The following is a 72,089-nucleotide window of genomic DNA, read 5'->3' as shown; positions in this document are numbered from 1 at the left end:
TGCATCCAGTCCGCTCTCACAGGGAGGGCCTCCTTAGGGTGCCGTCAGCCAACCAATGTCAGCTGGCGGCCCCCAGGGGAAGAGCGTTCTCTGTGGGGGCTCCAGCCTTGTGGAACGATCTGCCGTTGGGACTCCGTCTTCTCCCTGATCTTCGGACCTTTAAGCGCGAGCTCAAGACCTTCTTTTTTCACCAAGCGGGGCTGGCCTGATTGATTTTAATACTGTGGGTTTTTAGTGGGCTTTTAACTAGGGGTTTTATTCTATTTTTGTAATTTTCTTACTTAATATTTTTAACATACAGCGATTGAATTAGATTTTTAAACCGGATATTGTATTTTAAACTTTTTGGATTATTGTGTTTTATTTGCTGTACACCGCCCTGAGTCTTCGGAGAAGGCGGTATAAAAATTTGAAAAATAAATAAATAAATAAATAAAATCAGATTATAGCATAGCACAGTTGCCGCAACCAAAATACCGTATATACTCGAATATAAGCCGATCCGAGTATAAGCCGAGGTCCCCAATTTTACCCCAAAAACTGGGGTAAACTGGGGACTCGAGTATAAGCCGAGGGTGGGAAATGAGGCACCTACCGGTTGAAACCTCCTCCCTCAGCTGAGAAGGCTGGCGGCTCCTGCCCGCCCTCTCATTGCACCGGCAGGGCTTCAGTCCGGTAAAATGTGAAAAAGAAAAAAACTCGAGTATAAGCCGTATATACTCGAGTATAAGCCGAGGGGCTTAAAAAAAAAAAACTTGAGTATAAGCCGTATAGACCCGAGTATAAGCCGAGGGGACGTTTTTCAGCACAAAAAATGTGCTGAAAAACTCGGCTTATACTCGAGTATATACGGTACTGAATTAAATAATTGGATAAAAAATTAAGTGTTCCTCAGAAGATATTATTGAACTTACCAGATTTGGGATAAGTGATTAGAAATACATCATCATCTTGGATTTCAAAACTTTCTGCTGAATCGATATTTTCAGGTGTGGTCTGGTTTCGTACAAAATAAATTCCTTTGTATTTAAATATGAACTTATCTACTATCTCCATTATTAGATCTGTTAATAAAATAGTAGAGTAATTGACAATCATTTCTACACTTATGCTGCATATTATATTAATTCAGTTATTTAAAAACCATGCTTCCTGGAAACATAAATTAAAAGAAAATATATTACTAGATTAGTTTTCCTAATTAGTTAATTTATTCCAAGAACTCAGTTTACAGCCATGAAAATTCCCATTGCAAAGAGTAAATTTGTGGTTCTTCTTTGGCATCTAAGAGTTTTCTTTAGAAATTTTAATTGCAATGTTAAAAAACGTAATAGTTGCAATTCTCTTTTCTTTTTCTGTTACCTTATATAGTCTCTGATAGTATAGGTAGTCCTCAACATATGACTATAATTGAGCCCAAATTTTCTGTTGTTAAGTGAGACATTTGTTAAGTAAGTTTTAAGTGAATCTGGCTCCCCCATTGATTTCGCTTGTCAAAAGGTTGCAAAAGGTGATCACACGACCTTGGGGCACAGCAACGGTTGTAAGTATGAACCAATTACCAAGTATCTGAATTTTGATCACACAATCATAGAGATGGTAGAAAGGCTGTAAGTGTGAAAAATGGTCATAAGTCACTTCTTTCAGTGCAACTGTAACTTTAAATAGTCGCTAAATGAACTATAGTGCTTCCTCATTTTTTTTATTCCAATATAAGACTCCAATATTTAAGGAAGGCTGATCTTTAGTCAGTCATTGGCTAAAACTCCCAATATGTTATCAGAACTGATATGTTTTGATTTTTTAACATTTATTTTTGCTTTATAAATAATTATGGGTGTTGATAAAATAGAAACTAGTTATTTGCAAGAACTTTGAAATGAAGAATTGAAATTCTTATACTGTGCCTGAGACCATGGAGTAAATGGTAAAGGCTCAAGGCAGTGGTGGGATCCTCCCAGTTTAACAACCGGTTTGGTGATTGTGCACTTTGCATAAACTCCTGACATGCGTTGTGCATGCATGCGCAATTTAAAAAAAATCTTCACTTCCGCGTTTCTTTGGAGGAGAAACACATCTGAGGTGTGGCAACCTGCTCTGCATGAATCAGCTGAGAAGATAAAGGTAGGAAAATAACACAGGCAGGCGGGGGGACCATCTGATCATCGGGGTGAACCAATTCGCTCCCAGCTGGTCATCAGAGCTCCCGGTTCGCCTGAACTGGTCCAAACCAGTAGAATCCCACCCCTGACTCAAGGCTCCTCTCTCAAAGGCCTTCTGTGTCTTCTCACCCGACCTCACCTCTTGCTTTGAGAGAGTATCTTGGTGGCCTTCACCAAACCCTTCCATCTTCCAAAAGATGCCTTGCCTGACTCCCTTTCTTCCCTAACCCAGGGGTTGGCTGAGGAACTCTGGGAGATGAAGTCCACAAGTCTTAAAAGAGCCAAGTTTGCAGACCCCTGCCCTAACCCAATGTATTGAGAGAAGAGGCTCTTACACCCCTGCTGCTTTCCCGGATGTAAAGTCAGAAAGGAAAACATGGAACAATGTCTATAGCACCACTTTCAGATCGTATAACATTGAGGCATGTGACAGGAATAATCAACCTTTCATTTCTCCCACCCCATCTTGGGAGCACAAAGAGAAGTAAAATTTTATTTTAAAGAAAGAAAGAAAAAAGTTTTAAATATTAACATGCAAATCATTGTGTGGTGAAGAAAATAAATGTAGCCTGTTTTTTTTCCCAAAAAAGGATTTTCAGCCACTTGATTCATTAATAAGATTTATTCTTGCCTCAATACTTAAAAGACTCTTTGTTATTTTTCAGATGTTAATTCTAAAGAAATAATCAAATAAAATAAATAAATAGCTAAAATAAAAAAGATACTAAATAAAACGATACTAAGTAATAAAGTACCAGACCATCAAAGGTGATGATAGTATTGATGAAGCCACTCTATCTCTCTGAAAGAAACACTGAAAATGCCTGCCAGAGCCCAGTCTCTATGCAGGGGCTCAAACTGGTGGCCCATGGGCCAGATGCATCATGCTCAGGCAACGCCCACCCCAGTTCCACGAAGGGAAAAAACTTTGTGGTATCTCATGTGACGACAACTTGATGCCAGGAGTTTGACATCTGTGATATGCTGAACTTTCGTTGCAAACAGGGAAATTACATTCACAGCTCTGTTTCCAACCTTCAACATCTTTAAGGCATGTTGATGTAGGGGGGAATTCAGTTACCAGAAAGCCCCAGCCAGCATGGGCATTTTTCAGAAATTTAAAAGTTGAATTTCTAGAAGTTGAGAAATACCATTCACAGCAATTCTCTATATATTAATGAATTAATAGCTACAGGTTTTAAAGAATATTTGGAAAGCTTTTTGTACTTTGAAGATGATATTCAAAAGTAAGAAAAGTGTGTATTGTTATTATTATTGGAATATCAGAAAAAGGATTGGGAAATGTAAAATAGAAGAAGGGGCACTTTCTCATCTGATGTAGATTTATATCACTCTTGTTTCATTTTGGACTAGTACCAGTGATAAAATTCAGCCGGGTCTATCCGGATCACGTGATCCAGTAGCGCCACCGGCAGGAGGGTAGCTGTATTGTTGGTAGTGTTAAATAGTTTAACATCGTCAGCGAAGAGAACACAATTACTTATAATATGGTCACAGAGATCATTAGTGTATAAATGTATTTTTCAAAGTTTAACATAGGCTGATCATGTTACCTTTTTCTGATGACTTTTGCAAGTGTTTTTTTTTTTAATTTAGTTATTAGCCCATTCTTTTTTTCCGCTAGAAAGTGTTGGCCCAGTCCATCATTGGGTTCATTTTATCTGGTACAATTGGATGATAGTATCACACAGAGTTGTGGAAACTAGAATTTGATACTTTATTTTTGCACAGATGTAAAAATACACATTTGGGATCCAAGTCCAACTCAAGGTGTGCCTGCAGATATGCAACAAACTGTTTTTATACCAGAAAAGCACAAATATACCTCAGAAGAAGAAGAACCTCTGGGGATTTGTAAATAGGTTTTTTAAAAAAGGTCTTTTAAAGGGGGGGAGGGAAGAGACGGGTGGGGGGAAAAACCCATCGGGGAGGGAATGTCCAGTCCCGGGGTTTGTTCATGGCGTTTTTTCATCTGGTCCGAGGGCGGAGGGGAGGGGTGTGTTCCAGGTGTTGAGGGCCGTTCCATCTGTACGGTAAGTGGGAGGGGAAGATATGGCGGAAGCAAGGGGCCGTATCATTTTTTGGGAGCACGTGCTCGCTGTTTAAAAGCGATCATGTGCTCTGGCCCCTTAATCTTTACCCGTTCCCCGGAAGGTCAAGATCCTCAGAGCTTGGTCCTCCGGTTGATGTTGTGCAATGCCCGGTCCATGGTCAATAAGGCCCCCCAATTTGCGATCTTATTCAGGGGGAGTCCGCGGACTTTATGGGCATTATGGAGACCTGGTAGGGCACAGAAGGGGGTGTACCCCTGGTCGAACTGTGCCCTCCGGGATTCCGAGCATTCCATCAACCGAGGGCCCAGGGTAGTGGTGGAGGGGTGGCGGTTGTGATGAGGGAAGGTCTGGAGCCAAGAGAGTCCACTGTGCCTCAGATAATAATAATAATAATAATAATAATAATAATAATAATAATAATAATAATAATAATAATAATAATAATAATAATAATAATAATAATGATGTTTTAATTTGTATACCGCCCTTCTCCTGAAGGACTCAGGGTGGTGAACAGGCAAATAAAAATACAAACAGAAACATACACCATAATTAAAACAACCCTTAAAAAACTGATTCAAATTTGCCAGAAAATTTAAAATAACATTACACCCCATAAAATTACAGAAATTTAAAACCCATCAAAGTTCAATTAAAATTTAAATTTAGAATTTAAAATCAGGCCAGTCCAGCCTTATGAAATAAATAGGTTTTAAGTTCGCGGCGAAAGGTTTTAAGGGCTTTGGACTGTGTCGTGCCTTTGCGGCCTCTGACCCGGCGCAGATCTCAATTGGTTCCTTGGTTCTCTGAGGAGCTGAGAGAGGTGAAACGCTGGAGAAGACGCCTAGAGAGTACCTGGAGGTCCAGCCGTTCCGAGGCTGATCGGACACTAGTTAGGTCTTTGTCGAAGATCTACCTAGTGGCACTGAGGGAGGCGAAACATTCCTACGTTTCCACCCTCATTGCGTCGGCAGATAACCGCCCGGCCGCCCTGTTTCGGGTGACCCGCTCTCTCCTACATCAGGAGGGGCGGGATGACCCCTTGCAGGGACGTGCCGAGGAGTTTAATGGTTATCTATACGATAAAATCGCTCAGCTCCGGGATAGTTTGGACCAAAATTGCGATGATCCAGGTGAGATGACGGAAACACGTCTTGTCGATGTTGTTTGGGATGAGTTTGATTCTGTGGCTCTCGAGGACGTGGACAGGTTACTGGGGAGGTTACGTGCCACTACATGTTTACTGGACCCGTGTCCCTCCTGGCTGGTGCTGGCCACTCAGGAGGTGACACGAGGCTGGCTCCGGGGAATTATAAATGCTTCATTGTTGGAAGGGGTTTTCCCCGCCGCCTTGAAAGAGGTGGTGAGACCCCTCTTCAAGAAGCCTTCCCTGGACCCAGCTATTTTGGGAAATTATCATCCAGTCTCCAACCTTCGCTTTGTGGCGAAGGTTGTAGAGAGTGTGGTGGCATGGCAGCTTCCCCGGTACCTGGATGAAGCTGTCTATCTAGACCCGTTCCAGTCTGGCTTCCGGTCCGGATATAGTACGGAGACAGCTTTGGTCGCGTTGGTGGATGACCTCTGGAGGGCCAGGGATAGGGGTTGTTCCTCTGCCCTGGTCCTGTTAGATCTCTCAGCAGCTTTTGATACCATCGACCATGGTATCCTGCTGCTGTCAGGCCTGGAAACCATACTAGACTTTAGGGTTCCAGACGCTGCCACATTTTTCCCCTGAGGGGAAGAAGGGGGGTTGAGGGGTATGGTAACATTCTTCAAGTGGTCAAGGTCGGATGGTGTTCACTTCTGCAGGAAGAGTGGCGAGAAGATATTCGAATGAACTGGGAGAATGTGGGACCATGTGACCAGCAAAGGGGTCAGGGGGGTGGGACTCTTGGGGTTTGTATAACTGGGAAAAGAATCCGGAAGTTCAGTTTTGGAATTTCACTCATCGTGTGCCAGTTTCCTCATGCTAGTAAAGAACTCTGAAAGACAATGGCTTCTGAGGTTTTTTTATGCAGAAGAGGTTTTTCTGGAACCTTGACATTATTCCAAAACTCCTAACTTTCTTTTGCTTAATAGTACCCTCTCCTCCGCTCAGAGGGGGCCCGTTAGGGGGTGCTGGGCCCCAGCCTCCGCAACCCTCACAGCGGTGCAAAGACCCAGCGAAGATGGAAGGGCAGCAAGCTGAAAGCACAGAAGTTTGAATCTGAGGATTTAGTTGAAATCACCTACTTCCCATCGGAAGATATGACTCAAAAACCCGAAGTGGTAGAGCCTGCTTGTCAGCTTGGTGCACGGCCCAAAGACTCTGATTCATGGGTAAGCTGTCGTTTGGGAGAAAACATTTCCCTGGGGCGGAATGGAGAGCCCCCTCCCTCTTCTCAACCTCACTGGAGGACAGTAAACCCGGAGAATCGGGAGACTCACTGGATTGGGACTTGAGAAACCCCCTGAAATCCCAGTCCCTATTAGACCTCCCTGAAACTTTTGAGTGTTTGGAAGTGAGGCCTCGTATAAGCTCAGCTCACCCACCTTGAGAGCCTTTAGCTCAGCCTAAATTCACCTTCCCTCCCACCAGAGAGGGAGAAATTACTGAAGCTCAAAGCCATTCCGATGAACGCAGGAGGACCTCCCTTCCCTCCTTCAGATGGCAGGGAGTTCAGGCAGCACCAGGGACTTGGGGGGAATCGCAACTCCCCCCTCCAATTGACTTTTCCCGCCAACAGAGGCCTACGCTGCCTCCTGCTGCTTCTATTCCTCCTGGTTGGGCATTTTATCCTGGACTCCTACAACCCGTAGCCGAAACCACCAGATCCTGGGAAGAGATTGCCATGGATTTTATTGTTGAACTCCCACCTAGTGGGGGAAATACAGTGATATGGACCGTAGTGGACTTGTTCTCTAAACAGGCCCACTTCACTGCGTGCAGCGGTTTGCCATTGGTGAGAAAATTAGCAAAGCTCTTCATCAAACACATCTACAGACTGCATGGAGTACCTAAAAGGATAATATCCGACAGGGGTGTTCAATTCACAGCCAAGTTCTGGAGGGAGTTCCTACAGTCCATTGGGTCGTCTCAAGAACTTAGTTCTGGGTTCCATCCTGAGACCAATGGAGCGGCTGAAAAATTGAACTCGATGGTGCAACAATACATACGGTGTTATGTAAATTACCAACAAGAAAACTGGTCAGATTTGTTACCATTTGCAGAGGTTGCATATAATAATGCTGTATACAGCAGCATGGGGTTAACCCCTTTTCAAGTAACCACCAGCATGGACTTCGTTCCAATGCCTGAACTCCCCGTGCAACCCCCCACTTCCGTTTCCCTAACGGACTGAATGAATTCGTTGAAAAAAGGTTGGGAAAATACAAAAAAGGCCTTAGCTGTGACAGCTCGGAATTACAAAGCCCAAGCTGACAAACACCGTTCCCTTCAACCCCCTTTTCGCATTGGAGATAAAGTCTTTTTATCTACTAAGTATCTGAGGTTGAGAATACCCAGCAGAAAATTCGGTCCAAAATTTTTGGGTCCTTTCCCCATTGTAAAAATTATTAATCCTGTTACCGTCCAACTCAAGCTCCCTCGAATGTTGGGGAAAATACACCCGGTATTCCATACCAGCTTATTAAAACCTGCTAGACAGTCTGGTCTGAGACCTCAACCTGCCGCTCCCCCACCACCCTTGATAATCCAAGGTGAAACCCACTATGAAATCAAGAAAATCCTTGACTCTAGACTATACAGAGGTCAATTACAATATTTAGTCCACTGGAAGGGATATCCATTATCTGAATCTACTTGGGTCAAAAGTTGGAAAGTAAATGCGGACAATTTAATTAAACAATTTCATGACACTTTCCCTGACAAACCTAAAAAACCTCTTGGAGAGGGGAGAGGGGAGTAGAAGGGAAGTGTGGACCACTGACACTCTTCTTTATTAACTCTTTGTTTTCTTTCCTAGGATATAGCTTCTTTTCCAAGGGGGGATGCCTGTCAGGCCTGGAAACCATACTAGAATTTCCAGATGCTGCCACATTTTTCCCCTGAGGGGAAGAAGGGGGGTTGAGGGGTATGGTAACATTCTTCAAGTGGTCAAGGTCGGATGGTGTTCACACCTGCAGGAAGAGTGGCGAGAAGATATTCGAATGAACTGGGAGAACGTGGGACCATGTGACCAGCAAAGGGGTCAGGGGGGTGGGACTCTTGGGGTTTGTATAACTGGGAAAAGAATCCGGAAGTTCAGTTTTGGAATTTCACTCATCGTGTGCCAGTTTCCTCATGCTAGTAAAGAACTCTGAAAGACAATGGCTTCTGAGTTTTTTATGCAGAAGAGGTTTTTCTGGAACCTTGACATCTGCACCGGTTGGAGAGTTTGGGAGTGGGAGGCACCGTTTATAGGTGGTTCTCCTCCTATCTCTCTGACCAGTTGCAGACGGTGTTGACAGGAGGGCAGAGATCGACCGCAAGGCGCCTTACTTGTGGGGTGCCTCAGGGGTCGATTCTCTCGCCTCTCCTGTTCAACATCTATATGAAGCCGTTGGGCGAGGTCATCAGTGGCTTTGGGGTGAGTTACCAGCTGTACGCTGATGATACGCAGCTGTACTTTTCCACCCCGGGCCACCCCAACGAAGCTGTCAAAGTGCTATCCCGGTGCCTGGAAGCCGTACGGGTCTGGATGGGGAGAAACAGATTCAAGCTCAATCCCTCCAAAACGGAGTGGCTGTGGATGCCGGCACCCCGGTACAGTCAGCTGCAACCGCAGCTGTCTGTTGGGGGCGAGTCATTGGCCCCAACAGAAAGGGTGAACAACTTGGGCGTTCTCCTGGCTGGACGGTTGTCGTTTGAAGACCATTTGGCGGCCGTCTCCAGGAGAGCTTTTTACCAGGTCTTCCTGGTTCGCCAGTTGCGCCCCTTCCATTACCGGGATGCCTTATGCACGGTCACTCAGGCTCTTGTCACTTCTTGTCTGGATTATTGCAATGCTCTCTACATGGGGCTACCCCTGAAGTGCACTCGGAGGCTTCAGTTAGTCCAGAATGCAGCTGCGCAGGTGATTGAGGGAGCCACACGTTGCTCCCATGTAACACCGCTCCTGCGCAGTCTACACTGGCTACCTGTGGTCTTTCGGGTGCACTTCAAGGTGTTGGTTACCACCTTTAAAGCGCTCCATGGCTTAGGGCCCGGATACTTACGGGACCGCCTGCTGTTACCTTATGCCTCCCACCGACCCGTGCGCTCACACAGAGAGGGTCTTCTCAGGGTGCCGTCCGCCAAGCAATGTTGGCTGGCGGCCCCCAGGGGAAGAGCCTTCTCTGTTGGAGCACCTACCCTCTGGAATGAACTCCCCCCTGGTTTGCGTCAATTATCTGACCTTCGGACCTTTCGCCGTGAATTGAAAACGCACGTGTTTATCCAAGTGGGACTGGCTTAATTTTTTAAACTTTTTAAATTTTAATAATTTTAATTGGGGTATTTTATGAATTTTATGGGTCAAATTTGACGGTTTTAAATTTTCGGCCATTTATAGAATATGTTATTTTAACTTTTGTTTTACTTTGTATATTGTACTGTTTTTGATCTGGCTGTACACCGCCCTGAGTCCTTTGGGAGAAGGGCGGTATAAAAATCTAAATAATAAATAAATAAATAAATAATAAATTTCCTTATATTTCATCACATGATCCTGATTTATTGAAGACATGTAACATCTCATAATAAGCCTAGAGGGTGTACTTAATTATCCAAGTTCTTCACCTCTAATGTGTTTTTAACATGGTAATCATTAACTTTCTACCTCTGCACTTTGAGTGGACAATATTGACAGCACTTAAGCTAAATGCCACATTATCTTTCCCTGTTCCAGCAAGGGGCCCACTTGCACAATTTTTCAGGCACAATCTGCCAGCTAGACTGACATGTCTTACATAATGAAGCATTTAAGGTCAGCCGCCTTAGCTCTTTGCTAACAGATACCAAAGCATTGGATTGCTAATTGCAGCAACAGAATGATTAACATGGCTCACCTGCAAAAGCAACTAATAATTTGATAATGTTAATAGGCCAGCCCTCAGATCCTCAATGTATGGATGGACAAAGCTGGCCCTAGGTTCTGCCTCAGCTTACCTCTTCTAATAAGCAACCGAGTTGGAAGATCATTTTAAAGCAATTTATTAGACCATTCTGATAAAGTGGGGTTTCCCTATGAAAAGGCAGAACCTGCTCTGTTGGTCTAGTGATAATCCCCATTTGAAAATCCTTGTGGACAATGTCTCTTAAGGAGAAGGAGGAAACAACACTCTTGCCATCTCTTAAAAGCTTGAACCTATACAAATTCTGCTCAGAATGACACACAGAGCAGTATAAGAAAATCGTAGAAATTATGAAAAGAATGATGAGGAATAAGTGTGGAATAATAACTTAATTTGCTAAATTTACTATGCACGTGAAGAGGATGGCAAAATTTCTGACTTACCTTGATGAATGATGACCGGCTGAAGGAGAGGAGAGAAAGAATCCCTCAGGAGTTGTTGTTGTTTTTAAAGTGGGGGGAGAGAGCTGATTGGAAATCTTTTTACTAATTAGCTGACTTCCGTTAAAACACAACGTCTACCACTGCAACTGCTATATGTGCTAAGCCTTAACTTGCTTTGCAATTTTTCCTTTCACAAACAACTGCACCCTTCATCTCCCCTCCCCCTGTATAAAATTTCACTCCACCCCTTCCAGTTTCCTTATCGATAAACTCAGAGCTGTGATTCTGCACAGAAATGTTTATGACAGGCATGCCCAGGGCATGTGAGCCATGTTAGAATTCATGTTCAGATCTACTTAAAGTGATTCTGCACACATGCTGAGTTCTAGATGTATCAGCTACAGGCCACCGTGAAGTTTAATGGTTTAAACTTCTCTGTGCATTTGAAAATAATATAGCACCCTTGGATTCTAAAGTATTTAGATCAGGGGTCTCCAACCTTGACAATTTGAAGACTTGTGGACTTCAACTCCCAGCTTTGCTGGCTGAGGAACTCTGGGAGTTGAAGTCACAAGTCTTCAAGTTGCCAAGGTTGGAGACTCCTGATTTAGATTTGTATCCTGCAATTCTCAATAGTCAGACTGTGGAATTATGACTGGTCCATCTTTAATGCCCAGGGAAGGACACAGAGTGAATAACTGGTTTTATTTACTTTTATATAAACGCCAGTGGTGCAGGGAGCACACTAACAGGATATGGTTTATATTTTGCAGACTCTGAATTAACACTCAACAACAATCATTTCAAAGCATCTTATTTTTTATATTCCAATGGAAATTGTACTAGTCATAACTCTTCTGAAGATTTGATCTGCAGGGTACAAATTGTCCAAAAAGGGCAATGTATTTTACTATACAATAGCATATTATGACACCTTAACTTCTGATAGTGATAGTGATGATGAAGGGTATTTTTCCAATGGCCTAAATATGCCATTCTGAATTCTAAATCACCAATAAAACAATGTATTAAGGAACAATGTGAACTCATTTGTCACTGGTATTATGACAGCATGAATCCTCTTTTTCAAGAGGGAAGGAACAAAGGGTGAAAGCTTTCTCAGATGCATTTGGATGAAAATTAGAGGAAAATAAATGACATTGCTATGATTGTATACCACCACTCACCCAATCAACCAGAGGAAATTGATGAACTTTTTCCTAATTAATTAGCTAAGTAAAGAGGAATCACACAGCTATAGTAATGGGGGACCTTACCCACCCTGACATCCACTGGGTGACAACCTTTACAACCAGTGGAAGGTCAAACAGGTTCCTGACATATCTAACTAATACCGTTGTCACTCAAAAGGAACAGGAAGGAATTAGAGGAATAGCTATACTGGATTTAATTCTTACTAATAGGAATGAAATGACAGATAAATGATAGAAGAGGTACAAGTTATAGGAACCCCAGGGAGAGTGACTTTAAATGGGACATAATGACCATACCATACTATACATTCAACATAATACAGGCACAGGTAATTGAACCAAGTCAAACTAATGTATTAGACTTTAACAGAGATGACTTCAACAACGTACTAAGAGAGAGATTAATAAATATTTCATGGATGGAAATCTTAAAGGGAAAAACAATTCAAATTGCTTTGGAATAAATAGTCCATCCTACCAAAAAGAGCACCATGGAGAACAGAACAGAAATGCAGGTCAAAATAGGCAAAAAAATGATAAGAGGTCTGAAGATGACTTAAAAGAGCTGGGGTGGTTCCAATCTACAAGAAAGGGAAAAATGGATCCAGAAAACAAGACACCAATCAGCCTGACATCAACAACTGGGAAAATGCTGGAAAAGATAATCAAGCACCAGATTTCTTAGCATCTAGAAATCAACTACCAAAAGCCAGTGTGAGTTTTGTTAAAAATAGATCATGCCGCTCAAACCTTATTACCTTCTTTGATAAAATGACTAAATTACTTGATCAGAGAAACTCTGTGGCTATATAGTATACTTAGATTTCAATAAGGCATTTGACAAAGTAGACGACAGCTTATTTCTTGGTAAGATAGAACAATGTGGGATCGACAGTACCATTACCAGATGGATTTGCAATGGCCAATATGAAATTCTAATGGAACTACATTTACATGGAGGGCAGCATGATATAGGGGTATCTCATTGTTTTGAGGGCAGTGTTCTTCAAAATATTTGAAATAGTATAGATGAGAGGATAGAAGAGGAACTTATTAAATTTTTAGACAACATCGAGTTGCGGGAATAGCTAACACTTTGGAGGATAGACTCAAGATTCAATAGGATCTTGAAAGATTTGAACTGGCTGGTCCTAGCCAACCAGGTGAATTTCAGTGGTGAAAAAAGTAAGGTCCTGCACTTAACCAGGAAAAATCAAATGCACAGATATAGAATGTGTGGTACCTGGCTCAACTGTAGTAATCTAGGTGTCCTAATGAATCACCACTTAAATATGATACAGTAATGTCCTGCAGCTGCCAAAAAAGTCAGCACAGTCCTAAACTGCAGCAAGATCATGAACACTTTACACTGCAGTGAAGCCAGACTTAAAATACTACATCCAATTGGATAATACAATTACAATTAATACAAAAAAGATGCTGAGACCCTAAAAAGAATGCAGAGAAGAACAACTAAGATGATAAGGGGTTTCCTGTTTGAGCAGGGGGTTGGACTAGAAGACCTCCAAGGTCCCTTCCATCTCTGTTATGATTGCAAGCCAAGAGTTCTGTAAAACCCCTCCCCCATCTCCCACTGTGTGTCTGGTTGGAGATTGTTAAACTAGGTGACAAGTGGCTTTTTTATTTGAAAAAGCAACTGGAATCAGAGATTGGTAAATTACCACCCCATCACCCTCTGGGCAGCTGTCTGAAGATGCTTGAGCAAAAAATGGGTTTTTGGAGTTGATTGGAGGCAATTTAGTTCCTCCTTTCACTGTACCAGAAACAGCTGATCGGTGGAGGTGGAAACACCTGAGTGGGTGGGCTGGAAATAAGTCAGATCATTCATTTAACAAGCCATTTGATACAATTAATGAATTTGATTTTAAAAATTTGTAAAATTGAGTCTTAATTCATTTGATGATTTTTTTGATTTACAAACTAATGGGCAGGCTCCATTAGGTTCCTACCTCGAGGACTACTTGTATATTGCTTTATCTTACTCCCTTGTTCAAGCTCAGCCTTGAACTATTCCCTTAACACTCAAGACAATGTACTAATTTACCTCTAAGCTTCTAATCGCAATGCCACAGTCAATCACTGCTTGTTTCATTATAAAAGGAAGTCATTTCACCTCTGTGGAATTTGAAAAGCTGTGTGCTGCCTTGATGGATATTTCCCTTCTCAAACCCTTCAAAAAGGATGGAGCAGGAGTAGAAGAATAAAGAAGCTTCTTGGATGAAAAGCAAAATGTCTTCAAATAAAAAGCAGAAAGTCCATTTGCCTCTTGAAAAAGTAAAAGAATTCTGTGTTCTTGTTGTATCTCCTGTTCAGGAACTTGAGTACCCAAAAGCTTCAGAATAAAACATTTTTTCCCTTGTCCCTTCTCTACATACTTTTTTCAGGAGAAAAAACAAAAACCCTGACTGAATTACCTCTAAAATCTCTGCTTAGCTGCATAAACCAGAGAGTTAGCAGGACTGTGATTTTCAAATTCTTGGCAAACTCACTGGAATAGTTTATACTGAATGCAGAAAACAACAGCAGCAGCAGCAAAACAAAACCCAAGCATGAAGTCGTCTTCCCTTGAAATGTAAAAGTTAGCAATGAATGTTCAATCATTGATAAAAGGGAACTCTTGATGCAGCAGTATCTCTATTTATATAGAGCATGGAACCATAAAAATAGGAGGGACCTTGGAGATCTTCTGGCCAACCCCCTACTGAAGGAAATGCCATGGACCATCTTAGTCAAATGGTCATCAAGTCTATTTTGGAAAATCTCCGGTGAAGGAGCACCCACAACTCCTGAAGGCAAGCTATTTCATTAATTGTTCTCATAGAAATTTATTCATATTTTAAATTGGCTCTTTCTTCAACAAGCTTCCACCTATTATTTCTTGTCCTGCCCTCTGGTAGCTTTGGAGAATTAAGTCAGTCCCCTCTTCTCTGCGACAGCCCCTCAAATACTGGAAAACAGTTATCATGTTCCCTGAATTGTTCTCTTCAATAGACTAAACATACCAAAATCACTCAATCATTCAACATATGATTTAGCATCCAGATCCTTTATCATCTTTGTTGCTCTTCTCTGAACACTTTCTAGAGTCTCAACATTTTTTTTGTATTGCGGTGCAGTATTGCAGTGTGGTATGAAGCCGTACTATGCGTTCTTGTGATCTTGATGCTATCCATCTGTTGGTGCAGTCCACGACTCCATAGGCTTTTTGACAGCTATTTTTTTTGGTCAAATTATTCATGTTGACCTTGACCAAAAAGCAAGAGGGGAAGGGAAGGGAATAAACTCACCTGAATAATTTTCTTATACCACAGGGTGATAATATTGAGAATATTGAATTCATTGCAGAGGTGGGATTCAGCCAGTTCAGACCAGTCCGGGCAAACCGGTTGTTAAATTTTTGCGCAGTTCAGAGAACCGGCTAATCACATCACTGGCTGGCCCTGCCCCTCCCCTCCCACCCTTTAACAGGCCTTGTCCACCTTGGCCAATGCCTAGAGTCACCCCTGCGGCATAGCTGCTGCTGCTCTCTGGTTCCCTCACTTGCCCTGACCACGTGGCCCAGCTGATCTCTGCCTGGTGAGCCTTCCTTCGCTCCTCACACTGCTGCCTCCCCCAGGGCCCAGCCCACTTGCCTGCCTTCCCCTCAGCCTCCCATGTGGCCCAGCCAGCTTGCCTGCCTTCCCCACAACTTCTCCCACAGCCCAGCTGATCTCTGCATGGGCAACTGGGTGTGTGGCTGACACTTGGCCCTCTCTTCTCCTTACTCCTCCTCCTCCCCTTGTGCTGGCCACTCCATTTCCCATTTCTACATTGCAGTGCAGCGCCCAGGATCCACTTTGATAGTGGGGGGAATTTTTTGGGACATGAAGCTACACCCCCACTTTTTTGGGATTCGAGGCTGCAGTCCTGCACTGTCTGGGAGGCCACCCATCCATGTGGCCAGTGTCATAAGAAAGGATTCCCTGTGGGACAGAAGTTTTAGAAAAAATTCCCTGTTGGAAGAAGTTTTGTCTAGAAGGAAAGGATCCAGAAACCTGTTTGTTCGTAAGTAATCCAAATATTATGTCTCATATTTTCCACAACTAGATACTTCACGCTTGTAGCCTAAGTACATAAGTAGACTTCTTTTATTATTTCGTAGAAACAAATTCTATTAACAAAGGAATAAGTAGGGGGTGGGAAATTTGGAGGAGCTGCAATTGCTGTTTACTTCTTGCATTATCCCTAGCTTCTGCAGCTTCATCCACTATTATTTCCATTTTAGAATGAAAAGGGCTTAAATTGCAAAGATAATAGTTCTATATTAAAGGGGCATTTCTCAGGATGCTGCATTGTCTATTTAATGCAACCACATGGGATGATCACAGAACACAAACGTATAAATTGGTAACTTCCCATGTTGTACTTTTCAGCCCTAGACAATCATAGTATTTGCAGGGTCCTTGGGGGAAAGGTATTTTTTTTGGGGGGGGGGAAGCATATTTCTTTATTGGAGCCACTCATCAGACAAAGAAGCAGAACCAAAAAGCTATCTGGTCCCCATAAAGTGGATTCAAAGCAATCTTTACCTTGTCTTTTCCTGCAAGATACGGGCCATGTACCAATAGCTTTGCCCTCCCCCTTTTCTTGTTTTGAATTTCCTGTCCAAAGGTAATTGGATTTTTTGGCTTGGAACCAAAGGCTCGGACTGCCCCTTCTTCTGTCCTGGACAGGACAATTTCTGGTGATACAGTTTTCTTCCAGATAAATAATTGATGGGTATTTAGTTATGATGAAGGCAATGACTCTTCCAATAATAGAAATTAAATAGAAATTAAAACTATTTTATTTTAACAAGAAAAGAAGTAAAAATATACAGAGAAAATTGGGATAAGAAAATGAAGTGAAAAACCAAGAAATAATATTACAAAAGTTTTCTTTTGTATTGTTGCTAAACGTAATATTTCAAAAGCAGAAAGAAAATGAAGGGGCATAAAAGTGCATTTATCACCTCTTTCTTAGAGCGATTAGCTGAACTCTGCCTTGTTTATCATTGTTTTAGGTAGTAATTTCTCAAATGAAAAACACAACATGCAAAATTTGCAATAATCTTTATATTTTGGTCAACTGTAAATTCAAGAAACAAAGGTGAATTTGTGGTATGGAATCATTTCTCAAATGAAGCCACTCAGTGAAACAGAATTTTTATAACTGGCATTATATCTTTGAAAAATACAGCTGATGTGAAAATGCTAAATTTATATAATGTACTCTGTATGTAGGGTGTTTGCAATTCTTGCTTAATCAAGCTAATAATTAATATTTCATAACTGGAAATAGTTCTTGAAATCCACAGTATTTATTAATAAACCCTTATTAGTTTTGTTAATCAATGTGCTTATTGGACAATAGGGGGTTATAAAAATTGACTTTTTATCCAAAGCGCTTCCCTATCTTCAAAATGTATGAAAAGAAAAATCTGTTTTTTGTTAAGTAACGGTTAAGTAACTATAAACAGGGAGGTGCAAAAATTATCCTCAGGGGAAGACAAAGAATATTTCACAGGTTTTAGATCTATGACGTAAAGAAAATATGAGTCATAAGTCGTAAAATATGCTTGTGGAATGGCTGAGAATGGGATTGCTCAAACACTTTATGTAAATACAGATAGTCCTTGATTTACAACCGTTTGCTCAGCAACTATTCAAAGTTATAGTGGTGCTGAAAAAAGGGGATTTAAGATTGGTCTTCACATGTATGACCATTGCAGAATCCCTGTGGTCATGTATTCAAAATTCAGGCACTTGGCAACCAACATGTATTTATGATGGTTGCAGTGTCCTGGGGTCAAATGATTTCTATTTGTGACCTCTTCAACTGGCTTCCAACAAACAAAGTTAGTGTAGGAAGCTGGATTCACTTAACAACCATGACAGTTTGCTTAACAACTGTGACAAACTAGGTCATAAAATTGGGTGCAGCTCATTTAATGACTGCCTCTCTTAGCAATAAAAGCTCTGATCCTAATTGTGGTTATAAGTTGAGGACTACCTGTATAGTTTTAATAGATTGTAGTAACGGGATATGATTGGTAAAACTAAAGAGATATTTGTAGATCTTTGATACCTGACTCATGAAGGTGGATTAGGTGAGTTTAAATCAGATTTAAACGCAAGTGACTTGGAATCAGAGTTTCTCAATCAATTCCATTTTGCATAAAATTTTTGGAGGTGAGGCGAGCAGCCGGGGGAGGTGAGGGGCCTCACGAGGTGTGGCTCCTTCAATGTGAGTGATGTCGAGTTGGCCCACCCAGTCACATGACCACTCAGCCATGCCTACTCAGTCGGTCATTAGGGCAGAGAACCGGTTATTAAATTATTTGAATCCTACCACTGATTCATTCTGATGCATATGCCATCTTTTGACATGATCAAAAACCAAATTGCAAGCACCTGTTGATTCAAGCAGTGAATAGAAACAACAGTGGATATGTTTAAGTTAATACTGATTCCTCACATGAGCTATAAGGAAAATATTTCTCTTTTAAATATTGTATATACAAAGGCAATATCAGTAATTCTGATGCAATGATTTTGAAGAAGACTTCTAAGTAACATGCAGTTCAAAAGTAAAATAAAATCTCCATGAAGGATCTTGTCTTCTAGAACAGGAGAATATGCTAATAATCTTTCTGGCATTTGGACAGCATAGTAGTAGTAGTACAGGCAGGTGATTTGAAGACCAATATCTGGGCTTGAAAAGTTCAGGAAGGACTTTTGGGGATTTCTGAATGTTTGTTCCTGAGATATGGAAAGTGAAATTTCTGCTGCTCTAGCAACTGCTTAGACTTGGCATCCCCGTCCACATGGAAAGTATTTTGTTGCTTGCTTTGTTTAGCTTGCTTGCTAATGTACACAATGAGTAGTATTTGCGGTTTATATAGATAGTTCTCAATTTATGACTACAACTGAACCAAAAATGTATGTTGCTAAGCGAGACAGTTAAGTGAGTTTTGCCCTATTTTAAGACCTTCTTGCCACAATTGTTAAGTGAATCACTGCAGTTGTTAAGTTAGTAATCAGTTGTTAAGTGAAAAATGTTAAGTGTACGTAGAAACCAGCTGGACATCACATATCAAAATTCTAGTGCATTTGGCTTCATTTGTGAAATCAAAATACAAATGAAAATAAGAATTTCAGAGAGACATTTATTAACAGTTTTCTGTAGGTTCTCTTATAATTAACAATAGCACACAATTCAGTGTTGCTGTCTTCTGTGATCTTTAAAGAGTTGAAAATTAAACATTAGAAGGTTCCATAAAGACCATTCTTTATGTAACCATTCTTGGAAGGTCATCTCTGATTCAAGCCATTTGAAGGTGTGTATCACATATTATTTTCCTCCCGTAAGCTGGAAATAGGCTCAGGATCCTCCTGAATATCCCAGCAGAACCTGAAGGGCAGCTTTTCCATCCTCTCCTTAAAGACACGGTCAAACCTTTCACTCTGGGCAACAGTCATGAGGTTCTTCCAGTCCCCAACAGTGCCTGGGAAACAATGGTTAAAACAATGTCAACAATTTAATGGTTTGCAAAGCATAATTAACTTGGGACATTGCACATTTCCCCATTATCAGATGACTGCTTAGCCATCTCCTTGTCCATCAAACCATTCTTAGAAATCTGTATTTATAGTTTTTGGGGAGGAAGCTGGTTCCTTACTATTTTAACTAGATTACAGAGTGAAGACTTGATAGAAGAATAGTCATGGAACTAATGGTCTGCCAGTGAGGTTCAAATGATCTTGAATTTCTTGTTGGAACTGGCCCAATGATGGTCCTTTGAGCATTGTCTATATCCACATAGGCTTAAAAGAGGAAGTTCTAAGACTGGAGGATAGTGCCCAGGTAGAGAGTGAAGAGGCTATGTCTCCACCAGGGGTGAAATCCAGCAGGTTCTGACAGGTTCTGGAGAACCGGTAGCGGAAATTTTGAACAGTTTAGAAAACCAGGAAATACCACCTCTGGCTGGCCCCAGAGTGAGGTGATAATGGAGATTTTGCAATATCCTTCCCCCAGGAGTGGGGAGGGAATGGGGATTTTGCAGTATCCTTCCCCTGCCATGTCCACCAAGCCATGCCCACCAAGCCATGCCACGCCCACCAAGCCATACCCACAGAACCGATAGTAAAAACAAAATTGGATTTCACCATGAGCTCCAGTGGGGCCAATGTGGCCAGTGTGAACTACAACGATCCCACTACCTAAGGATCAGTGGTGAAATTCAGCCGGTTCTATCCGGATTGTGCGATCCGGTAGTGAGAGGCCCTGCCCATCCACCCAGATATCATCACATCCCGTTTTTGACCTTCTGCGCATGCTCAGAAGACTCTGCATATGTGTGGAGGAGGCGCACGTGCTCACATTTGCGAACTGGTAGCGAACGTAAGTAAATATCACCCCTGCTATTTCTAGACCGGTCATAGAAACAGTCAGATTATATCCATGCCTTTGCGGAACTGGGGTGGGCATGGCCTGTGCATGACGCATCTGGTCCATGGGCTGCCAGTTTGATAGCCTTGGCCTACAGGCTTAAAGAAGACAGTTTCAAGATGGGAGGACAGTGCCTGGGGTAGAGACTAAAGAGGTTGTGTCTCCACCACTGAAAAGCGGCCAGTATGAGCTACAACAATCCCACTCCCTAAGGACCATTAGACTATGCAAAGAACAGACCAGTCATACAGTCACATTATATCCATGCCACAAATTTGTCAGGATGAAAAAGAAAACACTACTTTAACATTGGTACAGCTAAGAAAGATTCATGGCTGTCTCAGGTACATGCTGGCAATCAGACTAATGCAAAATGACAGTAGAAAGAGAGGATTTATTTATTTATTTATTTATTTATTTATTCGTATTTCTATACCGCCCTATCTCCCTAAGGATTCAGGGCGGTGTACAGCCATATAAAAACACACAAATATACAAAATAAAACATTCATCTAAAAAACTTATTATAAAGGCCAAATATTTAAAATAAGATATAAATAATAAAACCCAATTTAAAACCAAAGCTAAAATTTAGTCATTTAAAAATTTTAAACCCTAGTCCAGTCCTGCACAAATGAATAGATGTGTCTTAAGCTCGCGGCGGAAGGTCCGAAGGTCAGGAAGTTGACGAAGTCCTGGGTGAAGCTCGTTCCAGAGGGTGGGAGCCCCCACAGAAAAGGCCCTTCCTCTGGGCGTCGCCAGTCGGCACTGACTGGCCGACGGCACCCTGAGGAGTCCCCCTCTGTGAGAGCGCACGGGTCGGTGGGAGGCATTCGGTGGCAGCAGACGGTCCCGTAAGTAACCCTGCCCTATGCCATGGAGCGCTTTGAAGATCATTACCAAAACCTTGAAGCGCACCCGGAAAACCACAGGCAGCCAGTGCAGTCTGCGCAGGAGAGGTGTTACATGGGAGCCACGAGGGGCTCCCTCTATCACCCGCGCAGCTGCATTCTGAACTACCTGGAGTCTCCGGGTGCTCCTCAAGGGGAGCCCCATGTAGAGAGCATTGCAGTAGTCCAGCCGAGATGTCACGAGAGCATGAGTGACCGTGCACAAGGCATCCCGGTCTAGAAAGGGGCGCAACTGGCGAACCAGGCGAACCTGGTAAAAGGCTCTCCTGGAGACGGCCGTCAAATGGTCTTCAAAAGACAGCCGTCCATCCAGGAGAACGCCCAAATTGCGCACCCTCTCCATTGGGGCCAATGACTGCTTCAACAGTCAGCCGCGGCTGCAGCTGACTGTACCGGGATGCCGGCATCCACAGCCACTCCGTCTTGGAGGGATTGAGCTTGAGCCTGTTTCTCCCCATCCAGACCCGTACGGCCTCCAGACACCGGGACAACACCTCGATAGCTTCGTTGGGGTGGTCCGGTGTGGAAAAGTACAGCTGAGTGTCGTCAGCGTACAGCTGGTACCTCACACCGAAACCACTGATGATCTCACCCAGCGGCTTCATATAGATGTTGAACAAGAGGGGCGAGAGAATCGACCCCTGAGGCACCCCACAAGTGAGCCCCCTGCGCGCCGACCTCTGCCCCCCCGTCAACACCGTCTGCAACCGATCGGAGAGATAGGAGGAGAACCACCGATAAACGGTGCCTCCCACTCCCAATCCCTCCAACCGGTGCAGCAGGATACCATGGTCGATGGTATCAAAAGCCGCTGAGAGGTCTAATAGGACCAAGGCAGAGGAATAACCCCTATCCCTGGCCCTCCAGAGATCATCCACCAACGCGACCAAAGCCGTCTCAGTGCTGTAACCGGGCCGGAAGCCGGACTGGAACGGGTCTAGATAGACGGTTTCCTCCAGGTACCGGGGCAGCTGACATGCCACCACACTCTCTACAACCTTCGCCGCGAAGCGAAGGTTGGAGACCGGACGATAATTACCTAACACAGCTGGGTCCAGGGAAGGCTTCTTGAGGAGAGGCCTCACCACCGCCTCTTTCAAGGCGGCCGGAAAGACCCCCTCCAACAAAGAAGCATTTGTAAGCCCCTGGAGCCAGCCTCGTGTCACATCCTGTGCAACCAGCACCAACCAGGAGGGACACGGGTCCAGTAAACATGTGGTGGCATTCAGCCTACCCAGCAACCTGTCCATGTCCTCGGGAGCCACAGGGTCAAACTCATCCCAAACACTCTCAACAAGACGGCTCTCAGACATCCCACCCAGATCTACCCAATTTTGGTCCAGACCATCCCGAAGCTGAATGATTTTGTCGTATAGATAACCACTAAACTCCTCAGCACGTCCCTGCAATGGGTCATCCCGCTCCCACTGTTGAAGGAGGGAGCGAGTTACCCGAAACAGGGCGGCCGGGCGGTTATCTGCCGACGCAATGAGGGAAGGAGACGTAGCAACGTCTCGCTTCCCCCATTACCACTAGGTAAGTCCTGGTATAGGACCTAACTAGTGTCCGATCAGCCTCCGAACGACTGGACCTCCAAGAACTCTCTAGGCGTCTTCTCCGGCGTTTCATCTCCCTCAGCTCCTCTGAATACCAGGGAGCTGGTTGAGACCTCCGCCGGGTCAGAGGCCGCAAAGGCACGACACGATCCAAGGCCCCGCCGTGGGTCGTTCCCAAGCCACGACAAGTTCCTCGGCCGTGCCGTGAGCCAGACGCTCAGGAAACGGCCCAAGCTCTGTCTGGAACCTCTCCCGGTCCATCAGGCGCCTGGGACGGAACCAACGAATTGGTTCCGTCTCCCTGCGGTGTTGAGTGGCGGTCAGAAAGTCTAGGCAAAGGAGGAAGTGATCTGACCATGACAAAGGCTCAATGACTAAATCCCTCAAGTCCAGATCCTTCAACCACTGTCCAGAGATGAAAATCAAATCCAGAGTGCCACCCCCACTGTGAGTAGGGCCATCAACTACTTGAGTCAGGTCCAAGGCCATCATGGAAGCCGTGAACTCCCGAGCAACTGAAGATGACAGGCCAGTCGATGGCAAGTTAGTCCCCCATGACAATAAGTCTGGGGGTCTCCACCGCCACTCCAGCCAACACCTCCAGGAGCTCGGGCAGGGCTGCTGCTACGCTGCAAGGAGCCAGGCACATGACAAACAAGCCCATCTGACATCTATGACCCCACCTCACAAAGAGGGATTCACACCCGGCAATCTGAGGTACAGTGGTCTCCCTCGGCTCCAGACTCTCTCTAATCACAACCGCCACCCCTCCACCCCTACCCTGGGCCCTTGGCTGATGGAATGCTCGGAAACCCGGCGGGCACATTTGAACAAGGGGCATGCCCCCTTCTGCGCCCAACCAGGTCTCCGTAACACCCATAAAGTCCGCGGCACCCCCCTGAATAAGATCATGAATTAGGGGGGCCTTATTGGCCACAGACCGTGCGTTGTACAGCATCAGCCGAAGGCCCAGGCTCTGAGGGTCTTGACTATCCGGGGAACGGGAGGAGTCTGAGGGCTCGGGGCGCGCAATCACCTGCAAGCATCGAGCACGCGCCCCCATAAAACGATGTGAGCCCCACTCCCGCCATATCTGCCCCTCCCCCTTACCGTAGAAATAGGACCACCCTCTACCAGTGGAACACAAACTCCCCCCGTGACCCTCGGACCTATTAACTTACTGCCACAAGCATACGCAGGAACTGGACCCCCACCCGACGGGTTTCCCCCAACACCCGCCCTTTCCCTCCCACCCCTTAAAAATGCCCTATCTAAAAAACCCCAGAGGCTCTTCCTCTTCGCATGCCACCTCTGTGGGTCCCAAGAACCGTCATTGAGACCGGCCCTCGGTAACAAAGCGGGCCATTCCTGCGAGGCGGGGGCACCTCACAGGCGCAAGAGTTCATGTGCAGCGTAACACATAGAAAAGTACGAATCGGTGAAGGATGCTAAGATGGTAAAATCCCAGGTGGTAGGACGTTAGCAGAAGATGGAACCTCCAACGGATGTCCAGTTGTCAAGGAGGACAAATAAAAGCTGGAACCAGATAGAGGTGATAAAACCAGGACAAACAAACCGACAGCCTCCATGGTAAACCCATGGAGAAAGTTTCTACAAAAGATCTTAATAAAGTAGAAATTACTATCAGTCTGTCCATAGTCCAGTCCAGAAACCCGTGGATACAGATGGATGACATAACAGTCCCCACCATCGATATCGGTTGTCAAGTTCTCCACTGAAGCCTGTCATACCAGCCCCCCGCTAAAAATTCTGAGAGCGGGCTGCCGGCTGCTAGGCCAAGACCTATCCACAGCCAGCTACTGACACCAAAGGCCACAGGTCTCAACGTGGCAGGGAGCCAGCTCGGAAAGATGAAAATAAGCAGAGGAGGCGAATGCAGGCCAGGAAAACCTTCCCCCCTTCAATAATCAAAAGTCAGGGGTGGACAACTATGGGCTAGGACACAATCCTTCACCCCTTCGATGATCAAAAGTCCGATGGGGGGGGGGGGGAAGGCAGGCCATTCAGTAGAGGACCAGATGGAAGATGGAAGACATGATGGAAAATGCCAGTAGGGGGAAACAAACCACAGCCTCGCCTCAGGCCTCCTCTCCCACCGCGGCCTCACCACACCCACCGGCGGTGGAACCACGGAACACAGGACGCCGCTGGAAAAGACGCCTCGCGGTCTACCAAAGCCTCGCCAGGCGCAACAAAGCGCCGATGGAACAGACGGGCAAACAGACAGGCGAACGGGCCGGAATTCATGCCGCAGCTGGAGTCGGGCCGAATTCATGTCGCCGCTGGAGTCAGGCCGAAATCGAGGCCGGAGCCTACAGCAAGCAGCAGGCCTCCCTCGCACCCCAAAGATGGCCGCCATCCGATCCGCCGCTCTTCCCTCGGACCGTTCTCGGCCACCGCAAATCCGAGAGGATCAAAAGACCTCTCCTGTGGCCGCCAGATAGATGACACAACGCACCGAGGGACAGGAGCAGCCTGGTGAGTCACCTAGAGTCCACCATTCCGGGAAAAGCCTCCAACGCCGATTCCAGCTCTTCTAGCAAACCGCCATACTTGCGCAGGGACATGTCTATATAATTTTAAAGGCACCTTTCAGATGAAAGCAGTAATCCTGGTCTCAGTCCTGGCATGTCCCACAAGCATAGCCTCAGGAGTATGAATTACTACTGATTTACCTTTGCGAAGAAAGTCTCCTTTGCTGAAATCCATGTGAGCAGAAGGCAAGAATCTGTAGTTTGCTCTAGGATCCATTTTCATGTTATCAAATATAGCTTTATCTACCACATCATCCACCTCCTTTCCACTTAGTTCTTTTCCTAGAAAGTTGCATATTTTCAATACTGAACTTCTCAGATCCTGCAATTTGATACAGTTTTATATTAGATCATCCACAACAACGGAGAAAAGACAACCAGTCAGCCCTAGAGGAGATCAACCCTGACTGCTCTTTAGAAGGTCAGATCCTGAAGATGAAACTCAAATATTTTGGTCACCTAATGAGAAGGAAGGGCTCACTGGAGAAGAGCCTAATGCTGGATAAAGATTGAGGGCAAAAGAAGAAGGAGACGACAGAGAATGAGGTGGCTAGATGGAGTCACTGAAGCAGTCGGCATGAGCTTAAATGGACTCCAGAGGATGGTAGAGAACAGGAAGGCCTGGAGGAACATTATCCATTGGGTCAGGGATATGGATCAGACATGACTTTGCAACTAACAACAAATATATTCAAATATATATCATTCGTTTTCTTACTGAAAAAAATATTGAGATTGTGATTTGTATTTTTTTTTAAAAAATGAACACTGTACATTGACATAGCAAGCAATAGCAATGTATTAGACACAGAAGCACTTCCTTAGTACTGCTGCTATAGATTTTCCAAGAGGCAAACTTCTGAGAAACATTTCTGGTTCTCAATATATTTATATGCCACAATTTCCCTAAGATTCAGACTCCTACATTCTTAGCAATTTTGCCCGCATTAGAGACTGGCCAGTTGTTAAGTCAGATTAAATAAATGCCTTGGCCTCTCTTGAAAATGATGGCTGCAGTTGAGTTGAATCAATTTCTTTTGAGCCAAAACAGGAGAATATTAAATGAGACTTTTACCAAAATTTTGCTGAATTAGAAACACATTGTGCCTACTGGATTTTCCTTATCTACTAAGTCAATAACTCTATCAGAGAATAAGATCAGCTTAATTTTACCTAACAATTACAAGCTGGCTCCTACAATTTATAGCATCTCTAGATAAGTATGTACAAATATTGTGTTTATTAATCTGATGTCAAGGTGGCAAGGGTCTAATTTTCTGAATCCTCCTCCTTAATGAACAGAGGGCACTTATCTATCTTGAAAAACCTCACCAGTCCTCCAGAATTTCACAGAAAAAACAAGAGTGGTTCTATAATCACCTCTGTAACTTCTTTCTGCAATAGGTTATTCTAAACATCCCATCATTTCTAAATTTACAGATTTACATTTACAGATTTATATTTACAGGTGCCTCACATCCTGGACATAAACTATTTCAACTCCTACCTTCAAAATGACGCTATAGAGCAGTGCACACCAGAACAACTAGACACAAGAACAGTTTTTTCCCGAAGGCCATCACTCTGCTAAACAAATAATTCCCTCAACACTGTCAAACTATTTACTAAATCTGCACTACTATTAATCTTCTCTTCGTTCCCATCACCCATCTCCTTCCACTTATGACTATAATTTTGTTGCTTATATCCTTATGATTTATACTGTAATTGATTGTTTCCTGATTGCTTAATTGTAGCCTATGACTATCATTAAGTATTGTATCATTGTGTTAAATTTGTACTCTATGACTATCGTTAAGTGTTGTAAGTATTGTACCTTGATGAACGTAACTTTTCTTTTATGTACACCGAGAGCATATGCACCAAGACAAATTCCTTGTGTGTCCAATTACACTTGGCCAATAAAAAATTCTATTCTATTCTACAAGTATTCTATCATTTCTAAAGCTTAATAGTCATATTGCACTACATGACATGGATGCCACTTACCTTTTTCATTTCTTCATAAGAAAGGAAGAGAATATTGAAATCATCCTTATGAGTGTACCAGCCTTCTATATGGTCTAGCCACAAACTATTGGTCACTGATAGGAGAGAAATGAATTTAGCATAAACAAAAGAGTAGTGTTAAAAGTCACATGATTTCGTTCAATTGCAGCTGAAGATTGTCTTAGGGATGTATTCTTAATGCTTGAATTTCCTCCATTTATCCTTATGAACCTGGAGACCTTCATATCAAAGCATGATTCAGGAGGCTACCCTAATAATACTGATGTGTAGTGGAGAGACGAAGAATGGGAGCCATAAGAAATGTGGTTGCATATTCTCACTTGTAAACAGGGGAGACAGTTCTGTCATAGATAGATATCTCTATTTTATTTTATTTGCTTTTGCTTTTCCTTGTTTGGATCTTTGCAGTAATCTGGGCTATTTTTTAATTCTTCTGCAAATTTATTTATTTTTATTTATTTATTTATATTTCACAAGGTGGTAAACATATTCAACACATCTTCCTCCTCCTTTTGTTCCCACAACAACCCTGTGAGTTGAGTTGGGTTGAGAGAGAGAATGATTGGCACAGGGTCACCCAGCTGGCTTTTCATGGTTTAAGCAAGACTAGAACTCACAGCCTCCCGCTTTCCATTCTGGTGCCTTAATCACTAAACCAAATATCAATATCAGACTTATTTCTATTAGGTCTCTTCTGTTAGTAAAGGTAAAGGTAAAGGTTCCCCTCGCAGATACGTGCTAATCATTGCTGACTCTAGTAACTTCTGTTACCAACCCTTAAATGCTTCGGGAGAAGGGCGGTATACAAATTAAAATATTATTATTATTATTATTATTATTATTATTATTATTATTATTATTATTATTATTATTATTATTATTATTATTATTATTATTATTATGCTCCTCATGGGATTACACTTTTAGAGAATATTTGGTTCTTTAGATATTGCATTAAAAAATGAAATAACTCTCAAGCTTTCAAATGAATATTGATTTTTGTTAATTTTAGATTCTGTCTGTCCATTCCCAACACAATCACATCCTGATTTTAAACTACCCTTAAATGAATCCCACTATTTCTTGTGTCAGTATTTTAATAAAGTGCCTTCTCTTGCCTTTCCCAGTCACTTTTACAGCATGAGTTGTCCTAGGAGTCCTGTATTTATTTTATTTTATTTTATTTATTTTGTCACAACATCATACAAAAAGATTATATAGTATATACACATATAAACATATATAGGAAGAAGAAAAGAAAAACAATAGGACAGGAACGGTAGGCACGTTTCTCCATATATTTATGTTTGTCTAGGATTTATACAAATTACTGCATGAGTAAAACTTTCTTGTCCAAGATGAACAAATAACAAGCATGGTCATAATCAAGATCTTCTTACCTTTGCCAGCCAAAAAATTCTCCATGAATGTATCAAAGGATTTTGGAGTTTCAAATGTGACTACAATTTTGTGAAAATGATACATAGAAACCAAGATATCCTTTGGATTTCTAAACACATAAACAATCTGTAGCAGAAAAAATAATATTTTTATTTATTTATTTATTTATTTTGTCACAGCAGTATATATAAGCATAAGCAAGAAGTAACTATATAATATATAAGCATATATATAAGTATGTAATATCTAGGTCAAAAAAATGAAATAAAAGCAAGAAAAAAGACAGATTGCCAGCATACAGCGAGTGCATCAATTAACTCTCATAATGTAGTAGGCACCCGTCTATCATGGGAACTTGAAGCTCATTGGTAAAACAATATTTTGAGAACTTCCTAGAAGGCCAACAGGGCTGTGGCTAGCCTCACCTTAGGGAGAATGATGGGGCCATAGCAGAAAATGCTTTCTACCTAGAACCTGCCCAACAAAACTCCCTACCTGACAGGACCCCCATGCTCCTCCAGGTGGACTTGATAGGTTGGATAGGGGAGGGAAGGTCCTTCAAATAACCTGTTCCCAACTCATGAAGGGCTTTAAACATCATAATTAACACTTTGAAATGGACCGAGAAGCAAATTGGTAGCCAACGCAGTTTGCAAAGCAGAAGTATAATGTATGCAGTTCTTGGAGAACACACAAAATCCCATGGTGCTAATTTTGCACCAGCTGAAGCATCTTATCATCTTCAAGGGCCATTGTAAAAAGCAGCTCCATATTAAAGCTGTTACAGTTGTTCATCAAGGAGGTGACCAGGGCATGAGTGACTGAGAGCAGCAGTCTCCCCTGAAGAGATTTGATGGCTAAGGGGATGAGAGCCAGTTTGGTTTAGTGCTCAAGGCACTAGGCTAAAAAGCAGGACACTATGAGTTCAAGTCCCAGCTTAACCATGAGAGCCGGGTGGGTGACCTTGGAGCAGGCACTCTCTCTCAGCCCAATTCACCTCACAGGCTTGTTGTTGGGGGGAAAATAGGAGGAGGAAGTGTGTTGGATATGTTTTTTGCCTTGAGTTATTTATAAAAATAATAAAGGTGGGGGATATATATATTAGTCAATGTGGCATCTTCTGGAAATAATAATAATAATAATAATAATAACAACAACAACAACAACAATAATAATAATAACAACAATAAATAATAATAATAATAATAATAATAATAATAATAATAATAATAATAATAATAATAATAATAATAATAATAATAATAATAGAGTTGGAAGGGAACTTGGAGTTCTTCTAGTCCAACTCCCTGCCCAGGCAGGAAACCTTACACCACTTCAGACAAATGGTTATCCAACATCTTCTTAAAAACTTCCAGTGTTGGAACATTCACGACTTCTGCAGGCAAGTTATTCCATTCATTAATTGTTCTGACTGTCAGGAAATTTCTCCTTAGTTCTAAGTTGCTTCTTTCCTTGATCAGTTTCCACCCATTGCTTCTTATTCTACCCTCAGGTGCTTTGGAGAATAGTTTGACTCCCTCTTCTTTGTGGAAACCCCTGAGATATTGGAATACTGCTATCAAGTTTCCCCTAGTCCTTCTTTTCATTAAACTAGACATACCCAGTTCCTGCAACCATTCTTCATATGTTTTAGCCTCCAGTCCCCTAATCATCTTTGTTGCTCTTCTCTGCACTCTTTCTAGAGTCTCAACATCTTTTTTACATCATGGCGATCAAACCTGAATGAAATATTCCAAGTGTGGCCTTACCAAGGCATTATAAAATGGTATTAACACTTCATGTGATCTTGATTCTATCCCTCTGTTTATGCAGCCCAGAATTGTGTTGGCTTTTTTGGCAGCTGCTGCACAATGCTGGCTCATATATAAATGGTTGTCCACTAGGACTCCAAGATCCCTCTCACAGTTACTATTATTGAGCAAGGTACCACATATACTGTACCTGTGCATTTTGGGGTTTTTTTTTGCCTAAATGTAGAACCTTACTTTTTTCACTGTTGAATTTCATTTTATTAGATAGCGCCCAATGTTCAAGTCTGTCAAGATCCTTCTGTATCTTGAGCCTATCTTCTGGAGTGTTGGCTATTCCTGCCAGCTTGGTGTCATCTGCAAATTTGATTAGTTCCCCATCTATCCCTTCATCCAAATCATTGATAAAGATGTTGAAGAGTACTGGGCCTAAAACAGAGCCTTGGGGTACTCCACTGCATACTTCCTTCCAGGTAGATGTAGTTCCGTTGAGAACTACTCGTTGAGTGCGGATGGTCAGCTAGTTACAAATCCATCTGGTGGTAATGCTGTGTAACCCACATTTTTCTACTTTATCTAGTAGTAGGTTATAGTCTACTTTAGCAAATGCTTTACTGAAGTCCAAGTAAATTATATCAACAGCATTCCTCTGGTCCACTAATTTAGTCAGTTTGTCAAAGAATGCAATAAGATTTTAAGTTAACATTAGAACTAGGGTAGTGATAGAGATCATTACAATCCACATAGAAACATCATTGGGGGAAATAAGCTTAAGGTTTAAATATTTCTATATATGAAATTTGGTTCTTAGCCTATTTCTGATATACATGACATTCCGTTTTTAACACCTGTTTTTTTTTGAAGTATTTTTTTCCTCACACTTCAGATTTTGTTATCATCCACCAAACACATTGGATCAAAATAGCATCTGTTTCTTTGTCCTTGCCCATTTGTCAATGAAATATTCAGATACACAGCTAAAAGGATAGAAGACAAACAGCTCCCCACTCCACTCCATAATGTAGCAAAATAGGTCTTACCTTTGCTCTTTTATTTCGTAATCCTTTGGGTGCCAAATGGTAGGGCAGATGGGAACAAATGACACGAGGTGATGGGAGATTGGTCAAATCTCTCAGGGAAATATGATATTCTACCCATGGTGCCCTGTCCATCAGGTTAATATTTTCAGTTCCATCTCGATGACCTTCATGTAAAATCAAGCTCAGAATGTTCTGAGCCCACACTGTGCCTGTAAATAAGAAATAATTAAATTAATTCATCCAGATCCATTATTATTTGGAGAATGCTGACGTTATATTGAGAAACCTTTCTTATCAGGAAGAATAGTAAATGTTTCAGAGAACATAAAAGCAATAGTTTCTTCTAAAATAGTTGACGCGTGTATGAGAGAAAATTAGCTCTGTAAAGAAAAAAAATGGTGATAATGCAGATTTAGCAGCTTTATTTTACCTACATTTCCAGCTTCTAATAAAATAACAAACATTAAAATCAGATTATAGCATAGCACAGTTGCAGCAACCAAAATACTGAATTAAATAATTGGATAAAAAATTAAGTGTTCCTCAGAAGATATCATTGACCTTACCAGATTTGGGATAGGTGATTAGAAATACATCATCATCTTGGATTTCAAAACTTTCTGCTGAATCGATATTTTCAGGTGTGGTCTGCTTTCGTCCAAAATAAATTCCTTTGTATTTAAATAGGAACTCATCTACTATCTCCATTATTAGATCTGTTGATAAAATAATAGAGTAATTGACAATCATTTCTACACTTAGGATGCATATTGTACTAATTCACTTATTTAAAAATCATGTTTCCTGGCAACATAAATTAAAAGAAAATATATTACTAGATTAGTTTTCCTAATTAGATAATTCATTCCAAGAACTCAGTTTACACTCATGAAAATTCCCATTGCAAAGAGTAAATTTGTGGTTCTTCTTTGGCATCTAAGAATTTTCTTTAGAAATTTTAATTACAATGTTAAAAAATGTAATAGTTGCAATTCTCTTTTCTTTTTCTGTTGCCTTATAGAGTCTCTGATAGTATAGGTAGTCCTCAACATATGACTATAATTGAGCCCAAATTTTCTGTTGTTAAGTGAGACATTTGTTAAGTGAGTTTTGCCCCATTTACGACCTTTCCTACCACAATTGTTAAGTGAATCATTTTGGTTGCTAATTTAGTAATACGGTTAAGCTAATCTGGCTCCCCCATTGATTTCGCTTGTCAAAAGGTTGCAAAAGGTGATCACGTGACCTTGGGACCCAGCAACAGTTGTTAAGTATGAACCAATTACTAAGCATCTGAATTTTGATCACACAATCATAGAGATGATAGAAAGGCTGTAAGTGTGAAAAATGGTCATAAGTCACTTCTTTCAGTGCAACTGTAAGTTTAAATAGTCGCTAAATGAACTACAGTGCTTCCTCAATTTTTTTTAGATACTAGTTTAGTATTTGCAAGAACTTTGAAATGAAGAATTGAAATTCTTATACTGTGCGAGACCATGGAGTAAATGGTGAAGGCTCAAGGCAGTGGTGGGATCCTCCCAGTTTAACAACCGGTTTGGTGATCGTGCACTTCGCATGAGCTCCTGAAATGCTTTGTGCATGCATGCGCAATTTGAAAAAAATCTTCACTTCCACGTTTCTTCGGAGGAGAAACACATCTGAGGTGTGGCAATCCATTCTGCACTAATTGGCTGAGAAGATAAAGGTAGGAAAATAACGCAGGCAGGAGGGTGGGCCCATCTGATCATCAGGGTGAACCAGTTCACTCCCAGCTGGTCATCAGAGCTCCCGGTTCTCCCGAACTGGTCCGAACCGGTAGAATCCACCCCTGACTCAAGGCTCCTCTCTCAAAGGCCTTCTGTGTCTTCTCACCCGACCTCACTTCTTGCTTTGAGAGAGTATCTTGGTGGCCTTCACCAAACCAAAAGATGCCTTGGCTGACTTCCTTTCTTCCCCTAACCCAGGGGTTGGCTGAGGAACTCTGGGAGTTGAAGTCCACAAGTCTTAAAAGAGCCAAGTTTGCAGACCCCTGCCCTAAGCCAATGTATTGAGAGAAGAGGCTCTTACACCCCTGCTGCTTTCCCGGATGTAAAGTCAGAAAGGGAAACATGGAACAATGTCTATAGCACCACTTTCAGATCGTATAACATTGAGGCATGTGACAGGAGTAATCAACCTTTCATTTCTCCCACCCTATCTTGGGAGCAAAACAATCTCACAAAGAGACAATGAAGTAAAATTTTATTTTAAAGAAAGAAAGAAAACAGTTTTAAATAGTAACATGCAAATCATTGTGTGGTGAAGAAAATAAATGTAGCCTGTTTTTTTCCCCAAAAAACATTTTCAGCCACTTGATTCATTAATAAGATTTATTCTTGCCTCAATACTTAAAAGACTCTTCATTATTTTTCAGATGTTAATTCTAAATAAATAATCAAATCAAATAAATAAATAGCTAAAATAAAAAAGATACTAAATAAAACGATACTAAGTAATAAAGTACCAGACCATTAAAGGCCAAAAAAATCTAAATAATAAATAAAAATAAATAAATGATGATGGTATTGATGAAGCCACTCTGTCTCTCTGAAATACACACTAAAAATGCTTGCCAGAGCCCAGTCTCTATGCAGGGGCTCAAACTAGTGGCCCATGGGCCAGATGCATCATGCTCAGGCAACGCCCACCCCAGTTCCACGAAGGGAAAAAACTTTGTGGTATCTCATGTGACGACAACTTGATGCCAGCAGTTTGACATCTCTGATATGCTGAACTTTTGTTGCAAACAGGGAAATAACATTCACAGCTCTGTTTCCAACCTTCAACATCTTTAAGGCATGTTGATGTAGGGGGGAATTCAGTTACCAGAAAGCCCCAGCCAGCATGGGCATTTTTCAGAAATTTAAAAGTTGAATTTCTAGAAGTTGTGAAATATCGATTCACAGCAATTCTCTATATATTAATAAATTAATGGCTACAGGTTTTAAAAAATATTTGGAAAGCTTTTTGTACTTTGAAGATGATATTCAAAAGTAAGAAAATGTGTGTATTGTTATTATTATTGGAATATCAGAAAAAGGATTGGGAAATGTAAAATAGAAGAAGGGGCACTTTCTCATCTGATGTAGATTTATATCACTCTTGTTTTATTTTGGACTAGTACCAGTAATAAAATTCAGCCAGGTCTACCCGGATTGCCTGATCCGGTAGCGCCACCGGCAGGAGGCTCCATCCACCCGCCCAGACATCACCAAGTCCCATTTTTTACCTTCTGCGCATGTGTGGAGCACGCTCACATTTGTGAACCAGTAGTGAAGGTAAGTGAATACCACCCCTGACTAATACCTATAAATTTATTAGTGTTTTTAAATATCAGTATGTTTTAAAGGTGAAAGTATACTTCTATACACCCAGGATTTGAAATATATCATTATATAAAGAATTATGGATTTATAAAATATGGAATGCAGATCTTATTGTTTTACCTGAATTAAATGTTAGATTAATTATATATGTTTCCTTTCCATATATAAATGGGCACACGGTATCATTAAAAAGTTGAGCAGTATTATTTTGTGTGGTCAAACATGTCAAACATAAAAATTGGGTTGAGCGATTTTTCAAAGTTTAACATAGGCTGTTCATGTTACCTTTTTCTGATGACTTTCACAAGGTTTTTTTAAAAAAATTAGTTATTGGCCCATTCTTTTTTTCCCCTAGAAGTGTTGGCACTGTCCTTCATTGGGTTCATTTTATCTGGTACAATTGGATGATAGTACATCAGAATTTCCTTATATTTCATTACATGATCCTGATTTATTGAAGACATGTAACATCCCATAATAAGCCTACAGGGTGTACTTAATTATCCAAGTTCTTCACCTCTAATGTGTTTTTAACATGTTAATCATTAACTTTCTACCTCTGCACTTTGAGTGGACAATATTGACAGCACTTAAGCTAAATGCCACATTATCTTTCCCTGTTCTAGCAAGGGGCCCACTTGCACAATTTTTCAGGCACAACCTGCCAGCTAGACTGACATGTCTTACATAATGAAGCATTTAAGGTCAGCCTCCTTAGCTCTTTGCTAACAGATACCAAAGCCAGTGCTAAATTGGATTGCTAATTGCAGCAACAGAATGATTAACATGGCTCACCTGCAAAAGCAACTAATAGTTTGATAATGTTAATAGGCCAGCCCCTCAGATCCTCAATATATTGATTGATGGGCAAAGCTGGCCCTAGGTTCTGCCTCGGCTTACCTATTCTAATAAGCAACTGAGTTGGAAGATCATTTAAAAGCAATTTATTAGACTATTCTGATAAAGTGGGGTTTCCCTATGAAAAGGCAGAACCTGCTCTGTTTGTCTAGTAATAATCCCCATTTGAAAATCCATGTGGACAATGTCTCTTAAGGAGAAGGAGGAAACAACACTCTTGCCATCTCTTAAAATCCTGAACCTATACAAATTCTGCTCACAATGACACACAGAGCAGTGTAAGAAAATTGTAGAAGTTATGAAAAGAATGACGAGGAATAAGTGTGGAATAATAACTTAATTTGCTAAATTTACTATGCACATGAAGAGGGTGGCAAAATTTGTGACTTACCTTGATGAATGACGGACCGGCTGAAGGAGAGGAGAGAAAGAATCGCTCAGGAGTTGTTGTTGTTTTTAAAGTGGAGGGAGAGAGCTGATTGGAAATCTTTTTACTAATTAGCTGACTTCCGTTAAAACACAACGTCTACCACTGCAACTGCTATATGTGCTAAGCCTTAACTTGCTTTGCAATTTTTCCTTTCACAAACAACTGCACCCTTCATCTCCCCTCCCCCTGTATAAAATTTCACTCCACCCCTTCCAGTCTTCTTAGCGATAAATGCAAAACTGTGATTCTGCACAAACATGTTTATGACAGGCATGCTCAGGGCATTTGAGCCATGTCAGAATTCATGTTTGGGTCTACTTAAAGTGATTCTGGACACATGCTGAGTTCTAGATGTATCAGCTACAGGCCACGGTGAAGTTCAATGGTTTAAACTTCTGTGTGCATTTGAAAATAATTTTAGCACCCTTGGATTCCAAAGTGTTTAATAACAGTTCTGCAAATCATATTGTTAGACACCTCCAACTCAGGGCCTCTGCTAACAGAATGCAATAAAGCCTGTTTTGGGGTTTTGGTAAAGAAACTGATTTCTTCAGACTTATCGTTTCTGTAAACTACGGTGTAATTTTAGTGATTAGAGCAGTGGAAGACTTAGGATGTATCCTGCAATTCTCACTATTCAGACTGTGGAATTGTGAATGGTCCACCTTTAATGCCCAGGGAAGGACACAGAGTGAATAACTCATTTTATTTACTTTTATATTAACACCAGTGGTGCAGGGAGCACACTATTTATTTATTTATTTATTTATTTATTTATTTATTTATTTATTTATTTATTTGTCATAACAATATATACAAGTGTTGCATAAAGGGTTATATAATATAAGAACGTATATATGAGGAGAAACGAGGTACTATAAACATATATATACATAGGGGAAGAAATAACAGGACAGGAACGGTAGGCACATTTGTTCTCTTGTGCACGCCCCTTAGAGTCCTCTAAGGAAAGTGGTGAGGTCAACCGTGGACAGTTTTTGAATAAAGCCTTTGGGGTTATGAGAAGAAACAACAGAGTCAGGTAATGCATTCCAAGCATATACAATTCTGTTACAGAAATTGTGTTTTCTGCAATCTAAACTGGAGCGGTTGACATTGAGTTTAAATCTGTTGGTAGCTCTTGTGATATTGTTATTGAAACTGAAAAAGTCATTGACAGGAAGGACATTACAACGGATGATTTTATATGCTAAACCCAGATCCTGTCGAAGGCGACGAAGTTCCAAGTTTTCTAGACCCAGGATATCAAGTCTGTTGGAATAAGGTATTTTATTGGTTTCGGAGGCGTGGAGAATTCTTCTCGTAAAATACCTTTGGACACGCTCAACTGTGTTGATGTCAGATATATGGTATGGGTTCCAGACAGGAGAGCAGTAATCAAGAATTGGCCTAACAAATGTTTTATATGCTCTGGTCAGTAGCGTGGTGTTTTTTGAAAAGAAGCTACGTAAAATTAAGTTAACAACTCTTAGAGCCTTCTTAGCTATATAGTTGCAGTGGGCTTTGGCACTTAAACCTTTAGATGTAAAAAGGGGGCGTGGCCATGATCGTGGTGGGGTAAGGACCTTTCCTTCACTTCACAGGGCTTATTAATGAAGATTTATGAGAATTTATGCCGTTTGGAATGCACTGTTATGGATGAAAGTTAATAAATCATGAAGTGAAAGTGTTAACAGCCCAGCAGATTGAATTTAAAACTGGTAGGTCATCTGAAACGGCTTGAATTAAGGAGTTTCTACAGCGTGGGATGACCGAGCCGGCCGGCAGACATGATAAGTTTGGAATAAATTGCTGTGTTTTGTTTTTCCAATTATAACTATCGTGTTCTGTGTTAAAAAAAATTTTTTTTATTGCTGAGGCTAAGGAGTGAATATTAAGGACTGAATCTGTTAATGAGAAGAATTTAATTGAAGAGAAACTGACCTTTTGTTGGACTGTTTGGCAGCAAGAGGATTTTACTGGGCGGATAATTTTTTCTTTATTTTTCTTTTCTCTTGAGAGCAAATTAATAGCTTGTTTATATTACAGGGGAAAAAAAAGGATTCTGTTTCGAAGTTTAAGTTGGTTTCTCTTCCTTTCTGCTTTGCTGACGTGGAGGAAAAATGGCGCTGATTAATGTTAGCTGTGAGGTTCTGTGTTTCTTTGTGGAGTGACTATGAGTCATAAGTTACTGAGAGATTATCCTTGAAAACTTGAGAGATAACAGTGCAAATAAGCCGCTTCGCTTCAATTAAAAGACTGCTGTCCTTTGATCTTCACTAAGACCCTCTGTAAAATTGGTTTGGAATCCTAGTTTGGGAAAAAAAATTTGGTTTTTTTCAAAATGACTCAACAACTCTCAGAAACGCAGCAACTTGCTGCAGCTTTAAATAAAATTGGGGAAAAAATAGCAGGACTATCAGAGCATATGGATAATATGACATTGGAACTGACATCCGAAATGAAAAAGTTAAAGCAAGAGATGAATGAAAACTTTGTGAAGTGTAGAGAGGAAATGATAATGATTAAAGATGAAATGGAGCAGATGCATGTACATGAGGCAAAAGTAGATCGGCAAATTGGCAAAATATTTTATAAAAATGAGCAGTAAGATAAGAGAATTTGTCTTTTGGAAGAAGAGATGAGGAAATATAATTTGGTTATCAGAGGAATCTCGGAAGAAAAGGAGGATAAATTGAAACAGCGGGTTTTGAAATGGATTAATGATTTGGATACGCAACTTACGTTTACAATAGCAGACCTGGCAAGTGTTTTTAGAATTGGATATAGAAGGCAAAATGGCTCTAACAGGAATGTGCTTGTCAGGTTCGCAAATCTTGGTGATAAGCTGGAAGTTATGGCCAAGGTGAGAGAGATGGGAGATGCTTTGAAGTTTGAAGGGAAGACTATTCAAGTCTTCCCGGATATATCAAGAGAAGAAAGGGCATGGAGATTTTTTTTAAAACCAATTACAAAAGTTTTGAGAGATAATGGAATTAAATATAATTGGAGGCCACCACAACAATTGAAATTTTTTTATAAAGGAAGGATGCGTACAATCACCCCAGATATAGATGCATTATTATATTTACGGGAGCTTGGACTGATTGAGATGGAGGATTTAATGGAGATAAAAGATCAAATGCTTAAGATGGGTGGAACATACGCGGAAACATCAATCCCAGAAGAAGAAAAAGGGGCTATTGGAGGGCAAGACTCTAAAGGGTTAAAGAGGAAAGAAATATCACCTGTGTTGGTTGAACAGAAGAAAAGTCGTGAGGATACAGCAGGAGAAGAAGCAGATAAGAGTCTTGGAAAATACGAAGCTGAATGCGGGAGAGAATCATCGTTATCTTTTTTTTTGAGTGATGAATTTAAATAGACAGCCCGAAAGAAGTGGCCCGGGCATTGGCACGTCCCCTCTCCCCCATTCTCTTTATAGAGGCGAAACCGATGAGGATGTGGGGGAAGAAGATTGTTTGTACTTTATTGTTTGTCTTGTTTTTTGTTTGTTTTTTGTTTTCTTATTGTTGTTTATATGTTAAATATAGGTTATATGGTAGTTTAATGTTGGGTTGTGGGCACAGAAAGGAAGATGCGGGAATAGGATTAAAAAATTTATATTTTAAATGGGAGTTATAAAAATAATGTCATGGAATGTGAAGGGTACAGGGAATCAGATTAAAAGAAGAAGATTGGAATTTAAGATTAAAAGGGATTTACCAGACATTTTATTTTTACAAGAAACCCATCAGAAATCTGAAGATTCAAATAGAATGTATATAAAAGGTATGCAAATATATGAAAAAGCATTTGGAACTTCAAAAGCTAGAGGAGTTGCAACACTGATATCAGATAGGGTGTACTCTGAAAACATCAGGTAATTTTGGATGAAGATGGAAGATATGTAATAATTGTTGGAAATCTTAATGAGGAAAAAGTGACACTTGTTAATTTATATTTACGAATGAAAACAAAGAGAATTTCTTGAAAAATAACAAAATTTTGGAGAATGAAAGTGTAGGAAAGTAATTGTGGCTGGGGATTTAAATTAAAACAGAGATAAAATAGACAGTACTAATCCCACCCGCTGTGGAGGAGCAAATAAAATGGGGATTTTAAATATGTGGATGCTTCGAAACGGCGTGGTCGATGTGTGGAGAGAGGTTAAAGGAATTGAGAGAGTATACACTTTTTTCTCTAAGATATATAATACATATTCTAGAATTGATTATATTTTTCTTTCTAAAGATTTGTTGAATAATGTGGATAAGGTAGATGTGGGAATTTTTAAAGATTCTGATCATGCAGAAGTTATGGTGGATTTAGATTTTAATTTTGAGAAAAAAAGAAGCTATTGGAGATATGACGAGAAACTGTATAAAAATGAAAAGGATAAAAATGGATACTTAAAAATTGGAGGAAAGTTGGAGATTAAATGATAACGGGAGGTTAAATTTGAAATTGTTTGGGATGCAATGAAAGCGGTGTTTAGAGGAGAGTATTAAATTATCAAGTAGGAAATATAAAAATTATAAAATTAAAATGGAAAGAGATAAAATCAGATTAAAGAATTGGAAAATCAATTTTGCTTACTAAAGAAAAAAATTCTTCAGGAGCTTAATATGTTAAGAAATAAAATGATAGAAGAAGATACAGAGTTAGTAAAAGAAATTTGAGATATTTTAAATAGGAATTTTTTTGAATTTAGTAATAGAAATTCTAAATTATTGGCAAAGATGGCGAAAAATAAAAGAGAGAAGAGAGAAATTGGAGCTTTGATAGATGACAGAGGTATAAGATGTTATAAAAAATTAGAGAAATGTGAAGTGGTTAGAAATTTTTTTCAGAATCTATATTCAAAGAAACCAATTAATCGGGGAAAATTGCAAAGCTATTTAGAAAAGTATGTGGTGAAAATTGATCAAACATATAAGGAATTGATGGAAGAAGATATAACACAAGATGAGATTAATGGAATAATACAAAATTAAAATTAGGGAAAGCTCCAGGTGAGGATGGATTACCTGTTGAGTTTTATAAAGAATTTAAAGAATTAATAATACCAAGATTGCAAAAATTATTCAATGGAATATTACATGGTGGAGAAGTACCTTCGTCATGGAATAGAACGGTGATATCCCTAATTCCTAAACCAGATAAAGATTTAGAAAGGATTGAGTCCTATCGGCCCATTTCTTTAATTAATCAGGATGCAAAGATATTTACTGCTATTATAAGTAATAGATTAAATAGATTTATAGATAGATATATAAGTTATAATCAAGTAGGTTTTGTGAAGGGTAGATACATGAGTGATATTGTTAGAAGAGTATTAAATATTATAGATGTAGCTGAATATAATGGTGATAAAATTGGTATAGTATCATTGGATATTTTTAAAGCTTTTGATTCTGTACAATGGGAAACTATTAAAGTAATTGTGGAGGCTTTAGGCTTTGGTAATAAGTTTATACATGTTATTTCAAAATTGTATCAAAAAAGCAGTGCAAGAGTGAAGGTGAATGGAATATTAACTGAAGAGATAAAATTAGAAGCTGGTACGAGACAAGGATGTCCCTTGTCCCCAACATTATTTTTATTGGCTATGGAAATATTGACAAAAATGATAGAAAAAGATGAAGAATTAGAAGGATATAAGGGGTATAAGATAAATTTGTATGGATGATACTTTAATTATTTTGAAAATGTAGAGAAAGACCTGAAAAAGATATATAAGCATTTGATAGAATTTGAGGAAATGACAGGATTGAAAGTAAATTGGTCAAAGTCAGAATTATTGATGGATAGTAATGGTAATGAGTCTGAGAATATGCAAGAGCAATTTGGGATAAGGATTAAAACACATTGAAATATTTGGGTATAGTGCTTTCACTCAAGGTTAAAGAATTGAAAAACTTAATTATGATGTGGTGATTAATGAAATTGAGAAGAAGATAGATAAATATAAAATTTTAAAGTTGTCTTGGTTTGGTAGAATTGCAATGTGTAAGATGATGTTGCTGCCCAAGTTCAACTTTTTATTCGAGATGCTACCACTAAATTTGACAGAGAAAGATATTGAAGGATATCAGAAAAAACTGGATAAATTTGTAATGGTGGCAAAAGACCTAGATTAGTGAAGAAAATGTGGTATCAAAATCAAAAGGAAGGTGGATTAGGAATCCCCAAATTATTTAATTATTACTGTGCGTATGGTATTCGGATAGTGGTAAAAATATTTAAAGGTGAAGATAAGTATTGGAGAGACTTAGAATGAAGGGATATAGAAATTTGGATCAAGGTGGTTTTAGATAAAGCAAATTTAAAATGTGTAAGTAGAAGTTATTGGTTAAAGGATTAAGTAAAAATGTGGAATAAATTTGTTAAAATTTTAATTCGGATATAATCTTTTGGGGAGACAATTGGAATTTGGCCGATTAAAATAATATAAAACGTAATGAAGTGATTAAAGAGGAAAATATAGAAATTATTAGAGATTGGATAAAAGTTATGGAAAATGAAAGGAGGAATAAAGAAATTATTGAAAAATTAGGGTTAAGTTGGTTTGAAAAATACAGATAGAAAATGGACAAAAAACTAAGGAAAATTATTCGATAAATAGATGTGAAACTGAATTTGAATATTTAGTATCTCGGATTATGAAAGATGAAATTGGGCTAAAGGGACTCGTTAGTAGGGTTTATAAGATTATAAATTCTGATGAAAAATTACAAAGAGTGATGAGGACAAATTGGGAAAAAGATCTTAATATTGAAATACCAGAGTCAGATTGGAATGTGAATTGGAAGAGTAGAATTATGAGAACTTTATCTATAAGGATTAAAGAGCACAATTATAAAGTTGTTTGGAAATGGTATTTGACCCCAGTAAGATTGTCACAAATGGATAAAAAAATTAGTAAAAAATGTTGGAGATGTGAGATGGAATTGGGGACTTATGAACATATGTGGTATAAATGTGATAAGGTTAAAAAGTTTTGGCAACAATTGGAGAAAATGATATTTGAAATGATGGGGAAAGTAATAACATTGAGAGTGGAAACTATATTATTGTTGGTAATTAAGGAAATAGAATTAACAAAATATGAAAAAGAATTGATTAGAATTATGATTATAATAGGTAGAATTATAATAGCTAGATATTGGAAACTAGATGTGATTTTTAGAATAGAAGAGTGGAATTCTGAAATGTGGAAATTAGCTTTAAATGATAAAATGACATGTGATATTAAAATTAGAAGTGGTGTGTATAAAGAAGATATTTTCTGGAAGACTTGGAAACCATTTGTGGACTTTGCGCTTGCAACATTGGACGCTTCGGTACCTGTACCTCGAGAACGTGGATTTTGGCGATCGTGAGGATATATCCGAAGACCCAAATCTTCCTTTTTTTTATGTATAGCACAAGGGTGTAATAATGTATTTTCTTTTTGTTTGTTTGTTGCAAAAAAGTAATAAAAAAAAAAATTAAAAAAAAAGAAAAAAAAGAAAAGAAAAGAAGCTACGTAAAATTAAGTTAACAACTCTTAGAGCCTTCTTAGCTATATAGTTGCAGTGGGCTTTGGCACTTAAACCTTTAGATGTAAAAACTCCAAGGTCTTTGACAGGGTGGGGGTCATCTGCGAGGCAATGTCCATCAAGCATGTACTTTGTGATTGGGTTCTTTCTTCCAATATGCAAGACTGAGCATTTACTGGTTGAGATTTGTAGTTGCCAAATTTTAGACCAAGCAGTTAGATGATCAAGGTCCTTTAGAATTGTGGATGTATTGTCAGTGGTGTTGAAAAGTTTGACATCATCAGCAAAGAGAACACAGTTACTTGAGATATGATTACAAAGATCATTTATGTATATTATAAAGAGAGTAGGTCCAAGAACGCTACCTTGAGGAACACCACTCGTGACAGGAACAGGATTTGATAGAGCATTACCAATTGTAACTATTTGTTGTCTGTTTGACAGAAAAGCAGATATCCAGTTGTGTAAGGGTCCTGAAATGCCATAGGATTTTAATTTTAGGAGAAGTTTATCATGTACTACTGAGTCAAAAGCTTTACAGAAGTCTATGTATATTGCATCTATTGATTTACCTAGATCAAGATTTGTAGTCCATAGGTTTTTACAGTGAAGAAGTTGTAAATTGCATGATAATTTTTTCCTGAAGCCAAATTGTTTATTTGAGAGAAGGTTGTGTATTTCTAAGTGCAAGGTAATGGATTGGTTGATGATGGATTCCATAACCTTGCAGGTGACGCAACATAGGGAGATTGGTCTATAATTATCAACTAAGCTGGGGTCACCTTTTTTGAAAACTGGAATGACTGTGGCTAGTGACCAGAGATTGGGAAGGGAACTGGTAGTAAAAGTTATATTAAAGATTATACTTAGGGGTTCTGCTAGATTACTAGAGAGTTTTTTTAAAAAGTAAGCACAAAGTCCATCAGGTCCAATGGATAGAGATGGTTTCAATTTACAGAGAGCTTTACCAACATTATCTTCAGTAAAATCAATATTTGTTAAGTTGACATGCTCATTGCTTGTATAATTTGGGAATGTGGGATATCTGCCATCACTGTTGACAAAAACTGATGCAAAGAATTTGTTAAAGAGGTTTGCTTTAGTTACTTCGTTATTGTATTCATTGTCATTAGAATCTTTTAGTGGTGGCATGGATCTAGAGTTTTTAAGCTTGTTGTTGACAAAATTATAGAAAGCATGACTGGAATTAGTGCGCAGAAGATCCTCTTCTTGCTTGGTGTGGTAATTTGTGCATTCAGTTTTTATTTGGTTGCATATAGTTCTGTAGCGATTTTTAAAATTAGCTACATAGCCCTTTTTGTTTCTTTTCCAGAGGGATCTTTTTTTAGATTGAAGCTTTTTTATTGATATGGGTAGTTTGCTTTTCCTGATCTTGGTGGTAGTTTGTGGTACGTATAGTTTGATGACTCTGTTGATTTCGAGTAGGAAAACTCTATAGTGGTCTTCAGCAGTTATACAGGATGAGAACAGATTTTGCCAGTCCAGAAATGAGAGATCATTATTTATAAGGTCATAATTGGCTTTTTTGAAGTTGTAGATGGGAATGCTATTAATATGATGATTTAAGTGACAACGTATATTAAGATGGAAGTCAATCATGCAATGATCACTGTTGGAAAAGGGTTCTCTTATTTGTAGTCCATAAATGGTATTGTTGTTGTTGCAGAAGATGAGGTCAAGGCAGTTGTTTAGTCTTGTACTGTCAGTTACAAGTTGTTCAAGACCTAGGTTTGTAACAGCGTTGTATATTGTAGTGTGGATTGGATCAGTTGTACTTTCGTTTGTTATCCAGTTGATGAGAGGTAAATTTAGGTCACCCAGGAAGATGAGTGGATAAGGGCAAGAGGCAGCCCATGTTAGTAGTGAGGTTAAAATATTAGCATGAGTAATATCGTAGTCAGGGGCTCTGTAGCATAGAATGAATCGAAGTGCGGTATTAGATGATAAGTCGCATACAATAGTTTCAGGAAGAGAAAGTTTGTGTGCAACTTGAATGTTTTTTAGATTCAGTGACTTTTTATAGAAAATGGCAACTCCACCACCTCTTCGGTTTTCACGATCTGAATGGTGAACTTGATATTCTTTGTTTAAAATGATGGAATCAGGGATGGATGAGATTAGCCATGTTTCACAAATAAATATAATATCAAATGTACCACTGTTTAGCAGGAGGATAAATTCAGTTAATTTGTTAAGAATACTTCTTGCATTCATCAATTTACATTTAAAATCTGTAGAGAGAGGTGTTAAAGAGGTAAGGGGCGTGCATACCTAGTTTTGAATGTTAGTTGGTTGAGGGATATGTATAACTGGTGGTTGTATAGGAGGTTGGATGAGTGGGTGGATGGATATACACTAACAGGATATCTTTTATATTTTGCAGACTCTGAACTAACACTCAGCAACAATCAGTTCAAAGCATCTTATTTTTTATATTTCTATGGAAATTGCAATAATCACAACTCTTCTGAAGATTTTTCTGATGTAGAATATAGCCACTGTCAGAGAACATGCTATTTCCATAGTGAGTTAAAGTTAAGCTCCCAGGCAATGACTATCATTAAAAGTTGTAAGTGTTGTACCTTGATGAAGGTATCTTTTCTTTTATGTACACTGAGAGCATATGCACCAAGACAAATTCCTTGTGTGTCCAATCACACTTGGCCAATAAAAAATTCTATTCTATTCTATTCTATACTATGGATTCATCTGCTTGTAGTCCCCCTTTGACGGTTTATCATCTGCTACGCCTCTTCTGGCCTTTTTGGGATTCTTGGCCATTGTTGGTCCTTTGGGCCTTTTGGAAGATGCAGTAGATTCGACGGGGGGGACGGAGGCCGACATCATCTACGACTGGAACACCCCCCCCACTTCTTATTCCAGGATGTTTGTTTCAGACTTCCGACAGACTACCATCTGGACTGTTCTGTGTCTTCTACTCTTTGTCTGCCCTTATTTGGGATTACCAGCATTCTGGACTACTATCTTGTGTCATCATTTTAGGCCTGCCCTTATTCAGGATTATCAGCATTTTGGAACTATCATTAATTGTCATCATTCTTGCCATTCGGAGACGGACCCCCTTTTCGCCGATCTTATCTTCTATTGCTATGCGCTACTCTTCTTATGAACTCTTGCAACTGCGAGGTGCCCCTGCCTTGCAGAAATGGCCCTCCACACTACCGAGGGCCGGCCTCTATGACGGGTTTTGGGACCCACAGAGGTGGCATGCGAAAAAAAAGAACCTGTGGGGTTTTTTAAATAGGGAATTTTTAAGGGGTGGGAGGGTAAGGTCGGGTAATGGGGGTAACCCGTCGGGGGGGGGGGGGTTTAAAGGGGGGGAGGGGATTGACGGGTAGGGGAGGAAGCCCATTAGGGAAGGTATGTCCAGTCCCAGTGCATGCTCACGGCATGATTTTATCGGTTCCGAAGACAGGGGGGGAGGGGGATGTTCAGAGCGTAGTGCGTTATTCTATCTGTATGGTAAGTGGGAGAGGCAGATATGGCGGAAGCAAGGGGTCGTATCATTCTCTGGAAGCACGTGCTCGATGTCTTAAAATGATCATGTGCTCCAGTCCTTACTCGTTCCCGGATGGTCAGGATCCTCAGAGCTTGGGTCTTCGGCTGATGCTATGCAATGCCCGTTCTGTGGTTAATAAGGCTCCCTTGATTTGTGATCTTATCCAGAGGGAGTCTGCGGACTTTACGGGCATTACGGAGACCTGGTTGGGCACAGAGGGGGGTGTTCCCCTGGTTGAACTGTGCCTGCCGGGTTTCCGTGCATTTCATCAGCTGAGGGCTCAAGGTAGGGGTGGGGGGGTGGCGGTTGTGATTAAAGAAAGCCTAGAGTCGAAGGAGTCCACTGTGCCTCAGATAGCTGGTTGTGAATCCCTCCTTGTGAAGTGGGGCCATAGGAATCAGATGGGTCTGTTGATCACATACCTGGCTCCTTGCTGCGTGACTACAGCCCTACCTGAGCTGCTGGAGGTGCTTGCCGGGGTGGCAGTTGAGATTCCCAGACTTTTGGTCATGGGGGATTTCAACTTGCCATTGGCCGGCTTGTTGTCAATGGTAGCTCAGGAGTTCCAGGCTTCCATGATGGCCATGGACCTGATTCAAGGAATTGATGGCCCTACACACACGGGGGGAGGCACACTAGATCTGATTTTTATCTCTGGACAGTGGATTAATGATCTGGAATTAGGAGACTTAGTGACGGAATCGGTGTCATGGTCAGATCATTTCCTCCTTCGCCTGGACTTTCGGACCGCCGCTCACCACCGCAGAGAGACGGAGCCAATGCGTTGGTTCCGTCCCAGGTGCCTGATGGACCCTGAGAGGTTCTGGAGGGAGCTTGGGCCGTTCCCTGAGGATCTTGCCCACGGCACGACTGAAGAACTAGTTGCGGCCTGGGAGCGGGCCACAGCTGGGGCTTTGGACCATGTTGTGCCTTTGCGGCCTCTGACCCGGCATAGATCTCAATTGGCTCCTTGGTTCTCTGAGGAGCTGAGGGAGATGAAACGCCAGAGAAGACGCCTAGAGAGTATCTGGAGGTCTAGCCGTTCCGAGGCTGATTGGACACTAGTGAGATCTTTTACTAAGACCTACCTAGTGGCAATGAGGGAGGCGAAACGTTCTTACGTTTCCACCCTCATTGCATCGGCAGATAACCGCCCGGCCGCCCTGTTCCGGGTGACTCGCTCCCTCCTTCATCAGGAGGGGCGGGATGACCCCCTACAGGGACGTGCTGAGGAGTTTAACGGTTATCTATACGATAAAATCGTTCAGCTTCGGGATAGTTTAGACCAAAATTGCGATGATCCAAGTGGGATGGCGGAGGCACGTATTGTTGAGGTTGTTTGGGATGAGTTTGAGACTGTGACTCTCGAGGACGTGGACAGGTTACTGGGGAGGCTACATGCGACCACATGTTTACTGGACCTTCCTGGCTGGTGCTGGCTACTCAGGAAGTGACACGAGGCTGGTTCCGGGGAATTATAAATGCTTCATTGTTGGAAGGGGTTTTCCCCGCTGCCTTGAAAGAGGCGGTGGTGAGACCCCTCCTCAAGAAGCCTTCCCTGGACCCAGCTATTTTGGGAAATTATCGTCCAGTCTCCAACCTTCGCTTTGTGGCGAAGGTTGTAGAGAGTGTGGTTGCATGGCAGCTTCCCCAGTACCTGCATGAAGCCGTCTATCTAGACCCGTTCCAGTCCGGCTTCCGGTCCGGTCACAGTACGGAGACAGCTTTGGTCGCGTTGGTCGATGACCTCTGGAGGGCCAGGGATAGGGGTTGTTCCTCTGCCCTGGTCCTATTAGATCTCTCAGCAGCTTTTGATACCATCGACCATGGTATCTTGCTGCACCGGTTGGAGAGTTTGGGAGTGGGAGGCACTGTTTATCGGTGTTTCTCCTCCTATCTCTCCGACCGGTCGCAGACGGTGTTGACAAGAGGGCAGAGATCGACCGTGAGGCACCTTACTTGTGGGGTGCCTAAGGGGTCGATTCTCTCACCCCTCCTGTTCAACATCTACATGAAGCCGCTGGGTGAGGTCATCAGTGGTTTTGGGGTGAGTTATCATCTGTATGCTGATGATACGCAGCTGTACTTTTCCACCCCGGACCACCCCAACGAAGCTGTCGAAGTGCTGTCCCAGTGTCTGGAAGCCGTACGAGTCTGGATGGGGAGAAACAGACTCAAGCTCAATCCCTCCAAGACGGAGTGGCTGTGGATGCCGGCACCCCGGTACAGTCAGCTGCAGCCGCGGCTGGCTGTGGCGGGCAAGTTATTGGCCCCAACGGAGAGGGTGCGCAACTTTGGTGTCCTCTTGGATGGGCGGCTGTCGTTTGACGATCATTTGGCGGCCATCTCCAAGAGGGCCTTCCACCAAGTACGCTTGGTGTGCCAGTTGCGCCCCTTCCTTGACCGGGATGCCTTATGCACGGTCACTCATGCCCTTGTCACTTCCCGCTTGGACTATTGCAATGCTCTCTACATGGGGCTGCCCTTGAAGTGCACCCGGAGGCTGCAGCTAGTCCAGAATGCAGCTGCGCAGGTAATAGTGGGAGCAACTCGTTGCTCCCATGTAACACCAATCCTGCGCAGTTTGCACTGGCTCCCTGTGGTCTTTCGGGTGCGCTTCAAGATTTTGGTTACCACCTTTAAAGCGCTCCATGGATTAGGACCCGGGGTACTTACGGGACCGCCTGCTGTTACCTTTTGCCTCCCACCGACCTGTACACTCACACAGAGAGGGCCTTCTCAGGGTGCCGTCTGCCAAGCAATGTCGGTTGGCGGCCCCCAGGGGAAGGGCCTTCTCTGTTGGAGCTCCTACGCTTTGGAATGAACTTCCCCCTGGTTTACGTCAAGTGCCTGATCTTCGGACTTTTCGCCGTGAGCTGAAAACGCACCTATTTATTCAAGTGGGACTGGATTAAAATTTTATTGGGGTTATTTATATTTTAAGGTTTTTAAATTGTTTTAAATTTTTTGGCCACATTATAATATGTTCTTTTTAATCTCTTTTAATGTGTATATAGTGAATTTTTACTTGGCTGTACATCGCCCTGAGTCCTTCGGGAGAAGGGTGGTATAAAAATCGAATAAATAAATCAATAAATAAACAAACAAAGCCTGATCCTGAAAATACTCAAGCACAGACTAAAAATAATTCACCAAGAACTCTCTTTTTCCTGCCCCTGACAGGATTAACCCCCAGGATAGGAAAGACAAGGGTCCTGGGACAAGATTAACCCATTAAGGCAGGAAGACAAGATTCAGAGCAATCACATCAACTTAAAGGCACACAAAAAACCCCATCAAACTAATAGAAGCTTCAAAGAGAAAGTTTAAAAAATAAATTTTAATTTAATTTAAAATTAAAAAAAAAATAGACTCACAATTCAACCTTGCTTGTCAGGAATACTTGAGCTGTGTCATGTCTGTTTCTTGCCTTCCTAAATTAAAGAAATGTTGCTTTCTGTCAGCTTTCTTCCATGTCAGTTCCTCCTTAGCACATGTGATTAGCCCTGGGGAAGGAACCCAGGAAATTTCTTCCAACAGAACAAAACGAAGTGAAGCAAAGCAAAAACACTGGAGGGAAAAGATTTGTTGATCTTTCTCTCCCCAAATTTAGTGCTGAAGCTAAATTCTCCACCTCTGGACTCCAATCTCCCTCCGCTTTAATAATTTAATTTGCTAAATTTATTATGCAGGCCTTTAAAAGAGGATGTCAAAACGTATGACTTACCTTAATGAATGACAGGCAGCTTGAAGAGCAGAGAAAAAGAATCACCCAGGAGTTTATTTTTTAAGAAAGAAAAGTGGGGAGGAAGAGCTGACTGGAAATCTTTGGAAATATTTTCATCTGACTTCCTTTATGACGCAACTTCTGCAATGTGCTATATGTGCTAACCTTAATTTGCTTTGCAGCTTTTCTTTCATCTTTACACACAAACAACTGCCCCCTTCATCTCCCCTCCCTCTGTATAAAATTTCACTCCACCCCTTCCAGCCTTCTTAGGGATAAATACAAAGCTGTGATTCTGCACAGACATGTTTATGACTGGCCAGGGCACGTGAGCTATGTCAGAATTCATGTTCGGGTCTACTTAAGGTGATTCTGCACACATGCTGAGTTCTAGATGTATCAGCCACAGGCCACCATGAAGTTCAACAGTTTAAACTTCTGTGTGCATTTGAAAATAATATAGCACCCTTGGATTCTAAAGTATTTAGATCAGGGGTCTCCAACCTTGACAACTTGAAGACTTGTGGACTTCAATTCCTAGCTTTGCTGGCTGAGGAACTCTGGAAGTTGAAGTCACAAGTCTTCAAGTTGCCAAGGTTGGGGACTCCTGATTTAGATGTATCCTGCAATTCTCAATAGTCAGACTGTGGAATTGTGAATGGTCTTTAATGCCCAGGGAAGGAGACAGAGTGAATAACTGGTTTTATTTACTTTTATGTAAACACCAGTGGTGCAGGGAGCACATTAACAGGATATGGTTTATATTTTGCAGACTCTGAATTAACACTCAACAACAATCAGTTCAAAGCATCTTATTTTTTACATTCCAATGGAAATTGTACTAGTTACAACTCTTTTGAAGATTTGATCTGCAGGGTAAAAATTGTCCAAAAAGGAAAATGTATTTTACTGTACAATAGCATATTATGACAGCTTAACTTCTGAAAGTGATAGTGATGATGAGGGATATTTTTCCAATGGCCTAAATATGCCATTCTGAACTCTGAATGACCAATAATAGCTTTAGCAATAGCAATACGACTTAGACTTATATACCATTTCACAGTGCTTTACAGCCTTCTCTAAATGGTTTACAGAGTCAGCACATTGCCCCCAACAATCTGGGTCATCATTTTACCAATCTCGGAAGGACCGAAGGCTGAGTCAACCTTAAGCCTGGTGAGATTCAAACTGCCAAATTGCAGTCAGCAGTCAGTTAGCAGAAGTAGCCTGCAGTACTTCATTCTAACCACTGCACCACCATGGCTCATACAATACAATAAAAAAATGTATTAAAGAACAATGTGCATTCATTTGGCAGCAGTGTTATAATGGTATGAATTCTCTTTTTTAGGAGGGAAGGTACCATAGAGGAAAGCCTTCTCAAATGCATTTGGATGAAAATTGGAGGAAAATAAAAGATATTGCTATGATTGTATACCACCACTCACTCAACCAACAGAGGAGATTGATGAATTTTTTTCCTAATGAGTTAGTTAAGTAAACAGGAAATAACACAGCGGTAGTAATGGGGGACTTGAACTACCTTGACATTCAAGAGGATCACAACAGAGGCATCTCTAGAACCACTTCATTCAAACTGAACGAACCTGTCTAATATGAACAACAAAGAAAAAAAATTGGTAACCCTCCACTTCCATGAGATGAGAAGGACCAAGGCTAGGAGGAGATGCCTTTCTATTATTGCCCCTGTTGTGTAGGAGAATTCCCCTTTGGAGATAATGCTTGCTCCAGCCTTGTAGCTGGTTAGAATGGAGCTGTTCTGAAGGGCCTTTTAAACTGATTTGAAGAGCCTGCAGCTGGCTTGTGGAGTCAACCATTGGCGTGCGATTCTTCAACTCGCAAATATACTTCCCATATTTCCGATGGTCTTAGGCGACCCCTGGCAAATCATCATTCGACCCCCAACGGGGTCCCGACCCACAGGTTGAGAACGGCTGCTCTACAGCAAGTGGAAGATCAAACAGGTTCCTGATATATCTGATACCTTTGTCACCCAAAAGAAACAGGAAGGAACTAGAGGAACAGATATACTGGATTTAATTCTTACCAATAGGAATGAAACGAGAGATAAATGACAGAACAGGTAGAAGTTGTAGGAACCTGAAGGAGAGTAGCTATACATGCAGCATAATAACCATACCATAATGCAGGCACTTTGATTCCACTCCCCCTCTCAACAGAACAAAGTTGCCACATCAAAAGGTAAACAGGCTTAATGGTGCTGAAATCTAGATCTCAGAGGATGACCTAATGTGCATTATTCAGGCATGGATAGATTACCTAGGAGAAGCTGTAATTCAGTTTTGCACTCAGGTTGAATTGATATAGAACATGATTTGGTTTGTTTAATAATGAGCTTAACATTTGAAATGAAGTCAGTCTGCTTGATCTGCAAGCTGTACTTTATAGTTTAAACATGATCTGTATATCCAGGCAGATGTGCTCTATTCTAACAGTAATTAAACCTGGTTTATAAAATTAGTGGTGAGATCATCGTGTGATAATCAAGTCACAGGGGACATAGCAGTAATTTAAATCAGGGGTCTCCAACCTTGGCAACTTTAAGACTTGTGGATTTCAACTCCCAGAGTTCCTCAGCCAGCAAAGCTGGCTGAGGAATTCTGGGAGTTATAGTCCACAAGTCTTAAAGTTGCCAAGGTTGGGGACTCCTGATTTAGATGTATCCTGCAATTCTCAATAGTCAGACTGTGGAATTGTGAATGGTCTTTAATGCCCAGGGAAGGAGACAGAGTGAATAACTGGTTTTATTTACTTTTATGTAAACACCAGTGGTGCAGGGAGCACATTAACAGGATATGGTTTATATTTTGCAGACTCTGAATTAACACTCAACAACAATCAGTTCAAAGCATCTTATTTTTACATTCCAATGGAAATTGTACTAGTTACAACTCTTTTGAAGATTTGATCTGCAGGGTAAAAATTGTCCAAAAAGGAAAATGTATTTTACTGTACAATAGCATATTATGACAGCTTAACTTCTGAAAGTGATAGTGATGATGAGGGATATTTTTCCAATGGCCTAAATATGCCATTCTGAACTCTGAATGACCAATAATAGCTTTAGCAATAGCAATACGACTTAGACTTATATACCATTTCACAGTGCTTTACAGCCTTCTCTAAATGGTTTACAGAGTCAGCACATTGCCCCCAACAATCTGGGTCATCATTTTACCAATCTCGGAAGGACCGAAGGCTGAGTCAACCTTAAGCCTGGTGAGATTCAAACTGCCAAATTGCAGTCAGCAGTCAGTTAGCAGAAGTAGCCTGCAGTACTTCATTCTAACCACTGCACCACCATGGCTCATACAATACAATAAAAAAATGTATTAAAGAACAATGTGCATTCATTTGGCAGCAGTGTTATAATGGTATGAATTCTCTTTTTTAGGAGGGAAGGTACCATAGAGGAAAGCCTTCTCAAATGCATTTGGATGAAAATTGGAGGAAAATAAAAGATATTGCTATGATTGTATACCACCACTCACTCAACCAACAGAGGAGATTGATGAATTTTTTTCCTAATGAGTTAGTTAAGTAAACAGGAAATAACACAGCGGTAGTAATGGGGGACTTGAACTACCTTGACATTCAAGAGGATCACAACAGAGGCATCTCTAGAACCACTTCATTCAAACTGAACGAACCTGTCTAATATGAACAACAAAGAAAAAAAATTGGTAACCCTCCACTTCCATGAGATGAGAAGGACCAAGGCTAGGAGGAGATGCCTTTCTATTATTGCCCCTGTTGTGTAGGAGAATTCCCCTTTGGAGATAATGCTTGCTCCAGCCTTGTAGCTGGTTAGAATGGAGCTGTTCTGAAGGGCCTTTTAAACTGATTTGAAGAATACTTTTCTATGCTCTCGTTTTAAGACAATTATGAATATTAATTTCATGATTGTAATCGTTTGGTGTTTACGCTATGGATGTTTTAGTGTTTGTAAGCCATTGATAGTGGTCTAATTGCATCAGACTTATAAAATAAATTTGAACAACTTTTTAATTTTTTAAAAATATTTTTATTGGTGAAGTATATCAAATGAATTAAGAATAATAATGCTAACGTGTGCCAAGAAGCTCCATACATTGCAGTGATCAAAATGAATAGAAGAGGAAAGCAGGAAAAGGAACTTGAGAGAAAAAAAGGAAGAAAATAATATATATTATCAATTGAAAATTCATTCAGCTTTTAAACTTACTGAACGATAGCAAAACCTGATTTAGCCCATGCAACAGTATCAGTGGGTACTAGTTACAGTTGTTGAATTTAAGTATATAATCAAATGTGTTACCTCTTGAGTAGTTTTTCCCTAACATCATCTCTTTTTTTAAAATCAATTAATACAAAATTGGAATATCCAAGAAAAAAGGTGCTGTTCCAAAAGCGTTTTTCTTTCATCATTTAAGCAACAATTGTTTGTTGATTAGCATATTAGCAAACGTCATCAAAAAAGCACAACTAAATATGTTCTTTCTGCACCAACTCAGGAAACTCAAATTGCACAAGGGGCTGCTGATTCAGTTCTACAGAGGAATTATTGAGTCTGTCATCTGCACCTCTATAATTGTCTGGTTTGGTTCTGCAACCCAACAAGACAGACACAGACTTCAGAGGATAATTAGAACTGCAGAAAAAACAATTGCTACCAACCTGCCTTCATTGAGGACCTGTATACTGCACGAGTCAAAAAGGGCCGTGAAAATATTTACAGATCACTCACATCCCGGACATAAATTGTTTCAACTCCTACCCTCAAAACAATGCTATAGAGCACTGCACACCAAGACAACTAGATACAAGAACAGTTTTTTCCCGAAGGCTATCACTCTGCTAAACAAATAATTCCCTCAACACTGTCAAACTATTCACTAAGTCTGCATTACTATTACTATTAATCTTCTCATTGTTCCTATCATCCATCTCCTCCCACTTACGACTCTATGACTGTAACTTGTTGCTGTATCCTTACGATTTATATTGATTGTTTCCTAGTATGATCTGACTGCTTATTTGTACCTGATGACTATAATTAAGTATTGTATCTTATGATTCTTAACGAATGTATCTTTTCTTTTTACGTACACTGAGAGCATATGCACCAAAGACAAATTCCTTCTGTGTCCAATCACACTTGGCCAATAAAGAATTCTAAACTAATCTAATATCTTTGTTCCCTTCTCATTGCAAAAGAAATTTCTCCCAGAATTAAAAGTATTCATTTGGCTTGGAAAATATTTATGAAATCATTATGGTTTATCCTGACTCATTTGGGGTGATAAATCATAGGAAGTGGTGCATATGCATACAGAAAATGCATAGGTCTAAACTACACATGATTTAGTTGTGTTGTACATTTCTTTTCCATTTCCTCCTGGGAAGGTTCCTGCAGCTCGCCATGCTGAGTGGGTGGTATTTCTTTTATATCCCAGATGAATTTGAGAGGTATATCCTTCATATGTGCTTGAAAAATATTGTCAAACCTTTCACTTTGAGATACTGTCATAATATTCTTCCAGTCTCCAACCGTTCCTGATGAAAAAGAAACAAAATCCAATTATTGATCCTAGCCTGGAGTGTGTTCTCCTGAAAGGAACTCCAGCATTGATGGTCCTGTCGGATGGTCCTATCATGGCCAGTGATGGTCATCTCTTTAGCCCTGCATATCTGATACAATTTCTGGAACCGCTGTTCTGTCTTTCCACAAGATTCAAATGCTATCTTTATCCTCTCATTGCACAGTCATTCATCAGTCAGTAAGTAAGACTGGTTTTGGACTCAGCAATAGTCACAAGTGAGGTTTCATAATAATACATTACCTTGAATAATTTTTCAGCAGAAAGAGATATATAAGCATGAATAAAAGTAAATGGTTCTCTATTTTTAAACAGCATTTCTTAGTGGTCTTCTTTCACTTTTATACCTTTGCCTCCAAATCACATTTGTTATTTTAGTTTCTTTCTTATCCCCTTTTCTTTATTTACATTAAATTATCTAATACTAATAGCTTTACTTTTCTATATTCTTATATATTTATTATTTACATATTATACATTTCTAATACATTCTGTACATTCTAATTTCTCCCCTTTATTTTTTTCCTTTATTTCTAGACTCAAGCCATTCATACCATTTATTCCACTTTTAGGAAGGCACTGAAGACCTGGTGCTGCCAATAGGCCTGGGGAACCTAGAGCTGGGTGAAGCCAATTAAATAGCTTCTGAGATGTGTTGTCACTGGGGGTGGGAATACAACAAAATTATGAGAAACCCACTTCTTCCTGTGCACACCGATCTTCCTCATCTATCAATTGGCAGGCTTAAATCCAGGAAGCCCTCTCTGGCACTCACTCAACAGCTGTCTAACAACTTTGACATCAACACACAATGGAAAGCCAAATGGGCTGCTGAACTCCCAGACACAGGCAGATATGTAGACAATTATACACAAAAGATGCCAGGTTTTGATCTTTCTCAACAGCACTGGTCAACTCTGAACTGGATCCACACCCAACATTGTTTAAGTGGGGTCTTCTCTCTACCCCTCAGTGTGACTGTCGTGCACCTCAACAAAATATCCACCACATTGTCTCCGAATGTCCATGAAGAGCTTATACCGGCCTAATGTCTGATTTTTTCAACATAGACCACCCTGTCCTTGAATGGCTGGGTGGGCTGGACATTAACATTTGAACTATTATAATTCCATGTATTTGCCATAGGCTAAATAAATAAAACTGGGGGGGGGGCTATTTTATTATTTTATTATTTTCTTCTATTATTTTTATTTTTTATATATATAATATTTTTATATTCATGTACGCCGCCTTGAGTTGCCTTGTGCGAATAGGTGGCAAAATAAAATTTCTAAATAAATAAATAAATAAATTGCTCTCTCCAACCTATTAGTCTGATTCAGCACTTTTTCAAAGCTGCATCTCAAAATCTGGATGATAAAGGGAAAACCCTCATTGGAAAGAACTACCAAGCCAGAATGACCCTGAAAGACTTAGAGAACTGAGGCCATGGAAGTTGAGCTGATCCTCTTCCCGCCCCCAGAGATAATATGAGTGCACAACAGACAGAATGGAATAGAACAGTGATGGCTAACCTTTTTGCCGTCACATGCCAAAAGCGGGGGGAGCACAGGGGAGGTCGTGCCCACCCACCCCACATGTGTGCTCCCCCTGCTTTTGACACACAATAGCAAAATGGTTACCAATGAGCCCAGTAGGCCCATTTTTCACCCTCCCCAGGCTCCAGAGGCTTTCTTGGAGCATGGGGAGGGTGAAAACGGCCTTCCCCACACATCCTCAGAGCCCTCCAGAGGCCAGAAAAGGCCCATTTCCCAACTTCTGGTGGGCCCAGAAGGCCCAAAAATCAGCTGGCCGGCACATGAATTCATGCTGGGGCTGAGCTAGGGCAACACTCGTGTGCCCACAGAGCTCCATTCCACAGGTTGCCATCACAGGAATAGAATATTTGATTTTCACCTCAGAGAACCAGTGGGAGGAGCTGCTGGCTGTGAGGGGGAGTGAGGGTGAGTAGAGAGAAAAAAGCAGGGTGAAGCTGCCCTTGTTGCTCCATTTTCACTTCAGAGTTCAAATCACCAGGACCAGATGGATTATACCCCAAGGTTCTGAAGGAACTAGCAGACGAGATCTCAGAACCACTGAAGTATATCTTTCAAAGATCCTGGAGCACAGGGGAACTGCCAGAGGACTGGAAAAGAGCTGATGTAGCTCAAAAAAGGAAAAAAAAACAGATCCAGGAAACTACAGACCTATCAGCCTGATCTCAATACCAGGGAAGATTCTGGAAAAGATAATCAAGCAACGAATCACCGAACACCAAGAAGCAAACAAAATAATAACCAAAAACCAACATGGGTTTGTCAAAAACAGATCACGCCAGACTAATTTCATTGCATTCTTTGACAAAATGACAAAATTAGTGGACCAGAAGAATCCTTTCGATATAATTTACTTGTTCTTCAGTAAAGCATTTGCTAAAGTAGACCATAACCTACTACTAGATAAAGTAGAAAAATGTGGGTTAGACAGCACCACCACCAGATGGATTCGTAACTGGCTGACCAACCGCACTCAACAAGTAGTCCTCAATGGAACTACATCTACATGGAGGGAAGTATGCAGTGGAGTACACCAAGGCTCTGTTTTAGGCCCAGTACTCTTCAACATCTTCATCAATGACTTGAACGAGGGGATAGATGGGGAACTCATCAAATTTGCAGATGACACCAAGCTGGCAGAAATAGCCAACACTCCAGAAGATAGGCTCAAGATACAGAAGGATCTTGACAGACTTGAACATTGGGCGCTAACTAACAAAATGAAATTCAACAGTGAAAAAAGTAAGGTTCTACGTTTAGGCAAAAAAAACCCACACAAAATGCACAGGTACCGTATATGTGGTACCTTGCTCAATAGTAATAACGGTGAGAGGGATCTTGGAGTCCTAGTGGACAAACATTTAGATATGAGTTAGCAGTGTGCAGCAGCTGCCAAAAAAGCCAACACAATTCTGGGCTGCATAAACAGAGGGATAGAATCAAGTTCATGTGAAGTGTTAATACCATTTTATAATGCCTTGGTAAAGTCACACTTGGAATACTGCATTCAGTTTTGGTCGCCACGATGTAAAAAAGATATTGAGACTCTAGAAAGAGTGCAGAGAAGAGCAACAAAGATGATTAGGGGATTGGAGACTAAAACATAAGAAGAATGGATGCAGGAACTGGGTATGTCTAGTTTAATGAAAAGAAGGACTAGGGGAGACATGATAGCAGTCTTCCAATATCTCAAGGGCTGCCACAAAGAAGAGGGAGTCAAGCTATTTTCCAAAGCACCTGAAGGCAGGACAAGAAGCAATGGGTGGAAACTAATCAAGGAGAGAAGCAACTTAGAACTAAGGAGAAATTTCCTGACAGTTAGAACAATCAATAAGTGGAACAACTTGCCTCCAGAAGTTGTGAATGCTCCAACACTGGAAATTTTAAAGAAAATGTTGGAAAGCCATTTGTCTGAAATGGTGTAGGGTTTCCTGCCTGGGCAGAGGGTTGGACTAGAAGACCTCCAAGGTCCCTTCCAACTCTGTTATTATGTTATGTTATGCCTCTCCCCAGAACAAACTAACATAGATCTTGCCTGCTTCGAGAGTGGAAAGATGGTTAAACACTGGAATAGCTAAGGATGATCAAAGTGGATCAAATGGATCAATGGATCAAAGATACTGGTGCAGGCTTTCACTACTGGTATCTGTTGGGCATTTTTGGGCTTCAGAGTTTAGTGCCTATGATCTAAATAACAGATCAAAGATACATTGGCTTTGCTAAAGTTTTATATTTGGGCGATTGATTGATCTGGTTTCCGGAAGATGGCGACCAGGGAGGTTGCACCGGAGAAATGCTCTCTGTAAAAGGGCTCTTTTGAGCTCTTAGGAGAGCAGTTTCCCCGAAGATTCTTTGCTGGCGATACTCCAGAGCCGAAGGTTTTTCCAGGCTGCCGAGGATTGAGGCTGCCGAGGTTCTTCCAGGCTGCTGAGGACTCAGGCGGTGGGCGAAGAGTCGGAGACCGCCGGAGCCTGGACTGCCGCAGCCGTGAGGCCGTCGACTGAAAGAGGCTGGAGCCGCCCGCTACCGCCGGAGCCGCCGCCAGCCCTGTGGCTGCCGCTGCCGCTTGTGCCGCCACGGGCCGCCGCCAGCCCTGTGACTGCCGCTGCCGCTTGTGCCGCGGGCCGCCGCCGGAGCCGCCGCCAGCCCCGTGAGTGCCACCGGAGCCGCCGCCAGAGCTGCCGCCAGCCCCGGGATTGCCGCTGCCGCTTGTGCCGCCGGAGCCGCCGCCAGACCCGAGACCACCGCTACCGCATTAAAGGCGGCTGGAGACACCCGAAACCACTAAAGCCACCCCACCAGACCCGGGACTGCCGCTGCCGCTAACGTGAGTCGCACCGCTGCCATCACCGCCCTCCATCATCGCCCTCCCTCATTGCTACAAACTTTAAATTTCCCACCAAGGAGATAAAAGCCCAGCAACATTTACAACAACCCTAATCAGCCTATCCCCCAATCGGCAGGACTGCTGCAGGACTACTGGTGAGTTCCTAGGAGACTCCAGTCTCCCGGCCTCTACTGACTTTTTGAATCTCCCGCCATTACAGCCACCTGTAAAGAAGCTTCTTCAACCACCCTATCTCACCATTTTAAATTTCCCGCCAAATCTCACTGTTACCATAGTGACTCCCCATTACCATAGCAACTGCCAAATTGACTACCATTTAAAGTTAAAGAGACAGATATAAAATCAAAGATAATTGATTAAGTGACAGACACTTAATCATTACTAAAATAAATAATAATAAATAAATAAATAATAATAATAAATAAATAAATAAATAAAACAAAGGAATAAGAAAGATCATCATTATGCCAGCCAGAAAATCAAACGCTGATAAAATCTTAGAATCAAGATTAACAACTATTGAACAAAACATAGATAAAAGATTACAAGCTATTGAACAAAACCTAGAAAAAAGAATTCAAAATATTGAACAAAACCTAGAAAAAAGAATTCAAAATATTGAACAAAACTTAGAAAAAAATTCTATCAGTTATTGAACAAAGTTTCACAGATTTGATAAAACAAATTTCAACACTAAAAAATGAAAACTCTAATGATCTAAATCTCTTCCAAACTCATCTATCACCACAAAATATACAACTTACAACTCAACCTAGACATCAAATTAATACAACACAACCCAAACAACAAACAACTACTAATCAACTAATCAGAGATGCAATGGAGAGAGGACAAAAAATAAATAATGCAATATTATTTGGACTTGAAAACACAAATGAACCAGATATCAATAAGATTCACAACATCATTGGAAATTATAATTCATCAACCATCTCCCCAAATGAAATAATTGCTGTCTCCAGAGATGGACCAGAATATAAAAACAGCGATGGGACAACAGCACCAAGATTTTGTAGAGTTATATGCACTAATGAGGACAGTAAACGCAAATTCATAAAGACTATAAACTCAATTGCTAAATCCAACCCTACCTACAGTAAACTTAGATCACGTCCTGACCTATCCTTTCTACAAAGGATACGCTCTCGTGAACTTCGCACAGAACTTAAAAGAAGACAAGACAATGGTGAATCCAACCTATACATCGACTACCATGCTGATTGCATAAAAAATAAAACCTGCAATCAAAAAATCACCTCCAAACCCCCCATCACCCATAACAATCAACCAGCCATCCCAGTATTCAATCAAGTACCGATCACCCTACCATCCATTCAACCAACCATCGTACCAGCCATTCAACCAACAGCCATCCAACCAACAATCCAACCAGCCATCCAACCAACCATCCAAACAGCCATCCAAGCAGCCATCCAAGCAGCCATCCAAACAGCCATCCAACCAGCCATCCAAACAGCCACCCAACAATCCACCCAACCAGCCATCCAAACAACCATCCATCCAAACACCCAAACTACCATCCAACCATCTATACAACCATCTATTGTCCACAACCCCAACCTACTAACACCCAAACTAGGTATGCACGCCTTACCTCTTCAACACCAATCATATCAGATCTCAAATGCACATTGATAAATGCAAGAAGCATAGTCAACAAATTACCTGAATTTATCCTCTTATTAAACAGTGGCACATTTGATATCATTTTTGTTTGCGAAACATGGCTGAATTCATCCCTTCCTGACTCCATTATCTCAAACAAAGAATATCAAGTCTATCGATCAGATCGGGAAAACCGAAGAGGTGGTGGAGTGGCTATCTTTACAAAAGACACTGAATCTAAAAATATCCAAGTAGCACATAAACTCTCTTCCTGAAACTATAGTATGCGACCTATCCCTTGACACTACTCTTGATTCTTACTATGCTACAGAGCCCCGACTATGACATTACCCATAAATATGCTAACCTCAATGCTAACATGGACTACCTCTTGCTCATACCCTCTTATCTTCCTTGGTGACTTAAATCTACCTCTCATTAACTGGACAACCAATGAATGTTCAACTGACCCAATCCATACTACACTATACAACGCTGTTACAAACCTAGGTCTTGAACAACTTGTAACTAACAATACAAGACTCAACAACTGCCTTGACCTCATCTTCTGCAACAATCCAAACTCAATTTACGGACTACAAATTAAAGAACCTTTTTCAAACAGTGACCACTGCATGATTGGTTTTCGTCTCAATATCGTCCATACTTAAATCGTCATAACACCAGAACTCCCAACTACAACTTCAAGAAAGCCAATTACGACCTTATAAACAACGATCTTTCACTTCTGAACTGGCAAAATCTGTTTGCAACCTGCATAACCGCTGATGACCTCTATAGAATCTTCCTACTTGAAATCAATAGAGTCATTAAATTATATGTACCACGAATGACTACCATGTCCAAGAAAACAAACTACCCATATCAATAAAAAGCTTCAATCAAAAAAAATCCTCTGGAAAAGAAACAAAAAGGCTATGTTACAAACTTCAGAAACCGTTACAGAAACATATGCAACCAAATAAAACTGAATGCACAAATTACCACACCAAGCAAGAAGAAAACCTTCTACGCACAAATTCCAATCGTGCCTTTTATAATTTTGTCAACAGTAAACTTAAAGATTCAAGATCCATCCCACCACTAAAAGATTCTAACAACAAAGAATGCAATGACGAAACAGTCAAAGCAAACCTCTTCAACATTTTCTTTGGCTCAGTTTTTGTTAACTCCGATAACACATATCCAACATTCCACAAACGAACCAGCAATGACTATGATGATTTAACTCATATAGATTTCACAGAAGACAACGTTGGTAAAGCTCTTCACAACTTAAAACCATCGCTTTCTATTGGACCTGATGGTCTATGTGCATATTTCTTAAAAACTTTCCATTAATATAGCTGAACCCCTAAGTATTATCTTTGATAAAGCTTTCACTACCAGTTCTCTTCCCAAACTTTGGTCACTAGCCACAGTCATCCCCATCTTCAAAAAGGAGACCCCAGCTTAGTCGAAAACTACAGACCGATCTCCCTTTGCTCGTCACCTGCAAAGTCATGGAATCTATCATCAATCAATCCATTACCTCACACTTAGAAACTAACAACCTACTCTCCAACAAACAATTTGGTTTCAGGAAAAGTTATCATGTAACTTACAACTTCTCCACTGCAAAAACATATGGACTTCAAATCTAGATCAAGGCAAATCAATAGATGCAATCTACATAGACTTCTGCAAAGCTTTTGACTCAGTAGTACACGATAAACTTCTCCTTAAACTAACATCCTATGGCATCTCAGGACCCCTCCACAAATGGATATCTGCTTTTCTGTCTAACAGACAACAAGTGGTCAAAATTGGCAATGCTTTATCAAATCCTGTTCCTGTCAAGAGTGGCGTTCCTCAAGGCAGCGTCCTTGGACCAACACTCTTTATTCTATACATTAATGATCTTTGTGACCATATCTCAAGTAATTGTGTTCTCTTTGCTGACGATGTCAAACTATTTAACACCACAGACAACACTTCTATCATTCAAAACGACCTTGACCATCTAACCGCTTGGTCTAAAATTGGCAGCTCAAATTTCAACCAGCAAATGCTCAGTCTTACATATAGGAAAAAGAACTCTAAAACTAAGTACATACTAGATGGACATTACCTTACAGACGACCCCATCCCGTTAAAGACCTTGGAGTTTTCATGAGTCTTTCCACAGAAACCAATGAGACATAATTTTGCAACATGAGATTTAGCCTGGGAGCTCATTGGAGGGTGAAAACACTTCAAATTCATTAGATCTGAAGTTGTATCCTCTTTGCTCAATTGCTCCAAACTGGGTGCTCTTATTGTCAATAACTCCAAGGAATTGTAGGAAGTTAGCACCCACCCATCTTTTAGAAGAATGAATTATTAAAAAGGCAGAATATTATATTTTCCCTAAAGAAGAAACATATTTCTAAAGACATAAACTCAGAGGCTAAGCTTCCTGCCCCCCCAGCAGATATTTTGGTGCTAACCTATCTACAAGACAAAAGGCTGGGCCAGCTTATCTACAAAACAAAACACCTTCACCCTCAGGACATAATAGGATTAGCCCTCTACCCATCTCACCACATGGTACTTGTGAAGATTGCACCACCCAGCAAGATTCAGCCAAGCTTGGGATTCAGGACATCCTACAAAGTTTCCCCTGCGCAGCCTCATGGGAGCCTGACAACCAATCAGAATTCATGCCCTTGCCACAGGAACAAGAAGCAAGTTCAAAGCCCAAGAGAGGGTATAAATCTCTCTCTTTCTCTCTCTCTCTCTCTCACCCATGTACTCAATTGCCTAGGACCTCAAACCATGTGGTCCTGTCCACCATTAAACCTTCTTTCCAAACAGCCTCCATGTTTCCAGTGTCTTTCTCCCCACTTGGAACTGAACCCAGCTGGACATTTCTTCCAACAGGATGCACTAGGAAACCAGCATTGTCACAAACATCTTGTTTTCATCTTACCTTTTCCAGATAAAAATGTTTGCATAAATGGCTCCAAATCAGATTTTTCTATTTTTTTCATTGCGTTGATGTAATGAAAAGAGGAAACCATAACATCTTTTGGATTTCGGTACACATAAATAACCTGCAAGATATATATATATATATTTATATGTATGATCTATATAAAAAAGGCTGTATGTATGTAGGTAGTTAGTTAGGTTAGGTAGGTATGTTCAAGCATAACTCTGAATGCCTTGAGCAATTTCAACCAAAGTTGATACACAGATGACTTACTCTCTGGAAACAAATACTGTGGGGGTAAGACACCCCTAACACCCCTCGGATTGTGTGTTCTGTTAAGATACAGCCTGTTGTGTCTTAAAATGGCTTCTACTGTACAGCCTTAAAATGGATTCTACAGCACAGTGGAGTTGCCATGGTAATGGTGCACCCTCCCTGCCCCACCATAGCCAGCCAAGGGTCACAAGAGGAGAATGGGGAGGAGGAGGGCCACCGGAGCCTTAGTGCAGGAGCGGAGCAGTTCTATACTTGCCTTCGTGCCACTTTTGTCTCAAGGGAGCCTTTGTCTCCTGCCACTTTTGGTTGGAGCTCATGCCCACCATGCTTGGCTGAAGAGCTGTGGGGGGGACGGGGGGGATGGCAAGGTGATGGCCATAGCCTTAGTGCAGGAGCGAAGTGACCCTGTACTTTCCTTCGCACCACATTTGCACTCAAGGCAGCCCTCCTGCTGCTTTGGGCTCAGAGCTGTAAGTCACGTCCTGTTGCTAGGGGCAAGTGGGGCAGGATCGCATTGTCACTCCACATCATAATGGGCTCCAGGAGGAGGATGAGAACCCATCTCCCCCATTGCAAATTGCGCTAAAGTTCTCTGTGCTGCACAAAGCACTGTGAGAGTGTCTCATGGCCTGCCCTATGCCTCAAATCAGAATCAAAGAAAACACACACACACACACACACACAGAGAGAGAGAGAGAGAGAGAGAGATACAGAGGGGGAAAGAGAGAGAGACAGAGAGAGAGATACACAGAGAGGGGGCAGATAGGGGAGAGAGACAGAGAAAGAGAGACATGCAGAGAGAGGGCAGAGAAAGACACACACAGAGACAGGGGAGAGAGGGGGGAGAGGCACAGACAGAGATACAGAAAGGGGGGAGAGAGGGGGGAAGAGAGAAGAGAGAGAGAGAGAGAAATACACACAGAGGGAGGAGAACTGGCTATAACTGGGCAATACCGGGTTTTCAGCTAGTCTACAATAAATACATTTATTTTTGTTATAAGTGTCCTGAAATATATTCTTGTAAGAATTATCTAAATCCTTTAAACATTTCATTTTTATCCCGCTTTTCCTCTAAGAGTATAAGATGACATAAAGTGTATTCTATGCCCCTCACATTTTATTCTCACTATCATGCCATGCATTCGAGAATACTGAGATAAAGTAATTGGCTCAAAATCATCCTGTGTTTTAAAGGGTCAGCCTATGTAGTGATTTTTCATTCAACCTTTTTTTTTTTAAAAAAAAGACAAATCTCCAGATACAGTTTCATCATCTTGTTCAGTTGAAGACTTTATCGCACTTGCTGCAGAGAACAATGGAAAAGGTCTTCTTGTATTTCAGTGCTGTAAATGTACAGCTTGACCAAGAGCCTACATCTGAGGGCAACACAAAGGACTCTATGAAGACTCCAGCCTGATAGCTTTTGAAAAGTCCTCAAAAGCTTTGATGCCTTTCATCTGCCTTTCCTTGAACTCTGATTTTCTCAGCATCTCTTGGACCCATGGGAGTGGGGTAACTTCTTCTTTAGACTTCTTATTGGGTAGCCATAATTCCAGTCCCTGAGAGCTATTGTCTTTGTTGAATATGGAAATAAGGAGGGAAACCTTGGCTCAAGGTTAGAATAGAATAGACATTGTGTGGGATGAGTTTGACCCTGTGGCTCCCGAGGACATGGACAGGTTGTTGGGTAGGTTGAATGCCACCACGTGTTTACTGGACCCGTGCCCCTCTTGGCTGGTGCTGGCCACTCGAGAGGTGACACGAGGCTGGCTCCAGGCGATTACGACTGCTTCTTTGGTGGAGGGTGTCTTCCCGGCCGCCTTGAAAGAGGCGGTGGTGAGGCCCTCCTCAAGAAGCCGCCCTGACCCGGCTGTTTTGGGTAATTATCGTCGTTCCAACCTTCGCGGCTAAGGTTGTAGAGAGTATGGTGGCATATCAATTTCCTTGCACCTGGATGAAACTGTCTATCTAGACCTGCTCCAGTCCGGTTTTCGCCCGGTTACAGCACGGAGACGGCTTTGGTCGCGTTGGTGGATGATCTCTGGAGGGCCAGGACAGGGGTTGCTCCTCTGCCCTGGTCCTATTAGACCTCTCAGCGGCTTTCGATACCATCGACCATGGTATCCTGCTGCGCCGGTTGGAGGATTGGGAGTGGGAGGCACCGTTTATCGGTGGTTCTCCTCCTATCTCTCCGACCGTCGCAGTCGGTGTTGACGGGGGCAGAGGTCGGCCCCGAGGCGCCTCACTTGTGGGTGCCGAGGGTCGATCCTCTCGCCTTCTGTTTAACATCTACATGAAGCCGCTGGGTGAGATCATCAGTGGTTTCGTGTGAAGTACCAGCTGTATGCGGATGACACCCAGCTGTACTTTTTCACACCGGACCACCCCAACGGTTATCAAGTGCTGTCCCGGTGCCTGGAGGCCGACGGGTCTGGATGGGGAGAAATAGGCTCAAGCTCAATCCTCCAAGACAGAGTGGCTGTGGATGCCGCATCCCGATACAGTCAGCTAAATCCGGCTGACCATCGGTGGCGAGTCATTGGCCCCGATGGAAAGGGTCCGCAACTTAGGCGTCCTCCTGGATGAACGGCTGTCTCTAGAAGACCATTTGTCGGCCGTCTCCAGGAGAGCGTTCTACCAGGTTCGCCTGGTACGCCAGGTGCGCCCCTTTCTGGACCCGGATGCCCTATGCACGGTCACCACGCACTCGTGACGCCTCGCCTGGATTACTGCAATGCTCTCTACATGGGGCTCCCTTGAAGGGCATCCGAGGCTGCAGTTAGTCCAGAATGCGCTGCGCTGGTGATAGATGGAGCCCTCGTGGCTCCCGTATAACACCCATCCTGCGCAGGCTGCACTGGCTACCTGTGGCTTTCCGGGTGCGCTTCAAGGTTTTGGTGACCACCTTTAAAGCGCTCCATGGCATTGGGCCGGGCTACTTACGGGACCACCTACTGCTACCGAATATCTCTCACCGACCCGTGCGCCTCACAGAGAGGGTCTCTCAGGGTGCCGTCGGCGCTGCAATGTCGTCTGGCGACACCCAGGAAGGGCCTTCTGTGGGGCCCCACCCTCTGGAATGAACTACCCCCGGACTTCGCCAGCTCGGACCTCCGGACCTTCCGCGGGCTTAAAACGTATTTATTTAATTGTGCAGGGCTGAGCTAGATTTTAAATTATTGGTTTTAAATTGGGTTTTATTTGATATTTTAATTCTAAATTTACGGGCTTTTTAGAATCAGTTTTTTAATTGTTTTATATTGTATTTATATGTCTTTTAAATGCCTGTACACCGCCCTGAGTCCTTCGGGAGATAGGGCGGTATATAAATTTGAATAAATAAATAAATAAATAAATAAGAATAGAATAGAATTTTTTATTGGCCAAGTGTGATTGGACACACAAGGAATTTGTCTTGGTGCATATGGTCTCAGTGTACATAAAAGAAAAGATACGTTCATCAAGGTACAACATTTACAACCCAATTGATGGTCAGTATATCAATATAAATCATAAGGATTGCCAGCAACAAGTTATAGTCATACAGTCATAAGTGGAAAGAGATTGGTGATGGGAACTATGAAACGATTAATAGTAGTGCAGATTCAGTAAATAGTCTGACAGTGTTGAGGGAATTATTTGTTTAGCAGAGTGATGGCCTTTGGGAAAAAACTGTTCTTGTGTCTAGTTGTTCTGGTGTGCAGTGCTCTATAGCGTCGTTTTGAGGGTAGGAGTTGAAACAGTTTATGTTATTTTATGTTAACAGTTTATGTTAAGGTTTCCCTCCTCGTTTCCATATTCAGCAAAGACAATAGCTCTCAGGGACTAGAATTATGGCTACCCTCTGGTCTGCCTGCCAAGTGGAAGGACTGAAGGTTTAAATTGATTGACTCCTGCATCTATGAGGGAAATTCAAGGAGCCTAGTAGCTGAGCTGTCAAACAGCTCCCCTTAAAGGGAGCTGCTGGACGGCTCAGCCTCTGTTTTTTTCCCTGTACCAGCTTGCAATTAACAAGCCATTTGTATAGCTGTGAGTCCTGCCTCTTGTTTGATCCACACTTAACAGTCTTCCTTCTGTTTTAACTCCCTCTTCATCCCTTATGACAGGGATAGATTTCTCTTGTATTCAATGTTCCTTTAGTAGGGGTATATCTGGATGTAGAGTCTACTCCTATGCCCATATTTCTGCCTTTCTTCTTTTTTGGTTTTTAGCAAAAGTAATAGCATTTTTCTGCTCTAATTGTAGATTAAGACATTTTCCCCTTTAGTTATCATAAAATCTTACATACAAAAATTCAAGGATTTCTCTATTTCTTATATTTTTATCATGATCACCTACATATCTAGGTATAATATCTACATATTATAGGAGTAGGTAAGGTTTGATCTTACTTAAGATTCATGACATGGACTGCACTAGTTCTAAGAATGAAATTATAAAATGGCATGCCCGGTGAAGATATGGGGTTCCACTACAACTAATACATGACACACGTGTCACTTTAACAGCATGAAACTATTATCATGAAATTTATTTTTCAAAGAGACCAGGCCAAGTCCTAAAATGCCAGGGAATTTCCAGAAGTCTGGCACTCTGAAAAATTAGCCATCAATAGACACATAGCATAGATTAACTCCAAGATTAATTTCAGGCCAACAGTCAAGTAAACAATACCCCAATCAAGAAACTGCCAAAGAGCCATCAGTAGACAGCCCAACCAAAGACCACACTCCACCTCCACAGATAGGCAAGATACCAGCATATAAACGGTTAGCAAACAGCACTCCTTAGTGCACTGATGATATTCCCTAGTTAGGATAATGAAACATCTGCAAGAAAACAAGCTAGCTCTGAGAGCACCTCACAGTGGTCATAAATTAAGGATATTTATCCTTAACTATTTATCAAGTAATTCACTATTAAGTTAGAATGGAGAACAAGAGTTGCCTACTTTTCCCCTTTTGGCTCTCAATGTCTTGGGAGCTAGGTAATATGGCAGGTGTGACATGATGACACGAGGTGACGGGAGCTGGGCGATATCCACATTGTATATGTTGTAATCTAGGAATGGAGACTGAATTGGTAAATTTTCTGTTCCATTCCGATGGCCTTCATACAAAATCAAGCATAAAATATTCTGGATCCAGATAGTTCCTAGAAAAGAAAATTGATTGTTTTAAATGTCAGGGAAATTACCTAGGCTTCACGTTACTTATATCACCAAATACATATCACTAAGAGAAGAAATAAATTGAATTTCATCTGATTTAAAGAGTAGGAATCAATTAAGATCAACAATAGAATCATTCGTGTATGAACTGTGAGCAAAATAAGCTAATTAGAACACTAGGCATATTTTGTGATGTCAGACTTATTTTCAACTAAATTCAGAGAGTTTCTTCAAGCGTGAGAACAGAACTTGACTGTTTCACCTTGGGAAAAAAACATACACATTCTGATTTAATGTTTAGAAATATCCCATTGGAAGCGCAGAAATGCCTTAAAGCAAGCAAGAATATTACCAGATCATATTGAGAATTGCATAAAAAAGTCTCTGATTCTGCATACACTCTTGGCCAGCTCTCTAAAATATTTTCTTTTTTGACCTATATAAAACAGAATATTCCTCCTTTCATGAAAATGAATTAATTATGACTTTGCAGATATACAATTTCTGTGTTAATTGTCAACTTATTCCTCAAAACTGAGGGAAACTAAATGGATGGATCCAAAGTAAAACTGATATTTCATTAGATAGCTAAATTTGGTTTCATAAAAAGAGCACTTATAAGTTAACCTGATAATAAGAATATGAGTTCTGAATATGTTTCAATATTGCAACTACTTTGTTTTACTAATTGTTTCACTATGAAATTAATTATAGGCTAATCTCAACCGGCAATGGTTCAGGGGTTTAAGAATGCTGATTCTATCACTCCTCTCATATCTCAGATTCCTTATTCCTAGATTAAGATCTAAGCACTATTAATTAAGATAAGACTTTGTGTGGAGAGGGGAAAGC

The 72,089-nt window shown here is 41.1% G+C and overlaps 3 protein-coding genes across 7 annotated transcripts in view; all 3 read right to left on the bottom strand.

Annotated features, from left to right (window-relative positions):
• LOC131193337 (amine sulfotransferase-like) overlaps window positions 1-10,905 on the bottom strand; it is a 24,888-nt gene extending 13,983 nt beyond the window's left edge. Inside the window, exons 1-2 of one of the 2 annotated variants that reach the window (XM_058173406.1) lie at window positions 10,714-10,905; window positions 915-1,064 (exon numbers count right to left, since the gene is read on the bottom strand). In XM_058173406.1, the coding sequence (XP_058029389.1) occupies window positions 915-1,056 (142 nt within the window). In that variant the 5' untranslated portion in view covers window positions 1,057-1,064; window positions 10,714-10,905. Of the gene's footprint in view, window positions 1-914; window positions 1,128-10,713 lie in introns of those variants that run through there. The other variant, XM_058173403.1, reaches the window with a different exon arrangement.
• An 8,215-nt stretch (window positions 10,906-19,120) lies between these two features.
• Window positions 19,121-51,345, bottom strand: LOC131193318 (amine sulfotransferase-like). Of its 4 annotated transcripts, none has more exons than XM_058173374.1 (8): window positions 51,143-51,344; window positions 50,793-50,921; window positions 32,247-32,396; window positions 31,681-31,889; window positions 28,871-28,997; window positions 27,450-27,544; window positions 25,581-25,761; window positions 19,121-19,473 (listed from the first exon to the last, which is right to left on the bottom strand). In XM_058173374.1, the coding sequence occupies exons 3-8, from the start codon at window positions 32,386-32,388 to the stop codon at window positions 19,313-19,315; spliced, it is 915 nt and encodes a 304-aa protein (XP_058029357.1). In that variant the 5' UTR covers window positions 32,389-32,396; window positions 50,793-50,921; window positions 51,143-51,344; the 3' UTR covers window positions 19,121-19,312. The 4 variants fall into 4 exon arrangements, with proteins under 4 accessions (XP_058029357.1, XP_058029365.1, XP_058029374.1 ...); XM_058173382.1 differs by having other exon boundaries at window positions 50,793-50,849; XM_058173391.1 differs by lacking the exon at window positions 50,793-50,921 and having other exon boundaries at window positions 51,143-51,345.
• A 5,174-nt stretch (window positions 51,346-56,519) lies between these two features.
• LOC131193979 (amine sulfotransferase-like) overlaps window positions 56,520-72,089 on the bottom strand; it is a 19,240-nt gene continuing 3,670 nt past the window's right edge. The window contains exons 2-4 of the mRNA XM_058174517.1: window positions 71,019-71,221; window positions 65,789-65,912; window positions 56,520-56,722 (exon numbers count right to left, since the gene is read on the bottom strand). Of these exons, the coding sequence (XP_058030500.1) occupies window positions 56,520-56,722; window positions 65,789-65,912; window positions 71,019-71,221 (530 nt within the window). The remainder of the gene's footprint in view (window positions 56,723-65,788; window positions 65,913-71,018; window positions 71,222-72,089) is intronic.

This window comes from Ahaetulla prasina, chromosome 1 (assembly GCF_028640845.1).
Source record: "Ahaetulla prasina isolate Xishuangbanna chromosome 1, ASM2864084v1, whole genome shotgun sequence".
In the NCBI taxonomy this organism is placed as follows: domain Eukaryota; kingdom Metazoa; phylum Chordata; class Lepidosauria; order Squamata; family Colubridae; genus Ahaetulla; species Ahaetulla prasina.
Note: the sequence above shows the minus strand (reverse complement) of the source record. Positions and strands in the feature narration are given on the sequence as shown.

What these genes read in the sequence shown, in the direction of transcription:
- LOC131193318 (XM_058173391.1), bottom strand. Translation starts at nt 32,388, where the DNA reads ATGGAGATAGTAGATGAGTTCCTATTTAAATACAAAGGAATTTATTTT. An exon ending in AATCACCTATCCCAAATCTG is followed by an intron (nt 31,890 to 32,246) that starts GTAAGGTCAATG and finishes TCTTATTTACAG; the next exon opens with GCACAGTGTGGGCTCAGAAC. An exon ending in TACGAAATAAAAGAGCAAAG is followed by an intron (nt 28,998 to 31,680) that starts GTAAGACCTATT and finishes TTTCTGCTACAG; the next exon opens with ATTGTTTATGTGTTTAGAAA.